The 72,089-nt window shown below is 33.2% G+C and overlaps 1 non-coding gene and 1 pseudogene across 1 annotated transcript; one reads left to right on the top strand and one right to left on the bottom strand.

Moving 5' to 3' along the window:
- Window positions 1-14,811: 14,811 nt before the first annotated feature.
- On the top strand, window positions 14,812-14,883 carry TRNAD-GUC (transfer RNA aspartic acid (anticodon GUC)). Its single transcript has one exon. It is a non-coding gene; the product is annotated as a tRNA-Asp (tRNA).
- A 36,287-nt stretch (window positions 14,884-51,170) lies between these two features.
- On the bottom strand, window positions 51,171-58,483 carry LOC149568220 (DNA (cytosine-5)-methyltransferase 1B-like; annotated as a pseudogene).
- Window positions 58,484-72,089: the final 13,606 nt, after the last annotated feature.

Below are 72,089 nucleotides of genomic sequence, written 5' to 3'. Positions count from 1 at the left end.
AAATCACATAGAAGAGACTACAAGACATAAGGATTTAATGTGTTTCACCCAATCCATGGACTACGTCCACCAACAACAAGTCCAATATTATTATTATCCAATGATTACAAGATGCAATCCCTTACAGCGCAATATTGCTGCAAGAAGCTACAATATCATCATACATCATGAGATCCCTAATCCTAGGCCATTTTATACAAAAACTCAGCACTTACAAAATTAGGGCTATAATAAGTCATCTAATATTTGGAATTCTTTGTATTATCATCATTTACCAAATGTTCAATGTGTGACTTGCATATTTTTTATTTGCAATATTAGTATAAAGTATTTTGCACACCTGTGATTAGTATTGCAGAGCGAAAAGAAGCATGGATAAAAATTACAAATTCCAAGAGGAGAGAATGGATGTCTCATAAGGATAGTAGTAGTGTGTTTGTAGTGCCTCTCGTGTTTATAGTCTATACATAAGGATTTATAGTCTATACAAGACATAAGGATTTAATGTGTTTCACCCAATCCATGGACTACGTCCACCAACAACAAGTCCAATATTATTATTATCCAATGATTACAAGATGCAATCCCTTACAGCGCAATATTGCTGCAAGAAGCTACAATATCATCATACATCATGAGATCCCTAATCCTAGGCCATTTTATACAAAAACTCATCACTTACAAAATTAGGGCTATAATAAGTCATCTAATATTTGGAATTCTTTGTATTATCATCATTTACCAAATGTTCAATGTGTGACTTGCATATTTTTTATTTGCAATATTAATATAAAGTATTTTGCACACCTGTGATTAGTATTGCAGAGCGAAAAGAAGCATGGATAAAAATTACAAATTCCAAGAGGAGAGAATGGATGTCTCATAAGGATAGTAGTAGTGTGTTTGTAGTGCCTCTCGTGTTTATAGTCTATACCTTGTCTATTTTAATTTGAGAGATTCTTGATACTCTTTTAATATGTACCTTGAGATTACCTGAGGGTTGAATATTATACTTTGATTCAATACCATAGATGCTTTGCTACTATGTTGTTAAGTTTATCATATTTGCATGTTGATGTCATTTTGAGATGACAGTAGATCTATGATGATATCTAATTATCTAGTATTTGGACTTACTTTATGATTATGTTATGTGATGGATTTTATGCTATGGTGATTTACGTCATTCTTGTCTCTTTTTGCTTTATGTGAATGTGAGTGATGTAAATGGATTAATTATATATTTAATGCATTTTTCTTCGGCTGTGATTTTATATGCAATTGCACTTGATCGTGTGTTTTAGTGTGCAGGAATTATATCCCTGGTAGTGGCATATGGAATTAGTGATTTAGCTATTCATATTTTACCAATGTCATCCCTATATGGTCGGCGTATCTTTTTTTAACTATTTAAATTAAAACCTTTTTTTGATTATTAAATCTAAACTCATCTACATTATGTGATCAGACTAGTAAGCATGTCTGTGCATTTAGAGGTTCGCATTGTCATGAAAGTTATTTAGTGATTTTCTCTAATTTTAGTTTTTGGGCTATAAATCTTCTCGGATTTAATTTCTAGCAGCTTTGCCTTAGGTGAATTCCCATTACGAGGAATAACATGTTTTTGTTTGGGTTGATTTGGAGTCTAGCTAGTCTAACTAGTTATTTACCCTAATCGACTATTCACTTGAAAAGTGAATAAGTATTGAAAAAGGGATTTATTGTTCACTTCTAACTTTTTGAAAATAGAAATTTGGAGAGCTTTCTAAAATCCTCTTCTAAAGGATTTGATTTTTATTCATTTTGGGAGCTGTGAGCGTGGGATTTTCACAAGATTAGTCTTGTTGGATTTGGCTCAGGGAGACCTTGCTTTGCCATGATTTTCGACAGTATCGGCAAGTAATTTATTTTGTTGTGCAGGTTTTAGATTCTGCCCCTTTTGTTATCAGGTAGGACCTTCCTATTGTATCATTTATGATCGATTTCAGCTTCTATTTTTTGTAGCCATTTGTTAGGAGGCTGAGAACTAGTGCTCCCCTCTATTTTTGTTTGTCGGTTCTGCCCAGTTGGTTGGGTATGAACATTTTCCCTATTTTTGTGATGGGGGTTTGGGGTTTTGCACCGTTATGTTGGCCATTTTCACATACAGTGTCTAAACTCAATTATTATTGGATTTTCAGAGTTTTTGTACCCAAAGGAAAAATGGGTTTCAATTTTGAAGTTTTCCAAATTCTGAGATTTTTACCTGCTGCCCTATTTTCTCAGGATTTCTTGGCATGAGTTTGATCATGGACCTGGCTCATCTATTTGGATGTCAGTTGGATCTTTATTGCATTATTATGTTGTATTTGGATGCATGTCACATTTTTCCTCCTAAGTCTATTTTTGGTTGAGTGACTTTCTGCTTTGTGTTCTCATCCAATCCTTGTGTTATGATCTTCATGATGGTGGTGCACCACACACGAGTACGTAGGCATACAATTGTTGGGTGACTTGTGAGTCTTGATCTTTCATGGTACTTTCAAAATTTATGATCATTAGAGTTAGGTTAGGAATTTGCATGCCTACGAGCACTCATCATTGGATGAGCATGGGTAGGGTAGGGTGGCATATGAAGGGGGCTTCTATCTCACAACCTAGTGATCATTGTGCCTAGAGGGTTGGTGATAGAAGTTTTAAGTAAGTGATAACTAAATAAAACACTGGTTTGTAATAAAACTTAAGATAATGAAAAGTTCCACATTTGTGTGATGGTTCTAAGGGAGTCCCTTGAGAGTGTTGCCACACGTGATTTGAGCTTGGGCTTTTGGATGCCAAGTGAACCTCCATGATGTCAGCCCCTACTTAGTGGCCCATTGAGTATCTAAACAAGACCTATAGTTTATGCATTATCTATGTCAAGATTGGTTTCAGTCATCATACTGCCCGGCATGTGTGTTAGCCATGGATGTTATTTTGATTGTGTTTGCAGTTGGATCCTTTTCTCCATTAGCATGGTAGGAGTGAGCTTGCACGTTCCACGTGGTTGGGATGCATAGCTACCTATACCAGTACTAGGGACCAATGTACACAAACGGTCTTTTGTCCTAGTGCAACTATTGTTGGATGTTTTCACTTGGTGCTTCTTGTGATTTATGCTTTCATTGGGATGCTTGTATATCATGTTTAGATGATGTTACTTATTGACACATTTCCTTATTTTGATGATTAGCATCTAATAGATGATATGATCTATATTCATAGAATTATCTTATGCTTTACTTTTAGTATGTAAGATTTCCTTATGTTGTAACATGTTTTAGTAGTGATGTCCTTCTTATGATAGTAGCGACGATCTATTTGGTAGCTTAGGATGTTATGCGCGGGGGATGGCTAGGGATCATGATGGTCTTATGATGCCATTATGGTTGGGAGAAACCATGTACTTAGTTCGGTTGCACTATTCATTGTGATTTTATTTCTGTTTATTGTGATGTTGTTTCAGGACACTGTGATGTTCCTTTTATACTTTCCCTTTACTACTTGTTAGATGGTTTGATGTAGTTTCTATCTTTCAGTAGTTTGTTTGAGTGTTCGCATCTCAAATTGTGGATATGGTACTCGCCAGTGTGGAGGTTCTAAACTCTATTTTATACTTTTGTTTATCCTTAGGAGTTTTCTTTCTTTTCCTAAGTGACCATATGTCGGCATGGGGCGATACAATACTGTGTCGCACGCCCATTAGGATTATGATGTGTGTTACTTGACTATGTCACATGCCTCTTAGAGAAATTTCATGCGATACTTTCCAGTTGTAATGCCCCGCCAAAGGATCCAAAAGAAATAACCTAAAGTTAGACTAAGTTTGATAGTATTTTTTTTTTTTTTGAAACATGAAAGATACACCATTCACATCAAACACATAATAGCGAAAGCAATAACATACATAACAAGTTGCATTCCTTAAAGATCCCATGACATTGAATCACATTTAAATCTAATCTATAACTTAGTCCATCAATTACCACATCCATATAAAAGAATAATGAAAAGTCCAATGTCCATTTAATATACATTTGTTTTGAATGCCTCTTGGAAAATTAATTCGAAATGCTCATTCATCCACTGTACAAGTCACAGGGTATGAAAGGCTTAAAAGAATATACATATGTAAAAATAGGAATACATCATCCTCTTCAGATTCATGATACGAACAATAAAATAAATGAAATCATCCACCATACATAATACATCCATACATCCATCATAATGATCCATGAACAAAATGAAGGTATATGTCAACAAAGAATGCTCTAGCCACGGTGACCACGGACAGATCTCAATGGTAAGAGTAAAAAACACTACCACCCGACTGCATGGAACCTAAATGGTCCACTCCCACTACGCTAAGGAGATAGTCTGAAGTCCCAAATAGGATATCCAAAACACATAACACAAGAACTCTCTAAGTCCAAGAAATCCTAAAAGTATACTAAATCAAAGGTTCCAACACATAGATTGACATCTAAACCTAGAGGCACCACAAAGACACGTAGGAAACCTTCTATGCAAGTGGGAAAGTGTCATCACAAAAGTCACGTTGAAAGTTACCCGAACAATCCCTTAGGAATCTCGAGTCTCCTGTGATCCCATGGCCACTAGTATCCTCTCGTACTGATGAGGCATACTACGAAATACACGGTCACAACCAAGTGTTCTCTCTACCCCATCCTAGTCTATACTAGTACTCAAGGCAAGGGAGAGAACATACAGTTATCTTATTAGGTTCATTTAAGTCAGTATTTAGGTGAGATGTTTTCACTTATTAAAACAACTTACAATGGGTTTCTCCAAGCAGCCTCTTAGGGCCCCGACCCCCATTGCAAGCCACTTCTAGACACTACACATAGATAACCTACCCTAGGCTCATGAAATCACAAATCAAAGAATCATAATAAAATCACCTTAGTCCTATACAAGCGACTGAAAGCATGATAAATATAATCCATAATAATCACATCAGTTCTCCATGAGCAACTGAAAAGCATCCAATGATAATCATATTGATCACAATAATTCTCTATAAGAAACTAAAGGCATCATTGATAAATCACAATATCCAATGGTTCTCCAACAAGCAACCAACAAGCGTCCCAATAATAGATCACAATACTAATTGAAGACTCCAAAATGGTCAAGTCAAACATGTCACAACATGACATCATCAAGAGCAAACCATCCAAAACATCTTAGTCTTCTCAAAGCGACTGGCAGGAAAATCATATATATAACTGATCGATGACTCAAAAATGGTTAAGTCAGGTATCTCATAAACATACACCTCAGCTCCACACAAGGAAACTAGAAAGCAATAACAAATAGTAAATACAGCCCATCATAGAGCATACTTAATCACATTACCATGGTTGGGTTTAAAAAGATCGAGATCAAAACATCATATCACCACAATCACACAACCCTTGAGCCTCTGGTAACAACCTAAACTAGTCAACATCTAAACAACCCCAAAACTCCCAAAGCATAGTCAGTACAAACAAAACAATACAGTTTCATAGTTTGGGTTTGGTTTGAAATACACAATAGGGTTTAAGTTCCAGTTTCATATATGTTTCAAGTAATAAGTTTTCGGAATTAACCCTTGCAATTAACCCATTTCTTTATTCAGATAAGAACAAAATTTCCCCTTTATATTTAAAATCAATTAAATCAAGTTTAATAAAGTTAATTATTAGTTTTTTATGAAATAACTAGATAATTAACATTTAATTAATCATTAAAATTTAAATCTTTTAATAAAATTTAATTATAATCTTCAACTATATTAGTATTTTATTAAATATTAATTACTTAATAATTAACATACTATTAAATAAGAATTATTAATAACTAAATTAAAATAAACTATATTAAATTTAATTAATATTAATTAATTTAATAATTATTAAAAATAACCATTATTAAAATCAATATTAATAAATTTAATTTAATATAATATAACTTTTTTTTAAATGTAATAAAACAAAATTAAAATTTTAAAACTTCCATGCGTTTAGGGCCTTCCAGCCAAAAGAATACGGCGCCTTCCGTGTGGCAGGCGAACTACTGTTGCAGGCAGTGCCTATGTGCAGTAGTGGCTGCATACTTAGAGATAAGGGGATGGGGTGGGGTTAAACACCCCCCCCCCCCCTCCCTATATATATATATATATATAATAACTAAAGAACATCGTTCTCCCAATTAAGTAATATATATATTAATTTTTAAGAAACGATTTCTTCTTTAATTAAATAAACAATTTAAGCCCCCCCCTCCTGCCTTCAAACATGTATAATTAGATACAATCCCCATCCAATTAAGATATGTAATTCATTTTATTTTAGATTTCCCATAATAATATTTTAAATAATTAAACATTTTTTTATTTTTTTTAAATTAATTAATTAATTTCTTTTTATAAATATTTACCATTAAAATCTAATAGAGAAAATAATTCTAACCATCCGAATTTTTAATTTAGAATCTTCATTTTTAAATTCAAACCCTTCCCAAGTTAAATCTTAATTTCTTAAATCTAGAAAACGAGGGTTTCTGATAACTCTACTATTCTTCACGTATACAAAAATTATTGACAAGCAATTAATAATTCACAATATTGAAATATTTAAACTTTCATCATAGAGAATTCAGATTTAGAATCCATAGACACAAAGAAGACAAGAAAGGATAATTGCATAATTACTCAGTGATCAAAACACAAGACCCTACCTGAGCCTAATTCTAATATGAAATCCCCAAAAAGTATGAGAGAATTCACTCCTCTTCAAGAACCTTTCTCTAAAAATTTTCCTAGAATTCTCCTTCTGAAATTCGCTTCCAAATTTCGCATCCAAATTTGTCTCCCAAAATTTGTGTCCAAAAATCCTCTCCAAAATTTGCAGTCCCTCAAAAATGAACCCCGAAGTTGTGATAAGGAGTTTTCTCCTCAAATCGGGGCATTAATTGTGCATTCACCCGAGAGAACTCTCAGACTCAACTTGAAATTAACTTTTATTATCTTTGCTTTTATCTTTTTATGCACATTAAATGAATTATTAAATAGCTTTATTTAATTTTCCACTTGACTTCTATTTTTAATCCTTATTACTTTTAATCCCATGCGCACTCTATGAAATTAAAATAACATTATTATTTTCACTTATTTTATCTTTTTAATTAATTTCTTTTATTTTCAACTCATGCATGCATCATGCGACCTAGAATCTTTTAATAATTTAATATCTTTTCACTTTTTAATTTATTTTATAAACTTAATTGATAATATCTATTAACTTAAATAATAATAATATTTAGCATTTATTGAAAAATGAACTCTAAATATATTATTATTAAATTAAATAAATATTATCACATTCTAAATTTATCCTTAAACTTTTATCTTCAAATTTAATTCTTTTATTTAATTAATTTCTCAATTAATTAAATACAATTAAATATTAAAGTGTCATAATAATTTTTCATTAATTTAATTTTTTTAATTAAACTTAATTAATAAAAAATTACCAAAGACTCATAAAACAACATACGAAAACCCATCATAGCCAAATACATACAAAATCAAACTAAAGGGTAATAATCACACATTAACATCATTCGATGCATTCGGAGGGTACATGACTCAGATACTTGTCCTAATTGTCAATTAGGACAAATGGCTTAAGGGTTTAGGATTTGGACTTAAGAATTTATCTCCCCTCTCTTACCATTGAGATAATGCGATACGGTACACTCATCCTGGTAATTCAGGGAAGTCGATACTCGGTACCTGCAACCTGCATAAAATTTATGCATGTACATCCACAATATTCTAAGCTAAACAAGCAATGGTAGGAAGTGGTGCATCGTGTAGATCCCGACTAGCAGGTGACTACGACTCCCTTCCTTAACCATATCAGAAATGTCATACATAAAGAAAAAAAACACGCACACCATACACATGCAGTATGGGGTAAGTATCCATAAGAAACACATATTATAGTCCATCTAACTTAAACATCAACAATAACTGAAATTACTAAATAATCATCATGCATACATGAAATGCATCTAGTACCACGTAATCTCATCATATAATCAACTAAATCTGGAACAACCTCTCCAAATCTGAAAGTAATGCTACTAAACATCAAGCATAAAACTGGCCTTAAAGAGTTTGGCAATGATAATTGAAATGCGACTTAGGGGCAGGCACTACACCAATATTGCACCCCAATTAAAGAAGTATCGTACGATACTTTTAAAGTATCGTATGCCCTTAAGAGAAGTGTCACCCAAACCTTAAAAGTGTCACCCTCCTTCTTGAGTAACATTGTGCGATACTGGAAAGTATCACCTGGTATTTGCAAAAACCTATCTGGGCAGATAGCGAGCACTTTTCGGTAAGACTTGAACTTTTCAAGAAGTGTTTTGGCCAACCCTCTTAAGTGCTCTTTAATCCTTTGGTGTCACATTTTGAATTTGAAATGTTTCGATTCGAATTCAATTATGTGTCTTCCTTTGTTAGTTGTTTTAGTCAGTAGTAGCATTTGGAGATTCGTTGGTGTCAAGATGTTTGGTTAGTCTTCCATGGCAATCTTTGTGATCCTCGTATGTTGTTTCTGAGTGCATTCATACTTTTTTCTTTTTTTTTAATATCTTGGCTTATATTTATCCTTGTTTCCAAGGATCTTTGAGTGGGGCATTATAGTGTTGGCTGGAATTTGATTATGTTAATAAAATAATTTAGTCAGATAAAATTAAATTATATATGAGATAATTTATTTATAAAAAATATTATAAATATGCAATAATTTGAATTATATATATATATATATATATATATATATATATATATATATATATATATATATATATATATATATATATATTCATGAAATGACTTTTAAACTATTGCAAAGTTATAATATAATGTGTGAACCAATAATTATGAATCCATTGTTATTGGGTGAGTGCATTATTGTGAGTCAACATTATTGAGGTGTTAGTTTATGCAGTGTTTATAGGTCACATCAATGAAGTATGACTCTAGTGTGGAAGCTACAACTCCAAGGCATTGGCTAATCTCTAGACAAAATGCTCCAAAGACAAAATAAGGTCAAACATGTTTTTTGTTCAGATTCATGAAATCACAATGCTTTTTTCTCAAACTTTTTGTTATTTTCAATCATAAAATATGCATATCATGAAGATCAAATGGTGAAAAAAAAATTAAATCAATGTGATTTCAATTTTTTGAAATTTCGTCAATCGTACATTTCATAGGGAGGATAGCCACATCCCAACTCCAATGGGTTGCAACTCCACATTGGTTCATGCCCATTCCAATCTCCCAAGACTATTAAATTTCCTACATTTACTGGTTTCGATGGGAAGATTTTTTTTAAAAACACAACAAACACATAAATAAACAAAGTCTTCAAACGTGGTCAGACTGTCACCTAAGGACGTAGTATGAATGACAACTTTGGATAGTTTCATATATTAAATATAAAATGTCATATACATATTTATATATATAGAATTCTGAATCAATCTATCTAACAATTTAGTATGTTGGACTAGAAATTAAAAATTTTAATCTGATCAATATTTTAACATGGTATCATAGCAAGTCTAAAGAAAAGATCAAATTGGATTTTTTATTTTTTTTTAATGAAATTATTGTTAAAAAAATCATTGCACTATTTCAAGATGGAAAACGGCATGAGACTCAAAGACAGACTTGAAGGCGCTTTAGAATTTGAAGCTTGGAAATTGTAAATGATGTTCTTTTTGAATAAGCATGACCTAATAACTATAGCAGATTCCCCTAAACCTAAGGAAGACAATAAAAATAGTCAATGGGAAAAGGAAAACACCAAAGAAATGGAGTTAGTGGTGGATGGAGTGGAAAATAATTTACTATATACTATTACAAAGTTAGATTCTTTATATGATATGTTAAAATCCCTAGAAGACATGTTTAAAATTAACAACATGGGTAGGCTTCTTACTCTAAATAATCAACTCGCTAATTTTTAAAAAAATGATTAAATGAGAGACCAACACCTCATACTTTATGAGGATAACGGAATTAAGAAACCAACTTCTTATAATTGGTCACATCTATGATAGTAAAGAGTTAAACTATGGTAATATTAAATCCAGACTCCCTGTTTCTTGGAAAACTCTAGACAATGAGTATGTGCTCGCTCCAAGCTCCTCACATTTAGTCAACTAAAGCTTTATTGCATTCAAGAAGAGTGCAATCTAATATCTAGAGGAATCTACATGGAATTCATAACAGGATACATTCAAATTCTCACCACTAAGTTTAAAAGGAAAAAGAGCAAGTACTCAAATAATTAGTTGTTCAAGAAATAAAGAGACTACTCTAAAGTAAAATGTTATAGATTTAACAACTATTGAAACATTGCAACAAAATGTCTTAGCTAACTTAAACATTAAACTTCTTTCACTGAAGTCAACAATCCAAACTTGGATTCAGAGAAATTTGCATTCTAAAAATAACTTCAAATATCCATAAAATGTGGGAAATGAAGGTGAATCACTTTTGAGCTAAACTTGATATAAAATTATAATTATTAAGAAAGAGTTTCAGCTCTTTTTTTTATTGTACTAATGCAAAAAAAATTATGTTATTCCATTTTGGACCCTATGTACATCATAAGGAAGTGACAACTTCCAAATGATTATCACTTGTATTTATAAAACTTATTGGAAGGTGACAATCTTTCAATAACTTAACATTATATTGTGATAGACACCTTATAATGTCTAAAATAGACCATGATAGATGATAACTTGCATGGTTTATTAAGTTCCTTAAACAGACCATGGTCTTCTATTGTGATAATACACCTTATGATATTTGAAATAGACCATGATAGATGATAACTTGCATAGTGGATTAAGTTCCTTGGACAGAACATAGTCTTCTATTGTAATAGACACCTTATGATGTCAAAAGCATATCATGATAGATGATAACTTACATAATGGATTAAGTTCCTTAAATAGATTGTGGCCTTCTATTGTGATAGTCACCTTATGATGTCTGAAATATGTTGCCATAGATGATAACTTACATGGTGGATTAAGCTCCTTACGTAGACCATGGCCTTCTATTGTGATGGACATCTTAAAATGTTAAAATAGATCATGATGTATTATATCTTGTAAATCAAAAACTAAGTGTTAGATGTCATTCAATTGATGACATATGAGTTGTTTGCATAGATATATTATCGAGTACATAATGAATATCATGTGTTGATATTTTGTAGGCCATTAAACCTAGAGTATTTGGTGTAATGTGTATCCATGCGTTTATCCTTCGTTGTTAAGACAAGGTGGTAATGAAATAATTCAATCAGATAAAATTAAATTGTATACATGAGATAATTTATTTATGAAAAATATTATAAATTTGTAATTGTGTGTGTGTGTGTGTGTGGTGTAATGTGTATCCATGCGTTTATCCTTCGTTGTTAAGACAAGGTGGTAATGAAATAATTCAATCAGATAAAATTAAATTGTATACATGAGATAATTTATTTATGAAAAATATTATAAATTTGTAATTGTGTGTGTGTGTGTGTGTGTGTGTGTGTGTGTGTGTGTGTGTGTGTGTGTGTGTGTGTGTGTGTGTGTGTGTGTGTGTGTGCTGAAAGTAGTCCTTTTTGAGTTGCCTATGTGTGTGTGTGTGTGTGTGTGTGTGTGTGTACACACACATACATATATATACACATACACATATATAATATATATGTGTACACACACACACACATATGTTTTTTTTTGTGTGTGTATAGACTTTTTTTTTAATTCAAACAAAGAAAATAAAAGAATTACAAATAAAAGATACAAAATATTATTTTTTCTCCATAATTGTAACATATTCATGAAATCACTTTTTAAACTATTGCAAAGTTGTAATATCATGTGTGAACCAATAATTTAGACTACATTATTATCGGGTTCCTGCATTATTGTGATACCCACATTATTGAGGCACTAGTTTGTAGAGTGTCTACATGTCTCATCAAAATTGGAGACATGACTCCAACATGGAAGCCATGACTCCAATAGATTGTGACTCAACACTAGTCATGCCCATTCTAATGTCGCAACACTATTAAATTTCCTACATATATTGTTGTTGGTGGGAAGATAGAAAAAAATGGTGGACACATAAATAAACAAAGTCTTCAAATGTGATCAAACTTCCACCCGATAGCATAGTATGAATGACAACTTAGGAAAGTTTTATCTATTAAATATAAAGTGTTATTTCTATTCAAGTTCCATATACATTAATTGATTGATTGATTGATTTCCAAATCAATCAATCTAACATTTTAGTAAATTGGACTTGAAATTACAAATTTAAATCTAATCAATATTTTACTAGATTGGAACGAGAAATGGTTTGTAGAGGAGTTCACTAAAATCAAATCTAGAGGACACATGACACAAAGAAAGTTTTGAGGGGGTAAAACAAGATCTCAAGTGTGAGTTTTTTACGATGCCTACATTATTGTTGTTACTAGGGAGAAACCATGAATATATAGATTCAAAGGAAAGAGCCAACAAAATAGGATTGGGGTTGAGCTAGAGGAACAATTAGCATAAGGTCGTGAATTTTTTTTAGCATGCCATAGCAAGAATTTCTCACCTAATATCATTATTTCTCACTCAATAGTCTCAGTGCTTCTTGATTTGTAGCATGTTTTAGTGTAAGGAGGGATTAGTTAGGCTAAGAAAAACCATAGAAATTATTAAAATACAAGTTCTTATCTTGTTATTGAATGAAGGAACACAAATATGAGGGTTTATTTTGATTATGAATCGTTGGGGCATATGGAAGTGTTTTGAATAAATATCATTGTTTTGTATGGTTGGTATGTGTGTTCGGTGTAGGACATGTGGTGCTTGGCCTCATGTTGTCTAGTTGTTTGTCAAAAAGGGAGAAAGTCAACTGTAAGCAATAAAGTTAGTTAGATACGTTATAGATTTGAATTAGTTTGGTTTACAAGTTTTACTACATGTTGTGAAGCAACATTTTCTTGGCTATAGGTATCCATATTCTTAAAGAAATTACAAAGCACATGCAAAGGGAGCATGTTAGAATTCATGTCACGATAGAAAATTGTGAAAAGGAGTAGGAACTATAAGATGGTTGATGGTAAGGTCAGAATAAGTACATCAACCTTAATGATTTTAAATTTTGTAACTGGTCCTCCAAGGTGTAGAAATTATATAAAGACAAATTTATTACTCCATTTTTTGGCGTGTGACATCTTAGTACATCAACCTTCCTAAGGTAATTGTCCAAGAGTATCCAAACTTCATCGAGTACTTTCCAGGCCTCTACACCAAAATTTTGTTACACAATTTTGAGGGCTTGATCACAATCATTACACCATTATTTTCTTGTCTTTGGCTACATTGGGTTTTGTTTGCTTCATTTGTTACTCAAAATAAACCTTGATTCTTTAGTAGGAGAGAAATGATCAATTTCAATTCATTATAAATGGAGGGTGCAAAAGCATGATAATTTTATTTGACTCCATTTTTAGTGAATTGTTTGAAAATTTGATATATAAGAAGAATGTACTAGGAAGAAATGTTGAAGCTTTTAAAGATAGGACTCATGAATATGTTCGAAGGCATAACTTAAGAGACCATTGATTAAATATTAAACCTCTGGAAATTTTGGAACTTATGTTTTTTAGAACATAAAGAAGATAAATAGAATTAAACAAACACTTTCTAATTTTAACATGATAACATTCTCATCAATCTAAACTAGAAAAAGTTGTTCATTTTTATAAGAAAACTACTATACAGATTTTCAATGAACAATTAAAATTTACAACATTTTATTTTTTCTATATTGCTTACTTGTGTATATTTAAAAAGAGGGTAGAAGATTGATCATTTCTAATGACAACGACGAGCGTTTTAACTATTGCAAAATCAATGGTTAAAATGTTTGTCAAAAATAAAGGCCCTTTGCAAATTCAAAACTTCATGTCCAAGATAGTCAAATTTTCAATGATGATGGAGAGTCTTCTCTTGGGAAGCCCTAATCTAAAAACCTTGAAAGATAGCGGAATATAGAGGTGAGAGGAGAACTTAATACCTCCTATATAGAGGTCAACCCAATTCACTGCTAGAACACGAGTGGAACTCTCAAGAATTACTCAATGTTAAACCTAACAAGGCTGTATTATTGACATTAAACACATGTACTAAATGTTATTACTTATTGTAAGATAATTTCCATTATATTTTTCTATAGTTAAATAATAAGGACATCAGATTGTGATGGGTATTAGTGTCCATGAGCTAAAATATATAGCTACGGCTCCTTCATTTGTCCTCACATGTTTGATCTACCATAGACTTAGACGTCGTGAAACATATGCCCAAAATCTCAAGAATTTTTCCCAACCAAACAATTATGTCTATACAACGTACACAAACAACCTGAATCTCTCCATATGAAAAGATGGATAGATAATGGTAGTGATGAGACAGATTTAAAGAGGTGTAGACAAAGATGGGAGCGTGTGGAGAGGACTGGTTAACAAGATACATCAAGTAGAGAAAATCTGATAGTGGAATCTGTTTATCAATCCTTTTTTTAACATGGGATGATTATTGCTTGAAACTGTGTGAAAGGAGGAAAAAATTCAGTAGAGAAATTGAAAAACTAAGAAGTAAAAACGTTAAAAAAAATTCACCGAAGTCGTTGTAGTATAGTGGTGAGTATTCCCGCCTGTCACGCGGGTGACCCGGGTTCGATCCCCGGCAACGGCGATTTTGTTTGTCGGTCGATCTGATTGATAAATTTAATTTGAGATTAAAATATCAATTACTTTCATAGTTCCGATCTTCTTCATTGCCATGCATTTATATTCAAAGGTAACTGGTTCCAATTTTGAATCTGCCTATTAAAAGCTGGATTATTTTTGCTGTTTGAAAGATAGCTATCGAGGAGCTTTTTTTGTCCATATTCTTCATTGCATTCATTCCTATGTATTAAAATTACACGATTATTCCTCCATTTTTGTTAAATTAAAATTGTAATGTTTCTATATTTTAAGAGAATTACTTTGTCTAACTAAATTTTATATATAATTGTGGACTTATATAATCATACATTTCAAATAGTATTGGGCCAAAATGTTTGTTAATAGAAGTGAAACTCATAGTGATTAGATTTCTAGAAACAATTGTAACTATCATCTATCTCTGTACATAAAATTCATATTTTCTATTTGAACTTGGAGTTCATAATTTTATTGTTTGGTTTTCTCAAATATAATATTAAATATTTTATCTATAGCATTTTTAGAACAATATTGAACATACTAGTCTGAGAACTTAGCTTACTAAGGACATTGTTGAGTAAGCTAGTTTTAGCTTAATTATGTTCTATTGCTCTCATGGGAAGCCTAGCTTGTTATAGTGGACTACATATTTGGCAAACATCATCATTCATATTCATGTATATTCTGTTGGCCTCCGAGTCCTAATTTTAAGAAGGTTTCAGGTAAAAAGAAGATAAAGGCTTAACACCATTTTCTAATGGTTGCTTCATTACTACCAATTTTGGGCATTGTAACAGCACAAATGTATAATTTGTTTCTTTTTGGAATTCAGAAAAATGTACGCTTTGGTTGTTTAGTATGGATTTTATAAATATTGAACCAAATTAATTTGTTGTGGGAGAGATGGGATTGAATTTTCTAAATATTGAACACAAATTATCTATTGTGGGAGAGACGGAATTAAATATATACAGTCACTATGAAGAAATCTAAAGACTGTCTTTTCTTTTATGTAACTAAATATTTAGCATATATTATTAGTCCCTGTCCTTAAGGCATGAGACTATAGTTTTCACCTCTCTTCAACTATTAATTTAGATTTCAAAAATTGATGTTATTCTAGTCTTCACAAATTTATTTATTAAATTGGATTTTCTAAATTTTTTATTTATTTTTTCTATTGTACAACTTTATTTTTCCTGGTGATGTTTTCCATTTTTCTCTTATAAAATTATCAAAAATTTTACACAGTATTGTGTTGTCCATTTCTTGAAGATAAATAGCTTCTATTTCTACATCAAGGTGGCTTTATGCATATAACTTCTCATCAAAGAAATCTGTCAATGATTCTGTCGGAAAAGTTGTAGAGTAGTTCTACAAAGATAATTTATCCATTCAGGCGATTCATTTGATCTTCCACAACTCAAAGTCTCATTTTTATTTTAAATATTGTAACTTAAGAGTTTTAGAAATCTACTTCTAAAATCTAGGGTTTTTATATTTTTCTGTAAAATTTGAATTGACTTTTGAAGCACAGATCTAATCTTTATATATACTTCGGAAGGAGCCTATCAGAATCAGGCACCAGCTTTTTCTAATCAGTAATTTTGTTTTCGTTTAGATTTCAAATGATTTTTTTGGATTTTGGGTCAACACATTTCTTCTGCCTCATCATGTGCTAGTGTTATACTCCAGGTTGAATCCGGACGTGCCTCACTGTTATTGGAGAAGTGTGATTGTGCTTCACTTCAGCCCCAAGTCTAATGCACTTCACTGTTACTGGACCGGTTTATTATTGCTATACTCTAGCCCAAACTTCACAAACACTACTTTTTATCTTAATTCTATTTCTATATTTTCTAGCCTCGGTATTTGTGCAAACAATCCAAAAAATTTGTTATATGGTAAGGTCTACGAATTAATTTCTATTAAACTCAATTCAATTTACTCCAGTATCTTTTTAATATTTTGGGCAGAAAATTTGACATAAAATTTGTGGCATGGTAAGGTCTGCGGATTAATTTCTATTAAACTCAATTCAATTTACTGGTATCTTTTTAATATTTTGGGCAGATAATTTTACATAAAATTTGTGTCAAGCTATGGGAATGGTGAAGTCGTGGCAAGAGGTGGGGAGACTCCAGCAAAATAGTGAATGTGGCCTCCTGCATGTATACCTTACATCCACGGCATTGCCTTTCAAAATTTTATTCAAAATTTTATTTTACCTTCTTGAGCAATTTTCTTTCTAATTTTGATCTAGAGGTATTGCACTTTAATTGTTTATGTCTTCCTTTAAAAATTTATGCCATAATGATGAAATAGGTAAGCATCTTAGGGTCCGTTTGGCCGCAAGCATAGAAATATGGGAATTGGAGTTGTTATTCTGAAATAGAAAATGGGGATACGTACTCCTATTCTTGTTTGATTCAGTCAGAATTTGACAGAAAATTCATGGACCCAAAAATTGAAAGCAACAAAGAAAGAAAAATGCACAAGAAAGAAACTAATTATATTGTCTTATTGTCTTGTCAAATGCATTACATAAAGCCTCTATTTATAGAGGTTTGGGAATACTTTATAAATCCCAACACATATAATAAAATATATTAAAATTATATGCCACAATTGGGAAAGTAGTGGCATTGGGTGGCATAGAATTGTGGGGGGGCGGGGGGCGAGGGGGGCGGGGCATGTTACGTATAGAATCTTAGGCAAGACACTATAGGTCGGTCCCCTTATAAATAGCAGGGTCGAAACTAGCACATTCCACACTGTTAACTACCTGGCGAATAATAGCATCTCGCTCTCGATAGGATATTCGGTAGTTAGTCATTTTTCGACGTTGTCCTACAATTCTATGGGCAGCTGGCTACAACAGATGACTTTCGGTGCTAAGGCTCCAAACAACTCAATGTTTGTGAGTGGAAATTAAATACAGCCAACACTCCCCCTTAATTTTCGCCATTAACAAATCTTACATCAATGATAATCATTTTCTCTCGCAAATATTCAAAGTTACTTTTTGGTAATGCCTTAGTGAAAATATCTACCAATTGTTCTTCTGATTTGTAGAACTCAAGGAAGATTTCTCCATTGTCAACCAATTCCCTGATGAAGTGGTACCTTGTATCAATATGTTTGCTCCTTTTATGAAATACATGATTCTTGGATAATGTAATTGTTGATTTGTTATCACAAAGGATTGGTGTTGGGTCTTCTTGATTATGTTACAAATCTAAGAGAACTCGATGCGTCCATACTACTTGACATGTTGTGGAAGTGGCAGTTATATATTCTGCTTCAACTGATGAGATAGTCACTAGAGGCTACTTCTTTGATGCCTATGATACAACTCCCAATCCAAGGTGAAAGATATATCCAGAAGTGCTCTTCCTATCATCAATGCTACATTTACTTTGGAATATAGGATTCCATATCCTATTGTTCCTATAACATATCTCAAATATCCTTTTTGCAACTTGTTAGTGAGAATTTGTGATGATTCCATGAACCTTGAGATCAAACTTACACCATACATCATATTTGACCTTGTAGTTGTCATATACATTAAACTTCCAATAAGTCTTTTAAACATAGTTGGATCAGCATTTGAGCTCTTCTCCTCCTTGCTGAGTTTTGTTCATGTTGCAACTAGAGTTGATGTTGGATTATAGTTTATCATTTTAAATCTCTTCAAAACATCTTTTATATACTTGGATTGACAAATGAAGATACCTTTCTCATATTGAATAACTTCAATGCCTAATAAATGTCTCATCAACCCCAAATCTGTCATTTCAAATTCTTTCATCATTTTTGACTTGAACATGTCTATTGATAGATTTCCAATGAATATCAAGTCATAAACATACAAACATACAATCAAAACCTGACCTTCCTTCTTAGTCTTGACATACAACATGGGCTCACTGTTACTTATATTGAATTGATTACTTATCATGTATGATTCAATCTTCTTATACCAAGCCCTGTGAGCTTGTTTCAAACCACAAAATGCCTTGTTTAATTTATATACCTTGTTTTCATGCCCATAAACCTCATAACCGGGTGGTTGTTTAACATACACCTCTTCATCTAGAAAATCATTCAAAAAAACTAATTTTACATCCATTTGATACACTTTCCAATCATTTTGTGCAACTATTGCTAAAATAGTTCGAATTGTATCAAGTCTAGCAACTAGACCAAATATTTTATTATAATCAACCCTATATTATTGTGAAAAAACTTTAGCAACTAGCCTTGCCTTATGCTTAACAATTTCACCTTTTCCATCAAATTTAGTTTTGTAGACCCATTTGACTGCTATACATTCTTTTCCTTTAGGTAAATCTATTAATTCCCATGTTTTATTTCTTTCAATAGAGTCAACTTCTTCATTCATTGCCTTGATCCATTTATCTTCTTTAATTGCTTCTTCAAAATACAATGGATCACAAGAAAATGAAGCAAAATTTGAGCATATGTCTACATTCACTTCTTCTTGATCATGTAGCTCTTTTACACTTCTTGTTTTCTTACCTTTGTACCTTGGTTTTGAGAATGTAGAATCTGATTCATCACTTACATTTAAACCTAGATGTGATGCTCCTTTCACAAATTTCCTTGGTGGAGTACTTGTTGGTGTTTGAGTGCCTTAATTTTTTATTCATCTTCACATTCCAATATTGGTGCTTCACTTGTGACTAGTTTGTTAGAATTTCCACCCCATGAATCTTCTTCTTCAAATTTAACATCCCTGTTGATGATCAATTTCTTTGAAAGGGGGCTATATAATCCATAGGCTTTTGATTCTTCACTATAACCAATAAAGATACATTTTTCACTTTTATCATCTAATTTCCTTCTCAATTCAGATGGCACCAACGAATAAGAGATGCATCCAAAAATTCTAAAATGGAATACATTGTGTTTCTTACCATTCCATGTCTCGTGCAAAATTTTGTTCGTAACACTCTTTGTAGGACTCCTATTCAAGAAGTATACAACACATTCTAATGCTTCTACTCAAAACTCATTGAATAGATTTTTGGCCTTTAACATACTCCTTGTCATTTCCATTATGGTTATGTTCTTCCTCTCTGGTACACCATTTTTTCATGGTGTGTACCTTGTGGTAAACTACTTCTTAATTCTATGACATCTGCAAAAGTCTAGAAACTCATTAGAACTGAATTGACGACCTCTATCAAATCGTAGTACCTTGATGTAGAGACTACTTTGTTTTTCAACCAAAGTTTTGAACTCCTTGAATTTTTCAAAATCTTCACTCTTTTGTTTGAGAAAATATATCTAGGTCTTCGTGCTAAAATCATCAATAAATGTTAGGAAATATATAATTCCTCATAAAGATGGAGTTTGCATAGGTCCACATATATCAATTTGAACTAATTCTAATGGTTTTGTTGCTCTATATGAACCTCTTATTGGGAAGCTTTCTCTATGTTCTTTTGCTAATATACAACTTTCACATGAACTTGGTGGTTGCACTATTTGAGGTAATCCTTTCACCATATTTTACTTTTGTAACAAGCTCAAAGCATCAAAATGAAGATGACCATATCTCAAATGTCATAGCCATGGCTGATCTAAGAATATTTTTTCCTCCTTGAAATCAATGAATCTGGAGAGGGAACATTTGATTTTGTGTCATGTTGACCCTTGCAATTAAACTGCCACCAGGATTTCTATCCAAGATTGTGAAAACATCATTATCAAAAAAAACTTTGTGACCTTTTTGTACTAGTTGACCAACACTCGTGAGATTGTGTTTTAATCCAATCACAAAATATACATCAGGAAGATATCTTTTTTCTCCATTTTTGGTCAAGACATTGATAACACTTTTCCCATTATAGAATTTACTATTCTTTCCTAGCTTTACTTCATATTTTATAGAATCATCCAAGCTAGCAAACAAATCTTTATTTCCAATCATATGGTTACTACATCCACTATCTAGGAACTATATATCACTAGAACTTTCTTGAGCAACATTACAAGTTATGAATAAACTTCCTGAATTGTTATCAAATACATCTAAGTAATTAGCACCACTCTTTTCAATCTCCTCTTGTTTCTTTCTACATTCACTTGCAAAATAAACAAATCTCTTACACTAATAACATTGAATTTGAGATTTATCTAACCTTGATGATGGGTGTTGGAATGGACTTCTCTCACGTCCTATATTCAAACTCTGGATGGATTGATTTTTTCTTTCTTCATGATTTGGACTACACATCCATTTATGAATATACCTCTTCCTCTTCCTCGGTAGTTTGATCTTCCTCTTCCTCTGCCAAATGATACCTATGATCTAAAAGCATTCTTCAAAGAAAAAATATCATTTCTATTCATTCTAGATTCATGAGATAAAAGTGACCCCGTTAACTTATCATTAGAGAGTATTTTCAAATCCTTAGATTCTTCAATGGAAACAACAATGGAATCAAATTTTATAGGCAAACTACCAACTCATTTTCAAATACTTGTTGATCAATCAAATCATCACCATATGATCTAATCTAATTAACCACGTTCACTACTTGATTTAGAAATTGATCAACTAAGTCTGAATCTTTCATATGTGAATTTTCAAAATTATGCCTTGAAGTTTGCAATTTAGCAATCTTAACTTTTGATATCCCTTGATATGTTGTTTCTAAAATATCTCATGCAATCTTAGACATTTTTTTTGTAGAAACCTTAGGAAAAATTGATTCATCTAAAGATTGTTGAATTAGAAACAATTCTTTAGCATCCTTTTTTTTTATCTTGTAATTTATCTTTTTCATCTCGTGATAATGCAGACTCATCTTGTGGCTCATTAACACCCTTTTCAATAAGATCTCATATGCCTTGAGAAAAAAAAAATGTTTACATTTTTATAGCCCAAAACTTATAATTTTTACCTGAAAAAATTGGAATTTGTGGTTGAGCTATACTACTCCTAGATGCCATATTTATACTTACGGTTACAACTGTAGTTTACAATTTTAAACTTTTATTTAAATAGAAAAATCACCAAACAAGTCTCTAAGCTAGTGACATATAGCTTAAACAAACAACAAAACAATAATTAATTTCCCCTTTTAACAATTTTGTTTTGCTCATTAGACTTCAAACTTTGAAATAGGACTCATACCTTCTCTCATACATTAAACTAGCATCTTCTCTTTTCGAGATCTTCGCAGCCACTAATATCCAACTTTAGAAGCTTATGATCTGCAATCAATAAAAAATTAAAAGCTTCATTCACTACTACGATAGTTATAAATATCAACAAATATTTATTTTCTCCATGACCCAGCTCTCTAGGCTCTGATACCAATTTGAAGGCAGCAAAGAAAGACAAATATACAAGAAAGAAACTAATTATATTGTCTTACTGTCTTGCCAACTGCATTACATAAAGCTTATATTTATAGAGGTCTGGGAATACTTTATAAATCCCAACACATATAATAAAATATATTAAAATTAAATGCCACAGTCGTTACTACCAATAAAAATTTATGTTTTCTAAATAAATAAAATGGGAATAGCACAATTCCACCTATTTAGTTGGAATTGCAAATTCTCATTTTTGAGCTAAAATTGGAATACGTATTCCTATTGACAATTCTGACTTGGTGCATCCAAAAGGAGAATTCAAAATTTTAAGAGTTTATATATTCTTATTCCACTCATATTCCCACTGCCAAACAGGCCTTTAGGGCCCATTTGGTTGTTAGCATAGAAATAGAGAATTAGAGTGGAAAATTGGAATAGGAATGAAAATGGGGAATGGGAATGGAAAAGAGCAATCCCATTCTTGTTCGGTTCGCCTGGTATTTGATTGGGAATATGTTACTCCCTTGTTTGTTTGTGTAAAATTAGAATCGAAATGTAATTAATTTAATATTTTAATATATTTTATTTGTTTTAATATATTGTTATATTTTGTTAATTATTTCAATTTATTGTAAAGAAAATATTTTTTTTAAATTCTATTTTATCTCGCATGGAATATAAGCTGGTGTTCAGCTACGGTCTGGTGAAGGGGTTTAAATCACAAGCAAAAGGATCAGAGTGCGCCATTTGTTTGAGTGATTTTAGGGATGAGGAAATGGTGTGGTTGCTTCCAAACTGTTGCCATGCATTTCATCCAGAGTGCATCGACATGTGGCTCTACTCTCACACAACGTGTCATCTCTATCGGATTAGCCTTGATGGCAATTTTGAGCCCTTCGTTGCAAGGAAATCTTCCTCTCTCTCGCCATGTGAGAGGCTCAGGCATACATTTGGCCAAACAAAAATCTCCAAATTCAACGTCTTGTTGTCTTGCACTGTGTTTGTTCTATTCATATAATTCCTGCTCCTGGTGCACATTATATTATTATCCTTATTTTGCGATCTGCAACTTTCTGGAGGAAGTGTCAAAGAATGAGGGTTGCTATAGTTACAAGCCAATGTGATCTTTTCATCTGGGGAACAAGGGATTATCGCTACTGCAACATTTTTGTCAGCTCTAACCACGTGTCTGCTGAATTCAATGGCAGATTTATTCTCCATAGCCTCCTCGGCCTGCTTTAGATGTGGCTTCTCCCATGCCATACACTTGTGGGATCCCCATTGAAAATATTCTCCAGAAGAAATTGCATTCTTCAATGTTGCTACCATCTAAAATCCTTTCAACTTAGGTAATAAAGAGAAAAGGAAACTCTAAAATCCTCAAATTGAGGCACTAGAAACAGAGAAATCGATGACAAAAACCTTGATTCCTAAAACTTGGAGTAGCAGAAACTAGGAATTTTAAACAAGATGCACAAAAGAATTAATCCTCAAGGCTTGATGAAATTCTTCAAAAGACCCACAAAATCTTGGATTCTCCAAACAAAATCCACAACTCCCATCAAAACCCCACAATGCCCTCCTTGCAGCTTTGTAGCAAACCATCACTTGCATGGGGTGTCCACTAAACCTTGAAAATTGAGAGTGAATATGAGTTGTTGTAGAGAAGAAAATAATTTAGCCATAATGCCAATATATGATTTAGTCCTTACGTCCAAACTCGCAGACCTGAAAAATTATGTAATAGGATTGAGAATAGGAATGACCTATTCTAATAATAATAGGTATTTTGTGGCATGGACATATGCTCATTTTAGGGGTAAAATTGGAATGTGTAATCTTATTCTCTATTCTGATTTGACATACCAAATGGAGAATAGAAAACATATTCCAAAATTTATATTCTTATTCTAGCAACCAGACGGGCCCTTAGAGTTTTAGTATTATCGTTTGCATTTTTCAATTATGTTGGTTTGTTGCTCGTTAAAGCATAATACTTTTGAGTTCTCATTTTCCCCTCCATCCCCTTCTCAAATCTCTGAGTATGGGGCCTCAAATTCCTATTTCTCAACACAATTTGCATTAAAAAGGAATCTATGTTAAGGGTTATGATCTAGCTAGCTTGATGTCAGAGAAGTTTTTCAAAATTGGCTCTACAAGCCAATACTCTATTCAACACCTATGCATTGTCCATTGTTGCATCATTTTGTTTAGCATGCCGAGTGGATCCTCCAGCATCAATGGTAATGCATACAATTGAATTTTTCATTAAGAAATACTGACCCAATTCCTATCTTCAACAAACAAATAAGTCCCACAACATATTGATTCAGGAAGACATGTTGTGGTAAAATCTCTGAAAGCGCTAATTTTAGTGCTAGACCTTCCCATGGATAAATATATAGACCATCTTCCAACCTTAGTGGCAAAAATAGAAAGAAAAATCAGTAGATTATAGAAGACGAAAACCCTTTGTTGAAGATGACAAACGAACAAGCCAAACAATCTAGAAGATGAGGCTAAATATTTTATAAATATTGGCAGTTCAAATTCCATCTTTTCATAGAGGCACAAATTTGTCTTTTTTTTGAAGAGTGTCCATTGTGTTTCTTGTACAATTTCTCTTTTATGAAGAACTACAGGCCATTTCTAAGAGTACGGACTCTTTCTGAGAAACCCTCATATCTTTCTATGTTTAAATACCATTTATACATTGTTGCAAAGCTCCAATTATAGGCTGAGAATTTTTGGCAAAACTCGGATATTTGGTCTATATATGTTGGTATGCGGTAATTTCTGCCGACAATCTAGACTTATTTCAACCACCATATTTACTATGGAAGCTTCCCACCGTCCTCCTATGCACATTGTTCTCTTTCACCTTTTACCTGTGTTTTTTTTTTTTTACTGATGAATTCTAGATCCTTCCTACCATGAATATGCATGGTTCTGGATCTTTCTCATACCTCTATAAATAGAGGCAATTGTAATGGATATAACCATAAGGCAAAGAAGTAGAAGCAATAAAATAAAGATTTTTTCTTGTTTTTCAGTTTTCTCTATCTCTACCCACCTTCACAATGGTATTAGAGCATAGGCAGATTGTGGAATGAGAGCACAGGCAGATTGTGGAGTCACAGTCTAGGCAAATTGTGGAGCTAAAATAATAGATTGTTGCTGCAAGAGAAAAGGTATGTTGTGTGTTTAAAGGGGTCTTAATTTTTAATGGAATCATTCTCAATATTTTGTGGCAGACATATGAGATCAGTCCAGTAGTAAGGTATTATATTTTATTTGTGAAGTTGAGGCACCTTTGTGATTTTTACTGTGTGCTTATGAGCTATATCTTATTTTAAGTCATTAATTTTGAAAGGATCTAGAGATCTAAATTTTTTTGAGATAATCTTATTGATACTACTATCATACTTAGGAGTTCAAGTATTTTAAAAAGATAGTATTTGTTTCTAAAGTATGGCATCAAGTATGAATCAGTCAATGACTCCAATATTTCCTGGCAAGAATTATGATCATTGGGCATTTAGAATGAAAACAATATTTCATTCTCAACAGTTATTGGAGATTGTAGTGAATGGATTTGTAGAGCCATTGGATGAATCGTTATTAATTTTAGATCAAAAGGATGAACTCAAGGAAAATAGGAAAAAAGATATAAAGGCTTTTCAAATTATTCAACAAGGTTTAGATGACACTATTCTTGCAAGGATTAATGGAGCTACAATAGCCAAGAAAGCATAGGAGATTCTTGAAACAACATATCAAGGTATAAGCAAGGTAAAAGTATCTAAATTGTAGTCATTAAAAAAAAGATTTTGAAAACCTCCAAATGAAAGATTCTAAGTCAGTAGAGCAATTTTCAATTTGAGTTATGAATGTGGTTAATCAAATAAGGTTGAATGGTGATGAGCTAATAGATCAAAAAATTCTAGAAAAGATCTTAAGAAGTTTGCCTATTAAATTTGATAATATTGTTGTGGCAATTGAGGAATCTAAGGATTTGTCAAAATTATCTATAGATGAGTTGTTTGGGTCATTAAAAAACCATGAATACAGGTTGAATAGACGTGATAATACTTCATTGAAAAATGCATTCAAAACACAAATGACATTTGGCAGAGGCAGAGGAAGAGGAAATCTAGGATTCAGGGGATGAGGAAGAGGATGGAATAATTATCAAAGAGAGAAAAGGAGTTTTGATCAAGGAGTAAGGAGAAATCAAAGTTTAAGCTCAAGGGGGCGCAAAAACAATCAAGCATTAGAAAGGTATGACAAATCAAATGTCCAATGTTATTATTGCAAGAGATTTGCTCACTTAGCAAATGAATGTTGGAAGAAGCAAACAAATGTAGGCAAACAAAATGCAATTTTTTTTTAAAGTAGTCCAGGGACATTGTTCACTACATGTCATGTAGCTCAAGAGAGCTCAACTGATATTTGGTTTCTAGATAATGGTTGTAGCAATCATATGATAGGAAATAGAGATATATTTGAAAGCTTAGATACCTCAGTCATGTCAAAAGTAAAATTGGGAAATGATAACATAGTGGAAATAAGTGGAAAAGGTACAATTGTTGTAATGACAAATCTTGGTAAGAAATCTATTCCTGACATGTATTTTGTACCTGATTTAAAGCATAATCTTATAAGTGTGGGACAACTTACACAAAAAAGTTATAAAGTTGTTTTTTAAAATAACATCTGCACTATATTTGATATTTATTCTAGTACCATGGTCATTGCAAGCGTTGAAATGATAGACAATAGAATGTTTCCACTTCACATGAAAAGTGGATTGATGGAGGAAGATGGAGTGAGTTTCAAGGCAACATATCAAGATCAATCATGGATATGGCATTTGAGGTATGCTCATCTAAATTTCAAGGGATTGAGTTTATTACAAAGAAAGGAAATGGTAAGAGGCTTATCCCCCATTGAAGCACCATTTACTTCTTGTGAAAGTTGCATCTTAGCAAAGTAAAATAGGAAAGTTTTCCAAAAGAAATGTCATATAAAGCTTGGGCACCTTTAGAAATTGTGCATACTGATATATGTGGTCCTATGCAAGTGCCATCATTAGGGGTGAACATTTATTTTCTAACATTTATTGATGACTTTAGTAGGAAGACATGGGTTTATTTTCTTAAATATAAATTTGAAACATTTAGCAAGTTTAAGGAGTTCAAGGCATTTTTTGAGAAACAAAGTGGTCTATCCATTAAGGTATTAAGGTTAGATAGAGGGGGAGAATACATGTTAAATGAGTTTTTGGATTATTACAGGCATCATGGAATAAAGAAGCAGTTCACTACAAGTTATACACCTCAGCAGAATGGTGTTGCCAAAAGAAAGAATCAAACAATAATGGAAATGGCAAGAAGCATGTTGAAAGGTAAGAATCTACCAAATGAATATTGGGCTGAAGCAGTAGCTTGTGCTATTTATATCTTGACTAGGAGTCCAACAAAGATTATAAGAGACAAGATTTCACAAGAAACATGGAGTGGTAAACATCATTGTGTTTCCCATTTTAGAGTATTTGGTTGTATTGCATATGCACACGTTCCTAAAGAAACAAGGAGTAAATTGGATGATAAGAGTGAAAAATGTATTTTTATTGGTTATGATGAACAATATAAGGCATATAAGAAGTTTAATCCTATAACTAGAAAATTCATTATAAGTAGAGATGTTGTGTTCAAAGAAGAAGAATCTTGGGATGGCAATATGGACAAGACAATTACAGGCACAACTTCAATACTATATGATGACCAAGAAGGAAAAGACTAAGAGAATCAAGTAGATCAAACAAATGAGCAAGGGGGAACTCCTTCAAGAAGTACACATGGAGATAGCACACAAATGGAAGATGGGCAAGGAGAATCTTCAAGTCCACAAGTAAGTAATGATTCTAATCCTACACTTGCATCATTGAGATCAAGGATTAAGAAAAATAAAACTAAAAGTTTGCAAGAGATTTATGAACAAGGGGACAAAATTGATTTACAATCAAATTTTTCTTTATTTGCTCAAGATCCTATATATTTTGAAGATGCAATCAAGAAAAAATAATGGATTAATATAATGAATGAAGAAATGAAATCTATTGCTAAAAATGATACATGGGAACTAGTTGATTTGCGTAAGAATAAAGAATGTTTAGGTGTAAAATGGGTTTATAAAACTAAGTATAAAGAAAATGGAGAAGTTGATAAATATAAGGCAAGATTAGTAGCTAAAGGGTTTGCACAAGAATATGGAGTTGATTATAATGAAACTTTTACACTCGTAGCTAGACTAGATACTGTTAGAATGGTACTAGCTATTGCAGCTCAAAACAAATGGATGGTTTATCAAATGGATGTAAAATCAGCTTTCTTAAATGGGTATTTGGAAGAAGAAGTTTATGTGCAACAACCACTAGGTTATGAAATCAAAGGACACAAACACAAGGTTTATAGGTTGAAGAAGGCACTTTATGGGTTGAAACAAGCAACAAGAGCATGGTATAGCAGAATTGATTCATATATGATTAAGAATGGATTTAATAGAAGCACTAGTGAGCCAACACTGTACACCAAAGTTAATAAGGAAGGTCAAATTTTGATTATTTGCTTGTATGTTGATGATTTGATCTTTACTGGTAATCTTTCCATTGATATGTTTAAATCGGCAATGAAGAAAGAATTTGAGATGATAGATTTGGGTTTAATGAAATATTTTCTGGGTATTCAAGTAGCACAAAATGACAAGGGTATTTTTATCTATCAAAATAAATATGCACAAGATGTTATGAGACGGTTTAGAATGGTAAATTGTAGTCCAATCTCTACACCTATGACAATGGGCACAAAATTAAGTAGAGAAGATAATGAGACTGAATTTGATTCTACTCAATTCATAAAGTTGGTTTGTAGTTTAATGTATCTCACAACAACTAGCCCTGATATTATGTATGCAATGAGTGTAATTTCTAGATTTATGGATTCACCTAAGAGTTCACATTGGCAAGCAGGAAAGAGAATATTGAGATACATTGCAAGGACTCTAAATTATGGCATAATGTATTCTTCTTCAGATGATTTTCAATTGGTTGGATATACTTACAGTGACTTTGTAGGAAGTATTGATGATAGATAGAGCACATTTAGATATACATTTCATCTTGGAACAGGTATTATGGCATGGGCATCAAAGAAGCAGCCTATCATGACTATATCTTCAGCTGAAGCAGAATATGTAGCCGGTACATCAGCAGTATAGATGCAAAGAGTCTTGAAAGATCTAATGCATAAGCAAGATGAGTCTACTACAATCTATTGTCATAACAAGTTCACCATCGCACTGTCAAAGAATCATGTTTTTCACAAGAGGACAAAGCACATTGATACTAGATATCATTTTATTCAAGAATTGGTCAATAATGGAGAAATCAACTTGGAGTATTATAGATCTAAAGATCAATTGGCAGATATATTTATGAAGGCATTAGTACAAGAACAATTTGAATATTTAAGAGATCAAATGAATATTGTAAACTTCGATGTCATGAAGGTAGAAATTAGAGGGGAGTGTTGCTATGCGGTAATTTTTGCCGACAATCTAGACTTATTTCAACCACCATATTTAATATGGAAGCTTCCCACCATCCTCCTGTGTACACTATTCTCTTTCACCTTTTAGATGTGTTTTTTTACTGATGAATTCCAGATCCTTCCTACCATGAATATGCATGGTTCTGGATCTTTCTCATACCTCTATAAATAGACGCAGTTGTAATGGATGTAACCATAAGGCAAAGAAGTAGAAACAATAAAATAAAAATTTCTTATTGTGTTTCAATTTTCTCTATCTCTGCCGACCTTCAATATACATGTCATTAACATTATTCTCAACAAATATAAATTGAGTGTGTGTCACTCATTTAAAATCATATCCCTTCTCATTTTCTGCATCTCTTGCAAGAAATTTAACGTTCTTTTCTCTAATTTGTAGGATACTTGAGTTCATTTTATGAAATATCATTAGCATTAAATCCTTTAGATGATTGAAAGAAATAGAAGAACTCTGGAAACAATTTTTTCATCTTTACCAATGAGTCACTAACTTGGTTAGTCTAAAAATGATAATACTTCTTCATGATGTTACTATTTATCTTGAAGCTTCTTCAATTACCTTTTGTTATAAGATGATTTCTCCAACTTTGCATAATTAGGCTTTATTTGAGCCTTTAGTTGTTAATGGTAATTCATATTAAACTCTTGATTGTGGTTTGAGTTAATGAGAATTTTCGCTAAGTCCAACAATCTATGTCATGCACAAGATATCCAATACCCCATTTGAAGTTTTGGGTTTCAACAAACTATCAAGAATCTTAATTTATGATGATCTCAATAGTCTCTATGGTCTTGTTTGACCTTTTCGTGCATATTTTGATTATAGTTCTCAATAAAAAAAAATATGAATTGTGAAGAATTTTGTGATTTTATGGTAAACATTTCTATCTTTTTGGACTTCTTTTGGGTATATTTTAATTTTAGTCCTAAGGAAAACTATGAATTGTGAAGGAGGTTTTGATCAAACTAACAATTTATCCCTTCTGAGGGAGAAATAAAATTACATGGAAGTGCTTCTAGGAGATGGGATTTTTAATGTAGAGAGAGAAATATAGAGGAAGCAATACAAGACTGCAAGTTTTTAGTGTGCATTAAAAAACTTGGGGGGATTTAGCACCATGGTTTTCATTGAATATGCACACTTTCAAGTGTTAGGATATGGTGACTCAATCTTGTCATGTTTTTTTGGTTTTTTATTTATGAATTTTTACAATATGCTAAATGAGACCAAATCTTCCTTAAGGATAGACTTGGAGCAAAAAAACATAAAGTTTGTTTTTTGGGCTTTATTCTCTTTGCTTTGTTTTTATGCAAGAGTTGTGCATAAAGGAAGTTTCTAAAATATATTGTAGATGTGTTGAATGTAGACACTTTAGAGATAGTTTCCTCTTCTATGAAAACTCTATAAGTACAAGGCATTGTTGTAGAGAATTAAGAGAGAGATGAGTAGTTGTTTGCACAGGTTATGCTACCAAATTTTCTCTAGAATGGAGCAAGATGTAAATCTCCATGTGAAGGCTGAAAATGTATTGTAACTTGTTGTTGAATAATACATTAGCTTGATGGTTTTGAGGGTGGGGTATATTTGTGTTCTCTATTTTGTCTCATTCTTCTAGTTTTATGATTGTAGAATAATAATCTGTATGTTGTAATGCTGCTGAAATTTATTTAGATCAGTAAATTGCAATCACTTTCCTTTAAGATTTTAATTGTGGAAAATTAACTATATCTATTTCTATTTTTATGGCATAGTAGTATGCACTTGTATTTTCTTATTAGAAGCTATTCAAAGAACTATTGTATACAAGATGTGCATACTAATCTCAGATGACTTTCTAGAGTGCTCTCTTTCCCTTCATCAAGCACTTTGGATTCTTTCAATAATGAGAGATCTAACTTGGGTTGCACCTTCTGATTTCAAAACCTATAGACACCATAGGGAGATGAAAAATATTGAGTAAGTGTTGAAGTAATGAACAAGGATAAAATGCTCCAATTACAAATTAGTATAGAGTTGTTTGTCTCAACACTTTCCAATAATAAATACCCACAAACAATCCTTTTGATTTCACTTCACATTTTCAAACTTATAGGATTGTTATTGTCTTTCTTGAGTTTATTAAAAATAGCTCCTTCTTCTTCTTCATGCTTCTTTGTTCTATTGCTTCTCTTTCCCTTACTAACCCTTCTTTACAAGGGAGATTCTCAGTTAGTTAAATCGGGGCAGCTTACTATTATAGTAAAGAAGGCCTAGGAACTTCATGTAATATTGTTTTATTGATTGTTTAAAGACCATCCAACTCAACTTTTGATGCTTTTATTTTTTTTGAGTTTTGGCTTTCTTATTTTTTATCCACATGATGCATGAATTCATTGTATAATACTATTATTTCCTAACATATAGGTGGTGGCTACAGACATGGATATATTGTATGTGCTTTTGTAAGCCCGCAACTAATTCATTCCTCTTCTCTTCTAAAGTGACTTAAGCTTGACTTCTAATTAGTATGCTCCCCTCTGTCCAAGGGGCTTCCTATTGCTCTGCTTATTTAACCTTGCCAATGATAGTGTTTAGTGCACCGCTAGAACAAATAAAAGCTTATGTTATTAATTGTATGTAGTGGACATAGAATCTCTCCAATTAGGATTAAAAAACATGAGTTCGTACTTGATTCCCATTAAATATTCAATCTTGACTCCCATTAAATATTCAATCTAAACACATTAAACTATAATTAATGTAAGTTTCAATACATTAAATTATTAATTTGAATTGTAAAGGAATTCCTTGAACAAGAACACAAGTTCAAATAGACGACTTGATTCCTACCAAGTATTCATTACTTAACAAAATGTAAGGGAATCTCTTGAACGAGAATGCAAGTTAAAAAAACGTGACTCGTATCCTATCAAATCTTAGCCAAGTTTTCTTGCTTTTCAGCTCTATTGTTTGACAAGTTTAAACTGATTAGAGGATCGTTCTCTAAATGTCACACAAATTTGATTATCTCAAAATATTTCCAAGTATTCCTCTCAAATATTCCCCTCACTTTTTATGCTTATATGAATCCTCTCATTCCTTTTGTGCTTATATGGCTTCACATCCTTTATATAATTAATCAACCAAAATATAATAAGGGATAATGGTCAAATGCAGGATAATTAGTGAACAAAAGGAAACATGGATGGACCAATTTATTCTGTGCCAAATCTTATTTTTGAAATATGGTATATAATGTATTGGAAAAATGATGGGTAAATATATTTTTTTCATACCACACAATCATATTCTATTTTGGTTTTATTAAAATAGTTGTCAATAGTTCAATTTTTATTGTCTATAGTTTCTGAAATTATTAATTCTCACTCTACCAAACTATGATTTCTAATTTTTCTCAATGTCTGAATGTGGCATTCTAAAGTAATAAATTGTTAAATTATTTTATAATTTAAGTCTATTTCTCTTCAGTAATTCCTAACTTCTTACTAACTAATAAGAATTTTAGCCAATGTTTATGCTGGCATCAAAACGGCATTTTATTGCTTTTGAAAATTAAATTAAGAATTATTTTAAAATTGTTTTATAAATTTAAATTTAATTTAAAATTGCCGTTTTGATGCCGGCATAGACAATGCCAGAATTTTATCCCTGATGACACAAAGTCTAAAAATAGATCTATGGAATGTTCCTCCAAGTTATAGTATTGAATGTCATGGGGGCCACATAGATGGAGTCCCAAATCCCAATCTGATTACTCAAAAAATGATAAATATGCTTGAAAACTGCAATAATGGCTGCCACACCGATTCAGTCTCCAAGAGTCCAAAGACCATTTTGGGCTAATGTCCAAGATATGATCTTGAAACTTAGGGGACTGAAAGAGAAGAACAAATCAATTCTGGTGATAAAAGTCAAAAAGGAGAGGGAAGATGAGCAAGCGACCCACACCAGAACTAAAGAATTATTCTCTATGAAAAAACCCTTGAAATTGAAGATTCATGTTGTTGCAAATGTAACTTCCCAGCTCGAAGAACCTTCTATTGGGAAAGAGATTATTTACTTAATCTTGTACAAAGAAAAAAAAATTGGGTGACTGTTGTTCAAATGGATAGCTGTTTACAGTAAGTATACTTTTCTTGCAATGTTGGAATTCAATCTGATTTATTGCTCTCACCTTCTAATTTACCTCTGTTGTGCAGTTTGTCGTTTGAGAAATCATATTTGCTACTCTGATACAATTGGACGACTAACGAGATTAAATAAAATGGTTCAAGGTGCAGCTGATAGTCTTAAGAAACAGTTTCATCACTGGCTACATAACATCTGATATAATCGCATTCCCTAACTTGCTACAAAAACATAATATAATATCATTCCCTTAAATCTTGAGTATGTGAAAAGAACACATTCAAAGTATAAATAGAACATTGTAGATTTCGACAATTTGATTAAGTGGTTCATCAGTTTGACTTAAATTGATTTGATTAAGTCTGTCATAAATGTATTGTATTAATAATGGATATTTAATTTTATAAGATCTTTAGTATGATGATCAAATGATTTGATTTATTTAGGTGATTCATTTGAATTTATTTATATTTATTAATGAGAATTAGAACTGTAGAGCTATTTATCAATTTCAGATTATTTTAAACATTTTTAAAATCATTTTTAAAATCTTATTGGATTAATCTTTGAATATTTATTTTTTAGACTACATCGTAAATATTACATGTGATAAATTCATAAAGAACAACTTTCTAAAATTTAAAGAATTAATCTACAAAATTGTCAAGAATAAACAAGATTTTGACAGAGCTTGAGTCCCTTTCTTGTGCAAGGTTTAAAAAGTACAAGAAATAAGTGGAAGTTTTAAGTCACAGTATATATTCAAAGATATTAACAAATTCAATTCACAATAACTATCTCAAATTATAAGATTAAAAACATTTTTTAAGCATGATTAGCTTTGAATAAGCGTGGTTGACTTTAACTATGTTACAAGGAATTAAAAGCTTCCTAATGAGCTCTAGCATATGAATTATCTTTTATTAAGAACTATCAAGATGATTAAGACAACATGGGTAATTTGTCTATGCATAAAACAAGGTGTTGATGCCCTTATTATCCTTCACTGAAACATGATATAACTTTCTCAACAGGGCCTACACATGTTAAAGATAGAATATATTGATTAAATGGTTATGTGGACCTAATTAATTCTAACCCCACAAGCTTAATGGAATGAATGAAAAGACAAAAGACATTATGAAAATGATACGTACATTCCTAAAAAAAAAAATTGATATTGGTTCACGCTTGTGAAATTTGTCATATAGACATTTGAATATTTTTTGGATTGTATTTAATTTACAAGAACATATTGTAAAGAGAATTTGGAATAATAAGATAAGTGTATACACTCTTTGTATATTTATAAAACAATATAGCAAAGTGATAAAGTTTGCACTTTACTGAACTTCAATTCTTACACCAAATATTATGGCCAACACACCTTAGGTCTTGATATTAGAGCTAGTTTCATTATCTATTTTTTACTTCTATGGTGTCATTTCATATTTGTAATGCACTCCATTTAGGTGGAAGAATGGATTGGATATAAAAAATAAAATTAGGTAGACAAAAATACCCAAATGACATTATTCTCAAAAATCCAATGGCAAACATCGATCTCCCATACTTTATGTCCCAATGCCATGAATGTTGCATGCAGAAGAACCCTCCTCTTTGCTTGCAAATATACAAACCATTATTGTGAACAATAAATTTTCAGAGTGCCTTTGGGATATTGTAAATCAAATGGCCTCTTTGTTAAGTGGTGTGGGCAGGGTTCTTTGAGTACCAAAGTTAGGAAGTGGCTGGAGCTATCCTTTGGTGACCTAGAAAGTATATCTTCTCTTGATCAGGATGGTTTGTTCTTAGATTGAGAATCAAGTGATTTTTGTAAAAAACTGATTCATGGAAACCCTATCTTTTTCTGGGGCCATCACCTTAAAATAATTCGATGGGTTCCAAATTTTCATCCCAAATTTTTTAATGATGTTAAATTTTTGAAGTGGATATTGATTAAACATCTTTCAGTTGAACTTCTTAGGACTTATATTTTGAAAAGAATAGGTGATCTTTTATGAAATTTCAGAGGATGAATGGATGCTAAAATTTTAGTTGAAATGGACATGTCCAAATCCTTGCTTGATCCTATTAGACTTATCACTAATCAATTAATCTATCATCTTTACCCTAAGCTTTTCTTAGGTAATTTTTTTGATGATCTCATTTTTTGCCACAAAAATTCCAAGGATCAAATGAGAATCCATCTCTTTTGCATTCAAAATATCAATGATAATTTAATAATTAAATTTAATGATTAAGGGAGAGGCTTTTTTTATCATAAGTGAATATGCCTTCTCCCCTTTAGAAGAGCAACCAAAGACCCTTGATTCTTCCCCAAATCCATAAATGGAGGAGGGATAAATTCAAGAGTCTACAGTAAATGGTGGATTTCTCACCCCCTACCTCCTCCGTCCCCCTGGGTTCTACCCCTCCTATTATGCAAAATGAAGGTAATTCTTCTCCTAGTGGCAATATTGTAATTAAGGGCTCTCAATTTATATCTCTCCCATCTCTTCATGTGGATCTCTCCCATACCCTAGTAATGACTAAGAAGGCTAATAGTCCTATGGTAGGTGGTTTGGTAAATCCTCCAACTAGCCACTCAATTGAAATGGAATATATTTGTGATGAATTAACTAATGGGGCATATGCACTGAGTTGTGGTGCCAAAAAGGTGCCAACTTTTTTTCTTTCTATTTTCAATAGTGAGTACGCACTATTAGTAAAAGAAAAAATTTATATATGATGGGTTGCACACCCGCAGCCCATCATTTCCATCAGTGTTTTTTCCCTTTTCCTGCAGAGCAGTGCGTGCGCGGGTTGGAGTTTCAACATTTTTGCACCATCCATTGCCAATATGCCTCCTCACCGATAAAATTTGAGATCATAAGCGCACCCACGCCGACGCTGTATGTGATCTAAACTTAACTTTACATTGTTTGATATGTTTTTCATATTGTTTTGTAGGGTTTTTACAATTTTCATTTAGATTTGTTTATTTATTTGGATTTCAATTGATTTTTTATTAGGAAATGTCCATAATCAACCGAAAAATCCACAAGAACCTCAAAACCCTCAACAACCTCAAAACCAAAACCTCCTCAAGAAGAACAACAAATTCCACAACCCGAACCAATTGCAAGACCTCCACCAGGCACACAAGAAAATATAATAAATGAAATAGAGAGAGGCAAAACTGAATTAGAAGGTCTCATTGCTTGGTTGAAAGAATCTAGACAAACCAATCCAATGAGGGCTCAATTGGCATCATCCCTTGAATCCATTAAGACCCAAATAGCCTTAGTTAGTGGTCAATTAGATATTTGGAGGGTTAAGAGGGATGAACAAAAAAGATTTTATGCAAATAAATTGTCATATCAAGATGAAAAAAAAAATACCAAAAGGTAGTATATGTGCATTATTTAGAAAACCCGGTGAACAAAATACTGTTAGAGAGGGTACTAAATGATTCCCCATCCATTGGTGCATACACGATGCTATTAGAAATAATTTCTGGGATAGATGGTGGATGGTTTTTGATGCCCCTCCTTGCAACAATCACGAGGTTCCCATGTATTTTTTGAAGAAATTATATTGTGAGTTTGTCCTTGGATAGATCCCCAATTATTTTGATATATTAGACTCCCAGGGTAGAGGTGGGGGTCATCATTTGAGAGGCTGGGAGCACATCATGACCCTAATGTAGTTAGGGCACCTGTGGTCAAGCCACAGCACGAGCATGTGACTATTCCTTCAGTTGTGAAGGAACATGTAGAGGCCAGCGCTCTAGGGACCATTAATGCTTTGACGCAGACCCTCATCCATTCCACAAGCCCATTAGTTGAGGGGATGCCTTCTGTGCATCATGGTCACATGTGCACTTCATGCAGATCCCTATGCACATTTGGCACTCATACTGGAGATGGTAAGGATGATGGGCTCGTCACTGATCAGTTCCTGAATGACACATTTGGCATTGACACACAGGTAAATTACAATTATAATTTTCTAATCTGATGACATTTCATATGTATAGTGAATGATTAATTAACTAGCATATATTGATATTGTTCAAAATTTAGGGTCAAAGTGTTGCTGGGCCTATCAGCAATCCTCCAGGCCCACTTTTTGTCCCCTCGACGCATCCAGAGGTCTGTATCAATTTAATCATTTTAATTAATACATATATATATTACGTAATCATATTAAGGATTGACAAAAAAAATTATGCATATGCATCAATTCTCCACAGGACCCTCAACCTTTACTACAGACAAGGAGCATAAACGTCGTATGAGCTTCGTACAGGTATAGTTGTTTCATGTTAATTTAATTCATTTGACTATATTTATTTCATGTTACATGTAACATGTATTTAATGACATGCAACTCATGACGTCGGACACACCTCCTCATCTCTAACAATCTGTTGATAGTTGAATGGCCATACTTGTGGCTAGCTCACAGCCATTGACGGAGGTATGAAAGAATTGTCTTCATTTTAGTTGTTGTTTATAATAGTTAGTCTCAAAATTTCTAATGTTAGTTATAAGTGATTATATTTATTGAATTGTTGTAGGGTCTCGTCACTCCTAATTGTCCACAAGCCTTCGAGGTGGACTTACAAAGTGACTATTTGATGGCGGTAAGAAAATAATTAATTTTGTGTATACATATATTTGATTTCAACATATAATAAATATTGATTCATATCTACTTTCTTTGTATCAGCTGGAGTTGGAGAAGAGCCTCAACAAGAGGACGAGTGAGCATGTCAAGGGGACCCCGTCATCTCCATTGTCTCCCTCCACACGATGAAAGAAGACGTCGAGAGACTTGTTTCCTTCCCGTCGTGGGAAGGAAAAGATATAGTTAATCTAGACATATATATATATATAGGCATCAGTGGACATATTTGATACACATTTGATGTATATGACATTCTATATTTGATGTATGATATTTATTTGATGTATGATATTTATTCGACTTATGACATTATTGGTTAATATATGATATGTTTGTTCATATATGACATTATTGGTTATCATAATATATTATGTGTTTGTTAATGTACATGACATTATTGGTTATCATTTTATATTATATGTTTGTTCATGTATGACATTAAATTAGATATGTTCGTGTATGACATTAAATTAGATATGTGCATGTATGACATTAAATTAGATATGTTTATGTATGACATTAAATTCAATACCTAATCTATTCAAAACTTTGATAGAATATTGATTAACAATAAACTTTCTCACTGTTTAAAAATAAGTTAATCATTTGCAATATGTCATTGTCATATGATTTATGATCTTGTTCATGTTTAAAGTTTTCCTTCTCTATCATTTGTTTATCAAGTTTAATTCAATACCTAATTAGTTTGAATTTTTGATACAATATTGATTGGCAATAAACTTTATCAGTCAAGATTGATTAGGACCTCCTGGCAATAAACTTTATTAGGCAATATTCGTGGACCTCTTGGCAATTGGTCACCTAAATGAGAACTTTGAGATTTATTAGGAACTCTATGAAAGAAACCAGTAGTTTGAAATTACTCTATCCAACAAAATTAGATCAAAAGTTCTCTAAACATTTATGTTTAAAATAAGATAAAAATTTGATCACAAGTGGTCACAAAGTTTGTGTAGAAGAAAAAATATTGTTACAAAAAGAATATAGACAAGAAGAAAAAACACAATTAGCTTGTTGAGCTTCAATACATAACCACCATTCTTTATCATCAATTAAAAAATGTCAGAGATAGTAGAGAAAAGATGGATTATTTGCAAAAAAATGTCATTTTAAAAATCATAAATGCAAAATAATCACTGATAGTTTTGTGTGTTTTCATACATTAATGATTGTAACATAATCAAAATTTTATTGGAATGTGTGTTATTATTCTATAGTAACTAGATTAAGGTAAAAATAAAATTTTAATAAATAGTTGTGATGTATAAGAAAGAGATATCTCACATGAGAGGGGGATGAATCTAAGATGACACATAATATACTTGTAAGAGGGAGCTATACTTGTTAACGAATTTACAATGCATGTTATGGAAAATCATAGAACATCTTTAAAAGGAAATAAAAGAGTATGACAAGTGGAAGGAGCATGTTGTTTTGTAGACTCGTATTCAAATTTGGGTGTCGATTTTCTAATGAAGGATTCAAGCACTGCAATTTGGTAGTTTTGGCTCATGTTATCCTTGTATCTCACTCTTATTCCCCCCCCCTCTTTACATTTCTATTTTTTCCATATCTATGTAGCCATCTATCCTCTTCATCTCCCCCTCAATAATGTAGAGATGTTGAGCAAGAAGTGAGGTTTAAGCACTTTCTTCTTCCTAATCTACCAAACTAAACTTGTGGCCTTCCTAATATCTTACTCCTTTAGGATATAATTTTTGTGGCCTATCCAAAGTGATAGGGTCATTTGTGAACTCCTCTAAGGTGAGTACTTCTCCAATAAAGATCTTGCACATTTTTGTTTTACGGATACTAGCCCTATTCCAAGCCAATAATTGTAACTCTTCACCAATGGCTTCACCAACCCCAAGTTTCTATTGGGACACCTTCCTTATGTTGAACTGATTGAGAATCAACTCTTGGTTTAACCCTCCAATTGTCATACAGTACAAAATGTTGACTATCATAGAATTCCTTGTAGGTCTCCTACTCTGATTTTCTGGACTTAAATTCCTCTTATGTTGAAATCTAACTATTCTATGGGTAGATTCAAACACCTTTTTGAAATTTATTTAAGACTCAAAAGCCTAGATTCCAAATTCCATTCATGTAGCACCTAACCCATGTAAAGTACATAGACCTAATAAGGTCACACTAGGTTTGGTTTTCAAAGTAATTACTAGATAATTGGTGCATGAATTGGTGCATGGCCTCAGACCTCCTTTACTCACCAATATTTATCATCTTCAAATTATGATGAAACACAATAATGTTTCCACTTTTTTCTATTATATATTCCCCCTTATGAAAATACTCATAGAACTAATAAACCCTTCATCTCCTCCTTGCAACACTTCTCTACTTCATGTCTCTACTTGACTCATATCTTAACTATAACACTTCTCTCCCTGAGTAGCATTCTCCAATAGTTCATTTCTCCCCCTTTGACTCATATCTTCTATTTTTACATCACTACCTTTGATATAAGTCCATTCAATATTTTATCTTCATTAACAATTTATCAATGTTTTTAACTAAACTTCCAATGTTTTTAACTAAATTTTCCCTTTTCTTAACATCTTTAAAGTTAGTCAATATTGATTATCCATTGTCACATAGGAATATATTTATATTTTGTAGAAAATATTTTATATCTACTCATACTCTTATCATCCCTAGTCATGACAAACAACACAAAACAATGAGTTGCCTCTAGCAATTTGATGTTTTTAGTGGAGGATAAAGAGTTACAGAGTTGGTGACAATTTGGATGTGTAATGAATATTTAAAAAATGAGTAAACAAGAAGCCATTAGACACATGACCTACAATGTGGTATTTTCATGCATTCATTGGGTTTCAATATTATGGCTTTTGTGAGAGCAATATTATCATTACAAAGAGATTCACACCTTCAAGGTGAGTGCAATGTACCCTTCTCAAACATAATCAATTTGAGAATGATTAGGCTTTTTTGAGTTTTTTTGTAGACTAATTTGGTAGACAATGGAGAACTCCAAATTGGAGAGGACAAGGTTGATTGAACAATGATTTGTTCATGGACAATGTCAACCAAGAATTTGCATAAGGTTACTATTTAAATTAAGTTTGCATTTTGGCACAAATTATTCCTAGACCTTTCTCAAAACTTTGGATGGGGCTAAATAAGAATGCTAATAACTTTTTGTTGAAAGATGATGCCTAGATTTAATGTAATAAAATTTCTTGTTTTTGAAGTTGGCATAAAAAGTTACAAGTCAATTTTGAAGGTCTTAAAGACTCCTAAACAACTCGAAAGTGTTTGTAATTAGTGTAGTGGGGTATAACTTGATAAAGGGCATCACGAGCTTTGGAATGCTTCTAACAATTCCTCAATCAAACTCTTGGCTCTATGGATTATACCACTATATCAATTTATACGTATGATATTCTTCGTAAGTACATATGAAGTGATACAATCAACATATTCCTTTAGTTAACTTTAGATAGGAGAATGGCCCAAAATTTACCTTTGATATCAACATACCAGATCTTAAGTCTTCCTATCAATTGCTTTGTAATTGCATCATTCTTACATTGTTGGAAACAGGAGCAGCATGAAGGATCTCTGATATTTTCCAAAGGAAGGGTATCTAATTTTTGTATATGTTTCGTGTGAGGATAAAGGGTATCCAAAAAATCCATTTCTTCAAAGAGTATTTTGGGAAAAACAAAAGTTATTGATCAATTTGTCTTGCTGCTGTCACAAAATTGGAAAAACTTGCATTGACAACATTTTGGTACATTGAGCATTTTGGCTTAGAAGGTATTGAAACTAAAAGGTATTGATTGGAACAAGTTAGATATGCCAAAATAAACCTATTGATTCCTTGAAACCTTCTAGAGTTGACTATTTGTAGATTTTGCCAATCAAGACCTAGAAGAGTCTCTTGGAACACTTCTACACTTTTACTCATTTTGAGTTGTTTAAAGGGCTCATCATACTTTTGTCTGCATCAAAAGGGGATAGGGTTTACCTGGCCACCTAGAGCTAACAAAGCAGATAGTTTGATCCCACGATGAAAGGTGAGAGAGATTTGGCAGTTGGCAACTTTGTACTGGCCAATACTACAAGTTTCAGCATCACCCGAGATGGCATTGTAAAATAAAAACAGAGTGTGATCTCCAAAAAATGAGAGAGGTTATTGTAGGTCTCCACAACATGGTCCTGTAGGAACTAAAATCACATCCATACCTCGTACAAGCTCTGAGATATGCCCCATCAAAGATCGCATCCCTATGGCATCTAGTGACCCTTAGGGACATTCTGACTTGGCATGCCCAAGAATGTTTGAGCGTTGAAGGGGATAGGATGAGGTTGAGGATAGGGTTTACTCAGCCACCTAGAGCTAATAGAGAAGACATTTTGATCACATGACGAAAGGTGAGAGAGATTTGGCAGTTGGCAACTTTGTACTGGCCAATACTGCAAGTTTTAGCATCACTTGAGATGGCGTCATAAAATGAAAATGGAGTGTGATCTCAAAAAAGTGAGAGAGGTTATTGTAGGTCTCCCCAACATAGTCTTGTAGGAACTAAAATCACATCCATACCTTGCACAAGCTTCGAGATATCCCCAGTCAAAGATTGTAGCCCTATGGCATTTAGTGACCCTTAAGGACATTTTGGTTCAACGTGCCTAAGAACGTTCAAGCACTGAAGGGGATAGGGTGAGGTTGGTGATAGGGTCTACTCGACCACCCAGAGCTAATGGAGTAGACAGTTCGATCCCACGACGAAAGGTGAGAGAGATTTGCTAGTTGGCAACTTTGTACTAGTCAACACTACAAGTTTCAGCATCACCCAAGATGGCAATGTAAAATAAAAATGGAGTGTGATATCCAAAAAGTGAGAGAGGTTATTGTAGCTCTCCATAACACGGTCTTGTAGGAACTAGAATTGCATCCATACCTCACACGAGCTCCAAGATATGCCCTGTCAAAGATCGCAGCCCTATGGCATTTAGTGACCCTTAGGGACATTTCGGTTTGGTGTGCCCGAGAACGTTCAAGCGCTAAAGGGGATAGGATGAGGTTGAGGATAAGGTTTACCCAACCACCCAGAGCTAATGGAGCAGACAATTCAATCCCACAACCCTTTTTCCACTAAGATGCAAATTTGAGCAACTTTTACAACTATCAACAATGCAACTTTGCACAAAAAGTGCAATTTTTACATTTTTCTCTTGATTCCAATTCTATGACTTAGAAAAGTTTTGGAAATAGTAAAACCTCAAAGGAATATAGGAATATAGATTGTTTTATGGTTATTTCATAAAAGTTGCTAAATTGTTACAAAAGTTGATAATGCAACTTTGCAATTTTTGCACTCTTTGGAATTTCAACTAACCACCAACCTAAATGAATCCTAATCATTCCAAATGATTATTATAGACTCAAAACCACTAAACCAACCCACAAAAGTGCAAAAAATTGCAAAATGCAAAAAGTTGCTAAAAGAGCAATTTTTGCAAATAATAGTTGTCAAACTGAACATGAGGTCGTATGGTGTTCCAACCATCCAAATGGAAGTTATAACTACTTGAAGGCATGTACTTAAGATCCCCACACATGGAAAGGGTCATTATATAGATGGTGGACAGCATTGGTCAATAAAAAACTCAGATTTTATGACTTTTTTACCATTTTTTTCAATTATGTACGGCCTGTACAGATTGGTTTTGGAGTATATTTTAGAGTGAGGAAAAGGGTATTTTAATCACCCAATAGTTTAGGAAGTTCTATTGGAAATTTTGGAGAAAACAACAAATTAGTGACTGGCAAAGGCTAGTTGGAACAAGCCTAGAAGAGGCAAAATTGAGAAAGTGTAAAAGATGAGTTGCTGAGAGTGTGCAAGGAGTTGGAACATGTTAGATGGGATGTTTTGAGATGATCAAAAGTGTTGGGGTCATGGTATGAAGCCAAGGATGAGCTTTGGTATGTTGGAGGCAACAGGGTACACTAGGTGCATGGTAAACAATGTGAGTGTTTAGAAGACAAACTGAAGATTTGGGTTATAACCCTCTTAGACATGGTTGTAGGAAGATTTTACCAAGTCAGAGACCTCCTCTTGAACCCTAGTAGTGTCTAATTCCTTGGGTAGATTCCAAGAATACAAGAGAATCCCAGAGTTTAGTTGTGGTTCCTAAGGGAATATAGGAAGGCTTTTCATCAAACACACACACTTGTTGTATAGTCACGGATATTGTGATCATTCATGAACTTGAACAACACCATGTTAGAAATAGTGTTGTGAAAAAGGACTAAAAAATACAAGGAAATGGCCATCAAATATGCATGATTTAAATAGCTACATTAAATAGCCCTTTACTTCATAAATCACTTCAACTCAATCATTACATTGTATAGACAACCTCATCATATGTCACTTGAACAAACTGATCATGTACAAAATGAGGGAAAAATTCACAAAATTAAATCTTAAAATGTTACAATAGTATTAACCTCATGGAACACGCATGGGATGAATGTACATAATCAAGTATTAACCCTTTCCAACATTCCAACTTTATGATAATAATGAGTCAAAGTCCAACAAATTGGAATGCAATGATTGCAAGTATTCTTGTGTATATATTACAAGCAACCATGGTTTGGAAGAAAATTAAGAGTAAATTAGTCTTGTAGCTAGGAAAATGAGCTCAATAAACACTTTTGAGATGGTCATCTCATGATGATCATGGATAAATCATTAAAAGCATACGCTGAACCTACCCAATATATACCCACATCACTTAAATCACATTAAATGCTGGAACAAAATCAATAAATACAGTAAAAGTTGTTAATATAAGAACCATTTTATGGAAGACTAAATTGATTGTTTGTATACTTTTAATTCTTGTCAAATCCATCAATATACATTTTGTATCCTAAAATATCAAAAGTTCAATTTCTTTTCAGTAGACCTAAATAGTCTTTTTGGTTCTCTCAACCTATACATTGGCTAATCAACATTATCCTTAGAGAGAACTATATCTGTCACTGCCCCATTATCATCAGATCGAGACTTATTTTCCTTCTTAATTTTTGATGATTGTGATCCTCTGTAATTCCAGGCATAAGATGATTAACATACAATGGTACTTGAACAAAGAACACTAATAAATATTGAGGATGTGAATTGATAATACCATTTCGTAGATGATTTTGGCATCTCACCTTTTATCACTTGTGCGTCAACTTTATTAGCCCTCTTCTTTGGTGACCTGCAAATGAAGAATTAGCACAGTAAAAAAATCTAAGATAAGATTAATCCACTAAAATTAGAGAATGACAAAAATTGAATTTGGCTTGTCATTAAGAATTATCCATTTGTAGAAATCCTTGCTTTCTGAGTTATATGATAACCCTTGCTTGATGAGTATTGAAAACTTCTCCCATTGTATTCTTTTTTTCGCCAGTTTGAAGTTTCTGGTTACATGCACACAATCATGACTTTACATCACAAAGCATTCACATTCTAACAATATTCATGTTCTTTCATTACATTTTGATCTAAACAAAAAATTCTAAACTTTCACTTATTCAAACGACTAATCTAAAAATGGGTCCTATTAAAGAATCTAATATAAATTCAAATAATGTATCTAGATTTTAAACAAATCAAAACTAAATCTCATCACTTACACATCATAACAATATGGTCCACCTTAGTCATGTGGATAGTCTTGGGGAAGAGGTTGTAACATTGTATTTGGATCCAATTGATCACTCTTTCTCTCTCTCCCTCTCTCCCTATTCAATCTAATGAGCCAACTGGATCTGCTCAACATTTTAATGTCTCAAGTATTGCCTCATGGTCTGACTCGTGAACTTTCCAAAGAATCTTATTATGTCATTTTCTATCATATTTTATCAAGTGGAAAATTGATGCGACAACAAGGTTTGAATAATGAAGAATCTTCCTCTCTGTTTTCCAATCCTCAAATAACTACAAGTTAGGGTTCTTCATAGAATATTGTCTAAGTCATGTCCCTATTACAACCACCACACTGACATGGTACTTTAAACCTTCACCATCTATAACCCAGTGATCCAATTTTTGTTTGGCTTCAACACAATGACACAAATAATAATTTGTCCCTTCTTCATTGTGTTCAAGTGCAATAACAGCAAAAACATGGCCTACAAATGTACAAAATGCAATCATTAATTCAAAAAATACTTGGGTAAAAGTTATAAAGTTACATATTGAAATTACAAAGATATATAAATATATATATTACCAGGTTGCACTAGATCTAACAAGCAGTCAAAGTTAATAGAAAAATCCATCTCTACCATTTTCAGTGCTTGTGGGGGACGATAGGTGTCAATTGGGTCCAAAACCCGTATATCCCATTTGTCCACCCATTTAGTTGACTCACAGTCATCCCAATTTTTCTCTACACATGATGGACAATAGCATGCATTTTTCATGTGTGGATACTCCATGAACCTACATCAGAGCTTCTAAAAGAGTGTAACTCACTAGATCCTGTTAGTGTGCAACAATCCTAATATGGTGCAATGTTAGTATTATCTATCAACTAAAAAAATTTATGAACCGTAGACTCACATTCCTTACCTGGACCCATTGTAGCGTTACACCATTGGATGATGGATTTTGCATCTATCAATATTGCTCCATCTTTGTACTTTAGTTCTTCACGAACCAAGGCTCTTTTAATGCATGCGCCTGCACCATCGTGCTCTCCCTTACCATGACCAGCCTCTATGAAATTCCACATATATTCAATTCTACACAACCTGTGCATCCTGCTCAACCAATAAAACATCCATTCATTCTTGAATTGAGATGCACAATTGTCTAACCAAATAATGTGCTAACGATATGTTATGCCCCTGTTAACCAAATCTCCATAAAATAGTTGAAAACAACCATGTACGAACTCCGTAGAATGTGATCGATCATCGCTGATATAAAAATGGTACTCCCTCAAAATCTTTCTGTCATCCTCTGTACTTGTAGGTGAATGCATGAATGTTATGTGAACAAATATGGAAACCTATTGAGAAGTATAATACTTTACTTGCACCTCATTTTGTGGTTGTAGTGTGTAGTTCTCTGCGAAGTCTACAACTGAAATAATGGCATCCAGTGGAAACGTATCCTTGCACAACTTGAATTGCAAATCCAGCCATCAAGCTCTATGGGTATGCCTTGCATACTCTTAAATAATTTTTTCACGAAAAATCTTCATGAACTCATACACTGGAATCTTTTCAATGACTAAATCACATCTTTTACCATGTTTCCCATCTTTTAGAGCATATGTCACTATCTTAAATTTTTCGTAATCTACTATTTCATTTCCAATTGCATGTGTACTATCTATATGTTGACAAGTTGATAAAAGTTGCAAAGAACCACAAAATAAGCACATACCATCCAAGAATGATGTCTTTTAAAATTGTTGGTCATCCCCTATTTCACATAAAATGTTGGATACGAATTCCCTTGAACATCTTGGTGGCTCATTCATGTCACAATCCTACAAAACAAACTGAGAATGCAAAACTATGCATATATGCCTAAAAACATCAAAATGGTTAGAAAATTTAATATGTATCCTACAACAAGAAGTTGTGCATGTGTGATTTATCTTCACATAAAAAGGTTTACCCATCTCAAAAAATATTTGACTTATTTGAATTTGAGGATACATACCAATAAATTTTGCAAAAAATTGTATCTGAGTTGAGTCCAAAAAATGTTTCGCATGTGGGTCCAGATTTTGGCTATCAATCCTCCTTCTTACAACATTTCTTTGATTAGGGGAAACATGTGTGTTATTTTTCCAAAAATCTTCGATCAAGGATTTCAAGGCTTCACTAATTTCTTTATCCTTTCATGGTAGTCTACTACTAAATGTCCATAACTCATGTTTTGTTGGATCTTCCAATCTCTCACACCTTAGCATGGCTCTCCTTAGAGTACCTTTACCAATTTTTAATGTTTTTCTTGTCTTTCTCATGAGTCAAGCTTTCTTCATTTGGCTACTTACTATTGTCGATGTAAGTACTCGTCTTGTGATATTATTATTTTGGTGTGTGATTTAAAACCCACTTTGTCATAAAAACTCATTAGATTCTTTACAATATTTTTTTTCATTTGAATCGTCCATTGTTCTTAGCCCAAGAATCTTCATGATAGGCCTAAATTTCAAATTCCTCATCATTTTAACAAATAATTGACATTGACTTATAATATTTAATTCTTCAAAAAATAATCTCCACATACGATTAACTTTTCTTTGACAAGTATACTTGCTAATCTTGTCAAGCATTGATTTCAAAATGTTAGTATCAATATCAATCAAATATTTTGGTCTTCTAAAATGAATTCTAGAAGGTGTTATAATCTCTTCCATTCCCTCAATATTTTGAACATCAACTTAAAGTCAAGTGTATTGTGTACCTTGAACTAAAGATGATGTGCCTTGACAATAAGATGCAAAAGATGGAATATCACCTACTTGATGTGTTGATGTTGTGCCTTCAACATGACATGATGGAGTGTGTATATCGTCGGATCTACAAATTAGTGTCTCTTCAACATGAGAGGACGGTATGACTCCAACATTGGAAGATGGTGTAGAGGACAATATGACTCCAACATTAGAAGATGGTGCAGCGGACGATATGACTCCAACATTGGAAGATGGTGTAGCTTCACAGTTCAATTGTGTTCTTGAGTGTAATAGTCCCATTCGTTCTCTTTGTCTTTCCAATTCTTCCTCTTTGTTTCTTTGTATCGGTGGTTCTTGATCCTCTTCGAAATTCAATTCTTCATTATTGCTTTGCAATTTTATTTGCTCACATAATAATTTCATTTTATCTCTTTTAATTTCCAAATCTCTCTCTCTATCTTCATTTGTTTGAGTTTTTGGTTTCTTCCTTGGCATGATGATGATTTCTACATGTCAAATTATTCAAACATCTGAATTACTTAAAATGTGTAAATTACAAATTATTCAAATAAATATAAAAATTATAATTATTTGAATGAATAGACAATATATATCAAACGACTTGTCAAATTTCTAACCATTTCAAAATAACATTTCATTCAAACATACAAATTTCAATGAATTCACTATATATTAAACATGTCAAATTATAATCAAATTTGTAGCTATATATCAACAAACAATATTTAAAATAGATTGCACTAGCCTTTTCTATACAAGGAATATTCAAAAAGTCTTCAAATAACGTATCCAATGATTGAATTTGGTGTTTGCTAGCTTCCAAAAATGTTGAAATAATGTTTTCTATGTTGAAACCCATGATTTCTGTCGAAATAACAAAGTGCATAACAAACCAAAAGCAGAGAATGGATGAAATGGGCCCCATAGTTGTTTTTTGTTTGTTTTAGGTAATTTCACATAGTGCGTACACACTATAGCACGTATGCACTATGTGGAAACACATCACTCTCCATCTTCCCTACTCTCTCTCCCATCCCCTACCATCTCTCTCTTCCTAATCTCTCTCCCCTCTCCCATCCCTTACACTCTCTCTCTCCCCTCTCCCATCCTTTACTCTCTCTCTCGCTCTCCCTCTCCCACTGCCTACTCTCTCTACCTCTGTCACCCTCTTTCCTCTCCCAGCCCCTACTCTTTAGATCTCTCACACACACTCTTATCCCCCCACTCTCTTCTCTCTGATCCCCTACTCTCTACATCTGTCACACACACTCCCATCCCCCCATCTCTTTCCCTCTCCCTCTCCTACTGCCTACTATCTCTCTCTCTTGAGTTCTCTCTCTCCCTCTCTACTCTCTCTCTCTCTCCCATTCCTTACTCTCACTCTCTCTCCCATCCCCTACTCTCTCTCACACTCTCACATCCCCTAATCTCACTCTCTCTCTCCCATCTCGTACGAGCTCCAGGGTTGCAAACCCCATATTTGTAACCTATTTTATTCTTCTGACAGACACTTAGCTAGTGTCTACTAGGTTTCTATGAATCAAGGTATCAAGTTGTGGCTATTACATCTTGTTCTTAGAAAAAGACTTTATTCAAACACTTGATGGGGCACAAGCAATATCTTCAAGAACTGTAAGAGTTGACAAAAACTTGTGTTCAGAAGCATAATTTAGTGCATAGTCAAAATGGAGATAGCAGGTTGTCGAACACAAAATGATAGTAAGCATGTAAAAGGAAAATCAAAGTGAAATCAAAGGTCTTGTACATCCTAGGGCATCTCAAAATAAAAATAGATAAGTAGAAATATCACTATAGGAAAATCAATGTAAAATAGTACAAAAAAATGATGGGCTAAAGACAACCTAGAGTTAGCTAATTATAAATATCTACTTCATGTTGTTTATATGTAGAATATTTACAAAAATTTGTATATACTCAAGATAACTAGGTGTGATAGAGGACATACCCTGTGGCTTGGACATCAAGCATCTTCCCACGGCATTTTCCTAGGAGCTCCACAACAGCACCCACATATGTTTTTGGTACTTCAACAATAGCAATCTGCATTTCATTATTTCTAACATATGAGAAGTAATGTTTGATATTGCAAATGCATATAGTATATACTGCCATCATCTTTTCATCATTTTACTCTTTATAGGATTCCACAATCATCAATAGAAATCAAGGATGATGAGGATATTATTGTACCTCATAGGGTTCAAACAATTTATCATTAACTTTTTTGTTTATAACTTTAGGTGGGCCTAGCATAAACTCAAATCCTTCCCTCCGCCTACAAGATCAAAATGTCAAAATAATTGTCAAAGGTTCCTTTTGATTGTAAGATGTTTAAGATAAATAGCTGCACAGTGATAAGAAACTAGCTCCATAATTATAAATGTGTTGCAGCTTGCAAAACATATTATTGTAATTAACCATATCCAGCTTGGAGAAACTAAAAATCCATATACACCTACATGTTCTCAATTAACATTGTTATATGCAATGTACACCTCCCACTAACAATGAATGTATCGACTGTTTCCCCATCTTCAACTTTCATTGCCAAATTCCTCTCAAGTTCACGATAAAGATGCTCCCTAATTTATTTTTTTGTCATATGTTTCCCCTGAAAAATTGTTCAAAGGAAAAATGAATTAGCTTGATCAATAGAAGTGTCTGTGATAAGTACATAAACACTATTTGACTTAATCAAGGAGCAAACCTCATGCCCAACAAATGGCAAATTGTTGATTGCAAATGCCATTTTCACAATAGGTTGTTCAATTTTAATTCCAGGCAAAGTTGAGCCATTAACTTTATCTACCAGAGTTTCACCAATCTGTATTGAACATAGTACATAACCAAAAACTATACATTTCAAAATTACCTTGAAAATTACTCAAAAGAAATGCTTCGCGATGGACAAGATTAGGAATGAAAATTAGGGGTATTTAATGGATGAATAGAGGAACATATATACGTACAAGGACATCATTTATACCATAAATAGCACAAATATCTCCAGCTTTGACCATTTTAGCTGGAACTTTTGTAAAATTCTCATACACAAACAGTTCACTAACTTTACCCAACCTAAATTTTTCATCTGATGAATAAACTTGTAGAAGTTTCAATTAAGAAGAGTTGCAATTAAATTTATAACTTAAATACCTGATTAAGACCTCTTAAAAATCAGATGAACAGAGAAAATAATGTTAGACCAGTAGGAAAATAGCATTAGAAAGGTAAAATAAATGTAAACAGTAAGAAAAGAAATATTATCTCAGCAAATATCTTCAACTTCACATATACTTTGACATTTGTGAAAAGATTTCTAAAATATTCATAATACAACTAGTGTTGTTACCACCATCCGATTTTTCTCAGCATAACATATATGGCCCTAGTTTGTCCATTTGACTCATTCATAGCATTCAAGTAACATTTATATTGAATGAGAATAGCTGCATCAATTTACAAAATAATTTTGATATGAAATAGGAATATAAAATCCTTTCTTTCTTTTGAGCTTCACTTGGAAGTTGGAAATGAATTACTAAAAGTCATAATTTGGTAACAAGAAAAGCTGCTTTGTAAGCATCCTTTAAAACTAAGAGTTGAAGAGATTGTTGAAAGATGTAATTTTAAGAAACAAATGATTGAACAAGAAATCAAGTAAAACAACCTTAACAAAAAAGTACAGCATAATACATTACTCATACAAAACAAACCCTAGAAGCCAAAGTGTAGCAGTGGAAAATATGTTTTAAGAAAAGTTTCTAGATTATAAATTATAATGTTCACCTTTTGCAATAAAAAGGCTAAAAAAGAGTAGCCAGTAGGTAGCCTAGTCTGTAGATTTATAATTACTCTGGTATTGAAATTTCTTATATTCAATTTGGGATTTTTTTTTTTTGTTCATTACAAGGATTCTCTATTTTTACTTGCATAATATTGACCATAAAATTTTCCCAGAGTCCATAGGAAATGTCATGCAAATAAATTTTCTGACATTATCTTCAACCAATCATATACAACGCTGCTATGCCACATCTGAACACCACATTTGTTGGAATATATCTAATATAAGGGTTAACTGTGGCATCAAATTTACCGTATCTTTTTGTATATCTAAAATATCCTTTACCTTTATCTATTTTTGCATGTACGAAAATCAAGTCTAAAATTTCTTTGCAAAGCTCTTCTAAACATTTTTCTAGCACCATTTGTTCCATCAATCTAGACATAAAGCTGAATGGAAAACCAATAGCATCAGCTTGCCAAGAAAGAATGGAGAATAGCAAGAAGCCCTACATTGAAGAATATCAAGAAAGGAAAAAATGTTGGGAACGTGATAGAGTCCCACTTAGTAACACTTGAAGGCATTGATGAGTCAAAAAGACTTTGCGAGGATTAGCAGTATTTCCTATCAAAGTTTCAGTGCCTCTCTGAAGAACTCTTCCATGAATCATTTTTGTCCCATTAGATTTCCCATACATGTACTCAAAAAAAAGAATAGTGGAAAGATTCTCAAAGTGCTGGTCCTGACCTTTTGAATACACTAGAACTGCACTTCCCATAGCAATATCTCCATTAGCAGAAACCATCTTATATAGGGGTTTTCCAGATGATGTTTTACCAACAGATTGGCCTACCCATTTTATATCTTTGCTACTCAATCTGCCTCTCCCTATTCTAATGATAGGGGAGAGTTTAGTTTTGTCCACCACAATCAAATTAGTCTCTTCCTCATCCTCACTATCTTCCTGAGCCTGTTCTTCCTCATCTTTCTCACCATTCTCACCATTTTCCTTATTTATTTCATCAGATGCAGAAATTGAGTAGTACTCACTCCAGATGTGATTTATCATCTTTGTAGTATTTGCACACATTTCTTGTTTGCTAATAGTTTTAGGCCATGCATTAGCCCTAGTATTCAAATTATTTTCTTTGACTATGACTCCCTTTTTTGTGAAAGATAGTTTTGTATCATGTCTTTGTTCCATATTAATAGAAAGGCCTGTCACGAAGGCACTCCTTTGTATGCATTCATCTGGATACTCTGCAAACTACTGCAAAATGATTTGACCATGAACAACAACATACCTTTCTACAACATCCAGATTGGGTGAGATAAAAAATGGCTCAGTTTTATCTAGGCTTGCCAGCTTCCTAATCACATCTGAGAAAGAAAGTTTTGAAGCATGACTCTGTTCCTTCAGCAATACAATTATTTTGATTGCAAGCCTAGAAGTTTTTAGAACGAGTTTACACCATGGTAAATATTTCTTAGAAGGCTTCCCAATCCTATACCAGGCACCATCAGTGCGTATTGATATGAACAGTATATTTGCTCCAAATTATATCATCCATTCCTTGATAGCACTTAAATATACATGAATCCCATGCAGCTCATTATCTTGACAATTTTTATGCCCTCTAGAGTCAGCATCCAAACAATAGTTGCTACCATCATCTTCTGTCATGACACTTGATCCAAATACTGCAACATTTGTCTCAGTACCACCAAAAATTGGAAGAAGTTCCAGGGGAACAAGCCTGGAATTGGAATTTTATAAAGACCAATCATGCAACATCCTGTGGGGTAGATCTTTAGGATCTAATATACATGAATCATCATAAAAATGATATTCATCCATTTCATCTTTAGTGGCCTTATAATATGCAGGCAATGGATAATCATTTGCAATTTCATCTTCATTGATTTTGATGTAGAACTTCTTCTTGCCTTGAGACTTTTGACTTGGTCTTGCAGCCATCCAATCATTCTCCTCTTGCATCAATCTTGCAAGCTTCTCATCCTCGTCATAGACAGATGAAGCACCAACAATAGTACCAGCAGAGCTCTCTTTAATTTGTGTACCAACAGGCCTCATATGTTTTGATTGAAGGCACTCCTACTCTAGAGCTACAAGAGCAGGCAAACTAGTAAAAATCTGATCACCTTCTTCAGAATTGTTGTCCAAACTAGTTAGCTGTTTTACAATTAAATCTCCCTAAGAAAGTATGAAATCTCTCCCACAAAAGCTTCCCTAAAAACTCGTATTAGAAGACATAGATCACACAACATGTGCCACCAATTCATCCAATCCTAGTTCAGGATTACCTCCATTAGGCTTGGAAAGAGCCTTGTATACCTCAACACAAAGCATTGCTTTTCATTTAGAATACTAAAGAATTTCTTATAAGAGCCAGCAAACTTTACACACACATACTCTGCTACCTTAGTTTGAAGCCATATAACAACAGACCCATTTTCATATCCTATTATGGACCATGTTTCCACAACCCCAAACCCCTCACAATGAACCCCTTTTGATTTATCCAATAAACCTTCCTTTGGAAAAATTAATCCAAAAATATAAAGATCCATAACATACACCATTTCTATTGGCTGAGAGGCACCCTTAGAATCATGGATTATAAAATCTATCAAGCGTCATTGTGGAGGCATTTATTCCTGGTGTTGTTCATTCACTGTTAAACTAATGGCAAGATCCTCCTCTTCCATGGTTGTTTCCTCCTTGGCTTCAATGATTGAATCTATCGCATTTAGACGAAGTGTCTTTTCCTTGTAATTCATCACAGTGACTGCTCATTTGGGGTGTTTTCTAGCTGGTTTAGGTTCACCCTCATCTTGAACCTCGACCACATTAGCTTGGTTTTACCAACTTTCTTTTTGGGTCTCTTTCGGCCCATATTCTCTGCACTGTCAAAATCCCTGCCTGATGCCAAGTATTTCACACAGTCCTTCCAGCTGTAAAATTTCTCCCCTGCTCTCACATGAAGGGCTTATGTATTAAGGGAAAAATGTATGAACACATTGTTTAGGCAAATCCAGTACTTGAGTTAAATAATGAAGTGTGTCTTATATTATTCAAAACTTTCTAAAGAATACATTATCTGAAAACAGTAGACCCAAGATTCCTCTCCCACCCAAAGAGATATTATTGTGTATGTGTTCAAGTATCTCATTGGGCCAACTTATGTTACTTTTCTAAGGCCCCTATGAGTGCTTCTTTCCATTGAAAAAGAAGAAAATTCAAGAACCTAGCTCCTTTTCCATCAACCGTCTGCTTGCAAACAAAGAGTTTTTCACTACTAGAAGTAGAACTTAGTCACACCAAAAAAAAAAGGTTTGATCAATCTGACTCCATGGTTTCTCCAAGAAGCCATGGCCTTCTCACAGGGAACTCCTCATAGTAGTGCAAATTAGAACTTTAGATATGCTTTCCCCAAAGAGAATCCTTAGATATGCAAAGAAGAGTTACTCTTTGACAAAGACAACATTCTCAGTCAAAAAAACAAAGCAGAAAAATCTTGATGCTCAAAGAACCAACCCTTATATGCAACACACAGAAACCCTCCACAAATAGAAAAATTTAAGGATTTGATTCCAAGAGAACTGGAAATCATCAATACCAGTGCAAATTTAAATGGTTTGAAAAGAATATGCATCACAGTCTTTTGAAAAAAGTAAGAGAATAATCAACCTTTTCAAAGTGAGCCATTGTTATACGCACCAAACATGGAACTATGTAGATATGCACCAATATTACAAGGAATACCTTACATTGAAATCACTTTTGTCCTGTGATGAAACTGATCCAAACCAAGCATTGCAGTCTACTCAGATATCTATTTCCAAAGGGACACATTTCCACAGTCAGCAAGGTTGGATTTTTAATCTGTTCAATGTTTGGTTTGATATGAAATTTCAAAGTCTGGAAGGAATTACTCTGGTAAGAAGCAGAATTCTGATTTGCTTGAGAATATCCACAATCAGAATCAGAACTACAAGGTTCTAGTGATGAATCTTTTGGTCCATCCAAGCTGTATGGTCAAAAACTTGTATTTTTGTTCAATGTACGGCGAATAAGGGCTAACCATTTTGCAACGGGACCATTGTCTTCTACACCCAATATGTTCCAAGCATTCAATGGCACAATTTCCTAAAATTTGTAAAGAAAAGAAAGAAAACTAGATATTTAATGTTTACAACTATGAACACTTCAAAGAAATATAATAACATGTCAATGCCCCTTATTTGTGAGAATTCATCTGGTAGATTAATTACCACTTTGAGCAGGGATGAAAATTCTGATTTTAATGTTTATGTACACTTATTAAGTTTTAATGTAAAGTCCTTATTTATGCCAAAATTTAAATGTAAATTGATTAGGATAGAAGGATTTTAATGAGTTCCAGACTAAGGAAAAAGGCACTGGTATAGGGAGAGCCATCTTGCACCTTCTGAGACATGTTTTGAAGACGAACACATCTCTGGTATGAGATATGTCTCAATTAATTTTCAAAAATTGAAGAATTTTGCAATACAAGTTAAAAGCAAATAAGAGCAAATAAATAAAACAAGAATATATAATGTTTCAAGCTGATAATTTGAATGATACAGAAATCCATGTAAAGTTATAGCGATTAGGTATACACCTTTTAAGAGGGACATAAACAATTGTATGACTAATCCTTTGTTAGAGAGAACCTTCACTATTAGCATTCTTGTATGACTAATATACTATTCTTATTTTCAAAGTTCTATATTATGGAATTTTCAAAAATTGTTTTTTTTTTTTTTAAATACCTCCAAGTCTATGGAAAAGAAATTTAAAAACAAATAAACCCTCCAAACAATATTTTTCTTTAAATAGCTTCCATCTCTGAGATTTGAATATTGATTATTAGATAGGTTCAAGAGATACTAACCAGTGTCAGATGCCAAATAGATGATCGCCATAGCAACATCCCATTTTTCTCCTTCTTTATAAAGAGGTTGATTTTTTCGAAGATCACTTAGCAATTCCTTGGGTGAAAGTATGTCCATTCCAGGAATACCTTCAATTGGACCAGATGCAATACCATTTACACGTATTCCATAATTTGTCCCCCACTCTAAAGCCATAGATCTTGTAAGACTATCAACAACTGCATGTAAACAAAACAAAACTTTGCTAGATAAATTTATTAAATTATTATGTAAGTAAAATGACTCTCATGTTTATGTTGAAACATTTAAATTTATTAAATAGTTAATTCAAATCTTAATCCAAGAAGAATATAATGATTAAAAATGAACCTTTGCAGCAGGGACATGAATTTGATACCAAAAAGCTGAGGTACTGTATTGTAGCACTTAAATTTAAAATAACACTAGCCTCTGAAGGAGGCTTTCCAATTCCACCTTCCCTCAAATACTTCAATGCTACTTGACTCATTGTAAATGTGCCAACAACATCAATATCTAGTACTGCAACCACATGTAATTTATCTAACTTCATGCCACAATTAGGGGGAAAAGCTAAAACATCTAAAAAGAGTTGACAAAAACTTAGCATTTCCTCCATCGACATATGTCATAATGAACTAAAAATTATGAGTCATCTACACCCTTCAAAAACAAGTCCTTAATAAATTATGCTTCAACAGAGAGATCATTTCAAACATCCAAGTGACTTGGCACTCTTTCGCAGAACATCAATGTCAAAGCAACTTCAATAAATCACTTAACCTCATTAGGAAACCAGTTTGAATTTATTTCCCCATCATTTTCCATAGCATAGCTAATCAACAACATGCGTGCTTAGAAAATGGTAAATACTCAAGTTGTAGTCTCCCTATGTGTGCTCCCATGAAGCACTCAGTCATTTCTCATCCACAGGTTTCAATGCCCTCATTAGATCATCCACGTTCAAGATAATAATTGTGAAAGACTATAATGCACAATAATTAATAAATATTGTACAAATTATGGAAAAACTTAATAAATTTCTTGTGCTACTCTTTGTTTGAAGGAATTACATATGGGGTTTATAGCCACTTTATAAGTTATCATCATACAAAGGACTTAAATTGGATCCTCCATGGCATGGATCACAAGGCACATTCCAATTAACCAAGAAGATTATGCCTACGATATTGTCATGTCCCATGAGAAAGAAGACAATGAAAACTATGGGTAGAACAAGTAAATAGAAATTACCCTCAAAAAAGAAATCATTGAGTTCTAAAGGAAGCTTAAAGATCAATACAATTTAGCATTACCAAATGAACTTCAAGTATAAAATCTCAAAAGAAAACAGTCAAACCAGAGCTTGTCTATAGCAAGAAAAGAAAATTATATTAATGTCCACAAGGGACTAGAGATAGAAAAAGTTAAAAAAAAGTTGTAGGAAGATGAAAATAAAGCACCATGCCCCTAACACATAGAAGTTAAGGATGAATAGAGCCCTTATGTGCATTTGAAATTGAGGAATAATACTGGCTAGAATAAACAAAGCTACCATGCCTAAGAGATTAGGCTGAGGAATTGGTCGTAATGTGAAGCTACCCTTTGGTCTTGAGCTCAGCTCATAAGTAGTAGATTCATATCATTTGAATGAGACTAGTAATGCCAATGAGATTAGGTTAAGGAATCTGAGTAGTAATTTGAAGCTACTCTTTGAACTAGGGACCCATGTCATCGGAATGGGGTCAAATAATGCTTGGCTGAGGAATCTTGGTTCTAATGTTGTGCTACTACAAGTGGCACCTAGCTTATTAAAAAGAAGTTTCTAACAATTACTTTAGTTATATTTTGATGAAAATTAGATGATTTACCTAACAAGAAAAATTGACTAGAATGAAGTTTCAAATTTTTGAGGAATAAAGGTGCCAAATTCGTGATCATGTAGTAGCACCATAAGCATCAATCAGAATTTGAACTTAGAGAACGTCCTAAGAACAAGAGAAGGACATCTCAACAAGTGGCTAACTAAAAGGCTTCAAAACAAGGCAAGGAATGCTAACACGGCTAAGAAAGCGAATGAATCAACCAATATTTCTAGTATGAATGAACAAAGCCTTCAATCCACACAAATTCAAACAAATTATCACATCCAATCCCAAAGTCGAACAACTGGAACACTACTTCCAAATGATACCTGCAAATTTAACCTCTGAGAACAAAAGAAGAAGAAAATGCACCAGAAAATATAATCCATGTTGAAAATGTTCAATGAAAGAAATGACCACTTTCAAAACACGTCCACAAATTTAGAGGCATCAAACACCAACTTTAGGATGCAACCTCAAAATTCAAAACAATAAAACATAAAATTCAATCCCCTAAAAATTAGACACCACATAAAATTTTGAGTGGGATTTGAAGATGGATGTTGGTGCGGAGGATATGATCAAAGCTTATAAAGAGATAAAAGATCTGTTAGAATTTGTGGACTTCCTTGAGAACATAGCCATTCGACCAATGGATATGTTTGGTTCATGTAACTTTGAAGCTTTTGAGATGAGTTTGGAAGCTGAGAAGCACATGAAATGGTTAGAAAAGAAAATTGAGCAACATGGAGGAGGAGATGCTCAATGGACTACAACAAGTCAACACCTTTTTTATTTCCTCAAGGAAGAGAAAGAAGAATTAGAGAAGGAGATGAAAAACTCAGAGTGTAAAATTGGAGATAATATTTCCTATGTGACACTTTTAGGATTCGTTCTCCTATTCATTTGGTCATTCATCTTGATTCTGGAAATGTGGAAATGCCTAGATGAATGGTTGCACAAATGGGAGCAAAATGGGAGCCTGCGAATGAATCACAAGAGCCTCCAAATGAGTCACAGGAGCCTTTGAATGAATCATAGGAGCTTGTGAATGAATTGCAGGAGCCTGTGATTGAATCGCTGACCAGTGTAGATGGATATGTGGTTGACTATCTTGCAGTGTGTCTTGGGTATGTGGTCAAATGCCTTGGAGTCCTACTTCTAATTTGCATGATCATAATTATAATAATGATACTATACTTACTATTATTTGTCCCAATTGCAATACCAACTATGTTCCTCTGGAGAGATGAAAAAGAAAAGCATGGATACTATAAGAAACATGCACTAAACAAGAGCTTACATTTTGTCTACATCCCTGTCTTAGATTCTTACATCTTTGAATTGGAAAATGATAATAATTCTAAGGATGGTAACATTGTAATCATTGGCTTGGGAAATGAAATAATCGGTTGCTTTAGAGAACTTATTCAGGGTTGTGTTCAGCGATTACCAGATTTGCTGATAAAGCACTCCAACAAGTGGGCTAGGGAATTCCATGAAGACAAGATAAGCAAGGCTTTGGAGATAGTAGAAAAGCACATAACATTGATGGAGATGATAGTAATAGGGGATATCAATGTCAACCAAGAAAATAAAAAAAGAGAAAATGAAAGAGTAGAGAATGAAATTCAAATCGACTTGACGGATTGAATGTAAAAGGTCATGCCATTTGCCTCGTTTTCAACTTATCTATCACGTACTCTAAATTCAACATCAAACCTTGTAAATCATTACATATAAGTCATTTGCTAAATGAATATTTTCTATTTTTGGTTTTTCCCTTGTTTTGTTTGAATTGATAAGACGACAAAGTTAAGAAGTTTTGTATTGATTTTAAAAGTAAAAATTAAAGCTATGCATGAGTTTTGCAAACTATCTTCAATAGAGAATGATCAGTCAGCCAATAAATAATCAACATGTCCTAAACACTGACTACCCACCCACACAAAATAAGAAATATATACAGAATAGCCCTAAGAATCACTTGCCTTTTGGTTTTATAATAGCCTTGTTGTTGCTATTCAAATTGCAAAGTTTATCATCAAGACCTAAAAACAATAAAACGAAAAAATAATTTTGGGTTGTCTATTATCGAATCCCAGATTTTGCAGTAGAATGTAATGTTTTCATATCTTTGTTTAACTACACTTAATAGAAATCTCATAGGCTGTCAATTAACAGATGATCTTGAGTTCAAAATATCAATTTTGATCTGAGTTCTACCCATTCTTCTTTTTTATGATGGATGGAACTCAAGATGGTATGCTTGAATATGGAATGTTGAAAATGAAATCTGCTAATTTTATTCTTTTCACATTTTGACTGAGCTAAGATTAGTAAACTTGAATATGTGGGTGTAGCATTTAAGTAGAGTTGTTCCCAAGCTTTTACTTGTTTTGATGCATGGTATGTGGACTTGGTCCCAAGGACCAGCAATGGATTCCACCCTGATGCAAGAGCATCAAGGCTAAGGATGAGGACACAAGAAGGCACTAAAGGCAACAAGATGTGAACATGACCATGATAGGTCATTGGTTGTAATGAGACCATGAAATGGTCCTTCAAATATGTTTTATGATCATTATGTAAGCCTAAATGGCATTATGGGAATTAGAATGTACCTAGGGTCATTTATGACATTTCAAGGGCAAATGGAATCCTAGAAAGTATTAGGATGGTTAAATGTGGTCAAAAGGTCATGATTAGCATATGGAAAGCAAATAAGTCCAATGTACTTAGCAAAATATGTCAAATTGTCAAAGTGTTAACAATAGGCCACAATAAGGGAATCAAGGAGTTAAGAAGGAGTCATTGGGAACATTGCACTATTTGAGAGTCATTAAGTCTTATTAAGGAGTATTGATTCATTTAGGAATTGTGTTAAAAGGTCTTTAGTCTTTGACTACCCAAGGTTATGGTGCAGAACTATTATTAAAAGTTATTAAAAGTTAATCAAAACTGTCACCCAGACAGTTAGGAGAAGTTGGTCGGTTCCTTAGGGGATTAGGCAGTTTAAAGGTGCCAAAGGAGTCTATAAAAGTATGATGTAAATGAGTTTCAAGGAGATGTATTGAGGATTTAAGAAAGCTTTGGGAAAAAAATGATAAAAAGACAGTGTTTCTCTGCCACTGTAGACAGTCACAGAATAGTGACATTATATTTTGATTGTCTTTTGATTTGAACAAGTTTTATTTCATTACAAGTTTTCCTTTCAAACATACAAATGTTTTAGAAGGTTTTTCAAAGTTCTTTCCATTTGAACAGGTCCTTTGTAAAAGATTTTGCACTACAATTTAGTGACAGTCACTGTCATGTGACAGAGAGTTAATTTTCTGAGATTATTTAAAGTTTCACCTCTCCCACTACTGTAATGGAGATGTAACTCATGGGAGAGGCTGTCAATATGTTAAATGTATCTATATAATGATTTTTTGTGTAGAGATATGTAGGAATGTGCAATGAGATTGGAGAAGAAGGTCTCTAGTTGAAGACAGAGTGTTGTTTGGGAACACTAAATCTTGGGCCAGTCAAGGTTTGGAGATTCCATCCACATGAGGGCTGTATTTTATTGCATGGAAGGTCATGTTAGGGCTATGTGAAGGTGTTGGATCCATTGGAAGGATCAGGAAGTGTTTGGAAAGGTGAGTTTGAAAAAAACCTAGGCATAGGCACCTAGGAAGGAGGGTTTGTTGGTTGAGCATGAAAACCTTGGTGGAATCTCCTTTAAATGTGAAAATCAATTTTTTTGGGTTAGGATACAACTCTATTTGAGGTCAAATTCTTTTGGGAATGAGATATGTTAATAGTTTCTTTGTAATAGGAGGACTAATGGTGGCTAATTATGGAGCAGCAGTGTTGGTTTGGGCATTTGGTCTAAAGGAGCAGTATGAAACTTTGAGATAGTTGTGTAGCTTGGAAAAAGGTATCTAGAAATGGTCTTAGCTTTCAAAGTGTTTTGTGAAAAGTAGAAGAAAGGTGTGAAAAACTGATTAGGCAGGGCTAATTGGGAAATAGGCCTAGTGAAAGGCTAGAAGTGATTTTTTGTACCAGTTGATGAGATGGGGATTTAGAAACCTTGGAAATAGGTGAGTTGAAGTTGTTTGAAGTGTGACAGGGTGGAGAAAACACCTAGTTGAATTGAAATCAAGATTGGAGCCTATTGAGGCATTGAGGGCATTTGATAGATTGGTGAATAAGATTGTTTAGATGAATCCAATGGGTGGATTGAGGGATAGAGGTTATGTTTATAAGATGTAGAGCCTATGGTGGAACAAAAGAATGATATGTGTACTCTGATATGGTTTGAAGTTGACTGGATCAAGAAGAATGATCCTATGAAGAAGCTTGATTGTGTTGTGAGAACACAAGGAAAGTTCCTCTTAGTGTGAAAAACTTAAAGTCCACCTAGGTCTCTGCATCACACCCCTTCCAATCACCATTTTCAACTTCTCTTATTTGTCATTGGGAAGTCACCAAATAAAATGAATAATAGTGCTTAACATATGTTTTAACCATCTTGCCTCAGCTTTCAAGATGTAGAACTGTGAAAAGTGTATTAAAACATGAAATTTCAATCACAATGGTACATAATCTGCATCCAAATGTAAATTATGTGTTACTACTGGATTTGGACATCACTGATCTATAAAAGATTATATATTAAATCTTTCCTCTAACCTGTTTAGGTAAAGCACTTTTCATATAATTGTACATCTCTTTTCTCAGCCACATTCTCATCAATTTCCTAACTTTTAACAAAACCATATACAAACAATAAGCTACAGAAGACATATTATTGTGCCATTTTAATTGTATGGACCTTCATTGTCCTTGTTTTATCGTTACTTTACCTTGGGCAAGTAACAACAATAATAATTCATAATTTAATAGAAAGAAAGAAATTGTATTAATGTTTATGAATGACCAACAGATAAATAGAAGTCTAGTCAAAAGTACAGCCAACAATGACAGCAAAAAGATGAGTGCCTAAAGTATCTCCGACTATGTTGGGAACTACAAGAAATAGATATATCAATTTCAAATGCTATCATTATAGAGAACCACTATGGATATTTGTCATCATTAAATCCATACTTTACAGTAGATCTTATTTTCATCAAATAAAATGCAAAAGAAAATTTGTCTTTTTAAAACAATATATTACCAGAGATTACCTGTAATCCATTATTCTAACAACTGGAGGGTCTTCGTCACGGGATAAAATCACCTAAACAGTATATAGACACTAGGTTATCATACAAGTGAATGTATGAAGTATTATTTACTATACAAAACATTTAACACTGCCACTATATTGAATTTTGAGATATATAACAAGAAGCCTGTGAAGCAGCTTCATTCACAACGTATAGTTGATCTCCCATGGAAAGAAATAACTAGACACTCCAAGTTAAACTTAATATTACATAATTGAACAAATCTATCTAATTTCTAAAGATTGTTTAAAAACTTAAAGCTGAGAAAAAAATTAGAATGAGTACGGCTATTGAAAACTTGAACAAGATATAGGTATCAAGTATTTTTTCAGGTCCAAGAGAAACATTCAGCCACTCAATATGCCTTCCTATTAGTTACAATAAATTTCACAACCCTCAATAAATCCTTGACGTCCTGGATATATATCATGGATAGTGAATATTTGGGGCTTATTTATTGTAACTTTCAACGTCATGGGTTTACAATTTGTGATAATTAAGTGATAGATCCACTAATAGGGTGAAAACAAAACCCACATATCAATAGAGCATTGCAGAAGAACTCCAAGATAATTAGTTCAAGAATAATTAGTAATTGCAATAGATGATTTTATTTACTAATTATAATGAGAAAAAGAAAGAGATTAGGGTTATTGTGGTCCCTGATGAGCTGAGGAAGGATCGAATTCATCACACCCCAGTGGTTGGCGAAATCCCATCTTCGCTAGTGGTAGTGTTTCTTGCATCCTCTGTCTCCAACTCTAACCACAATAATTTCAATCAGAAATCCATTCTCCATGAAACTCATAAGCCTCTTGATGAACCTCAAACTCCTTTGGATGATAGATTTCTTGATATCCATTACCTCGTGATTCCATATTGTCAAGATGGGAAATCGATCATAAATGCTTTGCACAAAAATCACCACTTTGAAATCTAAAATCCATATATCCATCTACAAGTGTGATAAAAAGAACTCATTTCCATTCATCATCATTTGAACATTAATGGCCTTCATTCACATGCTAAGAGCCCCAAAATACAGTCAATCACATTCACCAATTCTTCTACTTGTGTAGCTCCCGCGTGCTCTGTGTTAAGAAGCTTATTGTCTCCGAGAGGAGTCAGCTCATATCATACACTCGAATAAGGTCTTGACAAGTTGACCTCCCAATAGTCTAATTGGAAGAGAGATTTTGGCGCGGGCAAATTTGAGCTGAATAACATCCAATCCAAAACCTTTTTTTTCATGTTAAGTTCATGTTGGTCAAAATTTTGACCAACACGAGCTTAGATTTAAGAAAAATAAAAAATTTCCTTCTATAATCCGACCAACATTTACCTCTTTAATTGATGGTCAAAAATTGAGGTCAAATGTAGTAGTGGATCCTACTCTCTCTCTCTCTCTCTCTCTCTCTCTCTCTCTCTCTCTCTCTCGCCCCCATCCCATACGAGCTCTCTCTGCAACCTCCTACTCTCTCTCAAACTCTCACACTCTCTCCCATCCCCTACTTTATCTCTCTTATAAATAAATACACATTCTCATTCCCTCCCTCTCTCTCTCTCGCAGTCCCTCTCCTACTACCTACTCTCTCCCATCCCCTACTCTATCTCTCTTACACACTTCCATTCCACCTCTCTCTCCCTCCCACTCCCTCTCCCACCACCTACTATCTCTCTCTCTCTCACTCTCACTCTCTTCCTCTCTCTCTCATACCTCTGCCATTGCCTACTCTCTATATCTCTCTCTCCCCTCTCTCATTCCCTACTCTCTCTCTCTCTCTTTCACACACACACCCATCCCCCCTCTCTCCTCTCCCATCCCCTACTTTTTATGTCACTCGCTCTCCCTCTCCCACTCCCTCTCCCACCGCCTACTCTCTCTCTCTCTCTCTCTCTCTCTCTCTCTCTCTCACTCTCTCACTCTCTCTCTCTCTCTCTCTCTCTCTCTCTCTGCTACCCCCTACTCTGTCTTACATTTTCACACTCTCTCCTATCCCCTACTCTCTCTCTCTCTTTCTCTCTTACACACATTTCTATCCCCACTCTCTCTCCCTCTCCCATTGCCTACTCTCTCTTCCATAGCCTACTCTCTCTCAAGTTACTCTATCTTCCCCCTCTCCCATTCCATACTCTCTCTCTTTCACACACATGCACTCCCATCCTCCTCTCTCTTGCTCTTCCTCTCCCACTCTGTCTCCCACTGCCTACTCTCTCTATCTCTTTGTCTCTCTCTCACACACACACATAGCCATTCCCCCACCCCCCCCCCCACCCAGCTCTCTTTTGGTCTTGGTTTGCAATTTAGGCCTCAATAATGTGTGCGCCTTATAGCGCGCACACGCTACTAAGAATTCAATGCTTCCAATAGCACATGCGCACTATAAGGCACATGCGCTATTTAAAGCTTTGCATTAAACCCAAGCCTAAGGCTTGGTTTTGCCTTGGAGATCCAACCCAAAGGTTTGGAGTTTATAAACAAGTCTAAGACATGTTTTCCAGCAAACATACCAAAAATGATTGATTTTTCTTGTGTGCTCCCCTTCAAGATTCCTCGTGGTTGGGTATTGATAAGATCAGGTTACATAGCATTATAGGTCTCTGTGTAAGCTATCTAACCATATAATTTATTTTTAATTTGAACTATTTCAAGCCTTTCATCTATAATTTCTTTTGAATGTATGTTCATTTTTTGTCAAAAACCACCATGTACTAATTGGGCTTGATTTTAGCTCGTTCATCAAATTTTGCAACAACTTAGTTTTTTAGAAACTAGACTCCATTCTACACACTTTGAAAAAAAAAATTGATTTTAGATTAGTTTTCAATTATTTCTAGAGGGAGCACACAGATATTTCATGTTTTTGGAATTTGTCTAGTTAAAAAATTCATTAAAAAAATACACATTATTAAATTACCCGAAAAATCTGGGATAAACTACATAGTGTTAAGTAACTTTTAACCAGAGCAATTAAAGAATTTCAAAAAAAAAAAGTTAAAATTTTAGGGGGGCCACACTTTGTACTGTGTTTTTTTTTTTTGGAATAAATAGTACCACTTTTTGTGGCCCCCTTTTTTGAGGACCTAAAACTAAACCATTTTGAAAAAAAAATACTAGTTTAGAAACTAGATTCAAAGGACTACGACTTTTGTTTATGTCATATCTTAAAATTTTGAGCGTAACTATCTTCAAATTTTTGTTTAAGTTCAAAATTTGCAGATTTTAGAAAAAAGGTGTCCACTTATACCCCCCTTTTGGCACCACAACTTCGTGCACTTACCCAATGATCTCATTAATAAATTTACTAATTAAATTACTAAACATGAGGAAGTAAATCTTCAAAAGAAAATGTTGGTAGAACAATTCTTTCAATTGGGAGATGAAAATTGCTCTATGGATAACCTTATGGAGGACCTAGTTCAATTAACAAATCTTGAGAATGTTAGAGCAGTGGATCTGTTAGAATATATAGTCCACCAATATAGCTGAGAGGGTTGGGGGGAGGGTGAACCAGTTATCTAACTATTATCACAATTATCAACCTTCTTAGATTTTGACCATATGAGAAATATAACTAGAAACCACAACAAGATACACATGCACAATAACATGAGATATGTTAACTAGGGAAACCCTTGATCAGAGAAAAAACCCCAATGGGAATGGTACCCACAAGATGATGTACTAATATAAATATTCCTTCTTAGAGGATGGACCCTATTATGAGTCTATAACAACATCCAGTACATATCAGTCACTGTTAGGAGACTTTGAATCCCTATTAGGAGTTGTAGAAGGCAAATGGACCCCACTATCCAAATAGCTTCAGGGGAAAGACCAATGAATCCATTGTCCAAATGATCTTTATATTATTCCTTGCTGAATAATAGAATTGAACTATATTGCTCCTTCCTCTTTCTTTATCCTATTAACCAAACTTCTACTCCTTTTGATTTTAATACTAGGTCACAAAATTCACATCTAATAATCCCATGGATCGCTTACTCACATTCACCAAACACTCTACTTCTTTTCACACTTCCTTGATTACTTTGCATTCAATGCAATAAATCACACACTTACAAACAAGGAAAATGTCTTTCCTATATATTGTATCCTCAAAATAATTCTTTGAGTCAGCCTTGAGGCTTTTCCAATTAATTATAATAAGATAATTAATTATTTTGTAAATACAATAGCACTGTCAGCTCACAGTCTATACAACTTCTCACACATGTGACACGGTGATAACTTTAAGAAACCCCTCCTGAAAAAAAAAAAAAAAAGCCTAATATGCTAGCAAATCCAACATTCTATGGGTAGGAAAATTTTAATGTCAAGGGTGATTTTTTCGTTCCATATAGGGAAATAAAATATTATATGGTGGCAATTTTTTTCTTACCCTAGCAAAAATTATTTTAAATGTGGCGAATTAATATTTTTTTTGCTGACGGATAAATAAATGATGGCTATTTTTTCCTTTACCAAAAATGAATTAATAATGTCAGAGGCGAATTACTTGTTTTGTAGGAAAATGAATAATAATGGTCTTGGCTAATCTTCAGTGGTAAACTGAAAAATTGTTTAATCTGAAAGTGAAATTTGCACATGTATTGGCTAGTGACTATACTGATTGTTGAGTAGTCACTTCAAGTTTCAGCTTGTGTACTATCTTAGGTGTATTATTATTATTGTTAATGTCATAACATTGTTATGTCAATGTCACTATTACCAAGTCGGCTACCATCACTTTCGTATTGTTAATAGTAAATACAATAATTTTATTGACCCTTGCTTAGTTAGAGATCAACAATAGAAGATGCATTTCAGGGCCACTCGCTTGAAAAGACTTGGAGTCACACGTAATTCTCTAGAATGGAGACACATGGAAAGGTTTGCATGAAAAACATTACTCAATGTCAGGCACTATCAACTGTCCGACATTAATGCCAATACATTTCGACATTTCACACACTTGAAAATTAATAAGAATACGAAAAAAATAAGATATGAAAGATCGCGAACACCAAAGAATTAAATGCAACTGTCATTAAATAGCTTCTTCAATTCCTCTTTCATTATCATTTCTCATAGTGTTCAATCTGAATTCGGTTTGTAGTTGCACTTTGCAAAGTTTCTTAAATCTTAGTCATGGATACGCCAATTCGCCTGAAATGCACTACAATGGCTCTGCAAAAGCCCTTTTTGGGCAGGATTCTTGATAATGTCCTTGCCATGGTTTACAAGGTAGATGTCTGAAGTCCTTTTATCTACCATACTATATTCATGGTACTCAGTCATGAATTCTTAAGAAACGATAAGAGGTATCGTGTGTCCACAAATATTACCTCCTTCTTCTTCGTGTCTATTCTCAACCTTGGAGGCAGTCAAATAGACATATTGATGCTTCTACATAACATTTTTGAAGAAACATTTTTAGAAAATAATGTCAAAATTCTTGTATTGGTCGAGCAAGTACTAGGGTTGGGCATTGGCATCCCTTTTGCAGATGGAGCAAACAAGTGTTGGGAGGAAGGCATAGGGTGCATTATACATAAGCATCCTTTCTTACTCGGCATGAACGAATGGCAATTGACTCACCATCAAAAGTGAGCATGGCTCAAAAGGGATTTTCTATGAAAATGGTTGTTGTTGGACGACGTCAGTGAGACTAACTTCACATTGCTAGACGAGTTCAGCGACATCATCTTCTCCAACAAATTCCTCATGGATGGACTTGAAAACCTTTCTGATTAAAGGCTTCAAGCCCTCGGCCCCTCAGCCTGCTAATGCTTCCAATCTCCCTAGTTCCCTGGTTCCCTGATCCCTATTTCTGAATATTGTTTCCTTACCCATTGCCCTTAGGGCAAAAAAATATTTTTAAGATATTTGTATTTGGATTGGGCCTTGCCCTTTTTTGTAAATTACGAAATAGTAAAACCGGGCTGATTTAATCAGCTATTTTGAATATCTATGTTATGAATTAGTATTATGTACATTGTACATAATTTGTATAGTCTAAAATATTATCAATGAAAACAATAGTTTTTGGCTTCTCAAATTGTTGTTCTTGTTAGTCAATGACTTTGTAAGTTCGTTTTTGGCATCTTGATTCTCAATGCACTGTTGAAATGTTACTGTTAGTTTGCGACTTTGTTAAAAATAGTTAATTGTTAATAATTAACTATTTTTCTTTAATCTGATTGGTTAAAACAAATGGAGCTTCAAGGAAAACTAAAGATTAATAGATTATAACCTTAACAAAATTAAATATAATTTTGATCATTTATGTGTCAAATTTTTATTTCATACCTATCTTATCACCTATTCCTAACTTTTTTTTCATTATGAAATCTTTTAAATGATGAAAAATAGTTTATAAACAATTATCACAATTTTCAATATATGTTAAATTTTAATAATTATAGATATTTTAACTATATTATATTTTAATTTTGAAACTAAATAATAAACATGAATAAAAATATAGCATTTGCAATTATATTTTTAAATTGTAATTATTTTATTTACATTAAACTATTGTCATTATTATTATTTCATGATATCTTGCACCAATTTTATTTTATAAAATTTAAAATATCTTCATTGAATTTTTAATATCGTCTTTACAATAAAAAGCTTATGATAGAAAAGAAAATCATTTCTATAATAGAAAAGAAAATCGTTTATTTATATATATTAAAACTATTATAATAATTATTATAAATTATATTATATATATAATATTTTATATAAATAATTAAATTAACATCATGATTTTGACATGTTCATTGCTTAAGCTTAAAAGTAAACTAATAATAATTAATAACAATTTATTTTATTTTTCTCTATATTAATTTATATGCTATGTAAATTGAAAATTCTTTTCAATGACCGCGGCTCAATTTCAAGCCAAAATTTAAAAGATTGAAGATAAAGTCTATTCTACCCAAAATTAGGACACATGTACTCGAAGATTCTACCCGAAATCTCAACCGTTGCATAAAAGAA

This window comes from Cupressus sempervirens, chromosome 3, assembly GCF_028749045.1.
Source record: "Cupressus sempervirens isolate cs-2001-9-10 chromosome 3, ASM2874904v1, whole genome shotgun sequence".
NCBI lineage: Eukaryota > Viridiplantae > Streptophyta > Pinopsida > Cupressales > Cupressaceae > Cupressus > Cupressus sempervirens.
This window is presented reverse-complemented; position numbering and strand designations above follow the sequence as displayed.